This window comes from Buteo buteo, chromosome 3, assembly GCF_964188355.1.
Source record: "Buteo buteo chromosome 3, bButBut1.hap1.1, whole genome shotgun sequence".
Taxonomy (NCBI): Eukaryota; Metazoa; Chordata; class Aves; order Accipitriformes; family Accipitridae; genus Buteo; species Buteo buteo.
The window spans coordinates 49,245,922-49,316,255 of NC_134173.1; the positions used below are offsets into that span (position 1 = coordinate 49,245,922).

Genomic DNA, 70,334 nt, shown 5'->3' on the forward strand with positions numbered 1-70,334 from the left:
CCTAGAAGCTGGTACTGCAGGGTCCAGGCATGGCTTTCCACTCTTCCCAGCTGCCAAAGGGAGCAGGAAACCAGATCCTGGGACATGGATTCTCTAGCGTTCAGCAAAAGAGAAATTAGCACATCCAACCAGAATCAATGCATTTTCCTTGTCATTTCGGAAGATAACTTTGCAATTTTAGCTCTGAGTTTGGTGATCTTCAATATCAGAGAGGACTTTGAACAGATCCCCTCAAAGAAGCCTCTTCTCAAAAATTTTCAATGAGCAAAACCATACCGAAAGAGTATTTTCAAAATGGTGAGCCCAGAGGTCCTTTCTAGAACAGTCTAATACAGAGTCTTTCTAACAGTCATTTCCTTGTTGTCCAATTCAGCTGCAAATTTCAATATACTATAGTGTTGTAGTTGTACCTATTGCTTGCTGTATTACTCTTTTCATTAAACTGAATTTACTTTGGATATATTTATTAAACAAAATCATCTCAGGTGCAAACACTCCAGCCTCAGTGAGAGATGAACACACCGGTGTAGCCAGAGAAAGGGAAGAGATTGGAGAGTATGTGATAAAGAGTGAAAAGTTAGTCAGAATAAGGGTCTAGATTAAAACACAAGCCCAAATACAAATGACAAATTCAGCAGAACAAAAATAACTAGTTTAACTATATTACTGCCAGTGCAGGTCACCTTCTAATCTTTCTATCACTTGGCTAAACTGTGTGGCTTTCTCTCTAATGGAATATTAATCTGGTTTAGTTGTAATTAGCAAAACCAGTCATCACTTAAGTAACAAACATTGAAGATAACTCTCAAAAAGGCTTGCATTTGGCTTTCTAATTACAGCATGAACCTGCACGGCTCTCCTTAATGATGGCTGTAACTATTATTCAACAAGGTTTTAAGGAAAACATTAACAGGCAACACATGCACGCCATCAACCATGTGCCCTCTCACAGGTACAGCCTGAAGGTCACTTGGAACTTCAGGTATGTTTTTTTTAATCCATATCTCAAAGGGCTTGTAAGTTGTTGGCTGCCCTAGCAGCAGAGCTAGCTGGGGCTGAGCTTTGTTCCCACGTTCTCCAGCGTGCCTCATGGTGAAAGCAGACAGCATTGCCCAGCCAAACCTGATGACTGCTGGACACCAAATATATACTCAGATCATTTTCTAAATTGCAAGAGTCCAGCACAGGCTCTCTACCTCTTCTCCCCCCCTGCCCCCCCATGAGAGCATACCAAATGCTCTCTTAGCAATGATGAGATTTTTATGGCTTAAAATAATTATGCACTAGTCTCTGGAGTATGTTAATACATACTATTTAATAGGACTTCACTCCTTGCCTTCTGGCTACAATATGTCTACAGTGACCCCCCTCATGGCACAGTGCTGTAGACATTAATTTTAACAGCACAACACTTACACATTATATAACCTACATTATACTCAGCAGTGTCCCATGAAATTAACTGCCTGGATAATTGCAATATTTCATGGAGTTGTTACAGTTAAATCAGTTCAATAAATACATAGTTTCACTGGGAGAAGTAGAATATTAGTCCAAGACCTGAAGTCTCCGAAGAAATTGTCAACCACTCCTATGCCTTGTGTCCAGTAAAAATTAATTTTGTCACTTTGAACACTAATGCTCACCAATAGCCTTGGAATATTAAAATCCAGATTGCCTACCATGCTTCAGATACATTCCTGCAGACACACTCTTCAATACTGCAGTCCAGAAGGTACTGAACAGCATCTTACCATACTTTATATATCTTTATGTATCTAGATACCAGACAGATATAAGCAATGGTGAAAACCTATTGTACGTCCAGAGCTCCTATCCCACTAATACTTTTGTTACATGTGTTAAAAATTCAGAAGAAGCTACAGCTCATTGCCAGGTTTCTGCTGCTTGAAAATAAAGATCAATGGCAAGAATCATAGGGAGGAAGAGAGGGAGGAAGGAAGGAAGGACTGTACAATGGATTAGAATAGAATAATTTCCATGTTTAGTCTTCCTATTAGCAAGTAATTAGAGACGACTAAAAATATTTCCACAAAAGAAAATTTCATTTAAAATGTCCCCACATCAAGCATGAGAGACTTTGCTCAAATATATTCAGTAGCTCATAGGTGATGGATTTTAATAACAGAATAAAGGAGATGGTAAACTCTTTTGGCACATGCACTTTTTAATCATATCAGTTTGAAAATATTTGAATCCACCACCTTGAAGCATGGCTCCTGGCACACAACAAGCGTGTGTTGTGAGGGAGACTCAGTTCTTGTGCCAAAGTCCTGTGTATGCTGAAGGTGTAGGAGTGAGGTAGGAGCAGAAGAACAAATAAAATTCCCACAAAAGTTTATTACATACCCTGTTTTGGCTACAGTGAACTTTGGTAAAGGGTGACAGTAATAACCTGTTCCTTGGGCCACGTTGTACTTATACATTTACTCATCTCACTTTTCGCTCCTCCCTCTCTGGAAATGCTCCAATAAGTGTAATGAAAGACGTTCAGCAATTTTAAGGGTGCTAAGTTCCTCTTATCTGATGTGAAGATGCAAAGAATTAACCCGAGAAACCTTCTCAGCTATGACGAGAGAAAAGCTGAAACATAGAGGAAGATGATGGTAAATACAAAACATTCATACAATGCTGTAAATGTGCATGATGCTTTTCGCAGAGAAATGACAAACCATAGCTTTGCCATCTCCAGTCTGCTGCCCTGTAGTCCTTTTCAAAATCTCTCCTTGCAGCAGGAAGAACTATAGCTAGATCTGCAGAAAAGAATACGGACATATCCTATTTTACACTTATCGTTCCTAAGAACAGGTCAAAATCCCACAAACCTGAGATCCATACCAACATTCTGCTTTGAGAAAACTGAACTTAACCTAGATTTTGTCTAGGTTTAAGGGGGGATTCTGGTGACAACTGATTCTAGGTAGGTAAAACTTACACTGAGAAATGAACTCAGACACAGTTTAAAGGGGCAGATAATTACTATTTCTGTGATACATTTGGCCACATCCACCAAAAAAAAAGATCTGACATTTAATCAACATGAAGTCATGTAGTTTTACAGGTTTAACTGAAATTATGCATGGTAATAACATTTCTTAAGAAAGTTTGTTCTTGATGCTCTTTAAATAACTTGTGGTAACACAAAGTAAACTCTCAAGAATAAAAGTTATAGTGTTAATACAGATTGACATGCTAAGAATAATGCTATCATTTTCATTAGTAGCTCTGTTATTCTATTAGAAGACAACAGATGTTGTGACTACATTAGCAAAGCATGAAGGGAGATATCTTTCTTTTAGCCAGCTGATGTAATTGGGAGAAAAACCTAACCAAGCAGGTACACTTTGGGCAAAACTGCAACCTTCCCTTTAGCACAGATTGAGAAAAAACCTGCACTGAGTTTAACTAGGTTATATTAATGAGCTAGACAATCTGAAAGAGAAGATGCTGATGTCTCTAGAGAACAGGGGAGTTTAAGAAGAGATCAGAGAGAGAAGGAGAAAGAGAGAAAAATAATGATCTTCAGTGGAACCTTGAAGTGCTTGTGGTCAGACAGGGGATGGGGAGGCTGAGATGTACCACAGAAGCAATAGCCCTGCTCTGTGATTTTGAATCCCATCAGAATAATGATTTTTTTTCTTCCTAGATTCATCTATAGAAGGTACTTTATGTCTTCCTTCAGGATCAGAAGCAGTTCAGAGGTGCTGTGTTTTGTCTGTGAAAAATGCAAGATTTTGTCACAGTATTTATAGAACATTAGTTATCTCAACTTTTCCTACTGGAGAAAAGCCTGGCCAAATCAAATCAAATTCACTGATAAATGCTGTTTGTTAAAAAATACTGAACTGAGTCAAATATCAAAGGCAACCTGAAACTGGGTGATCCTGGGGATTCATGTATCAATGCAAATGATTTACTGTGTTACAGCTGGAAGGTTATTTCACAGTATTTCAGTGTCATGATATCACAGTCTACATGATACTCACTATCGGGTAAATACTGGTACAGAATTTGTAATGAGTACCCAACAGGGCTGGTTAAAACCTAGCCTAGGCATGGCAGTGCCAGGCTGAAGTCACCACAGTTATCTCACCCTTACTCACATTCCAGTAAAATCTGTGAAGCATTGCCTGGCCTAGCGCACATTTGGGTGGAGGGTTTTTTTCCCTTGTGAAGAATTGTTAATACAGAACATGATTTCCAAAAGTAGCTTGTGAGAGACACCCCTAGGTGACCCTAAGTCAAAAGGATGGGAGCCATATTTAGCTGCTGGTTCTTGAGTCATGCGGAAGTCCCAGCTGAAGTGTTACGGTGGTAACAATTTGACTGTGCAGGGAAGGATGGAGTGGTACCTCTCTCAAGAGTTTTGCAAGTTCCATTCAGGAAATCCCTACTTTCTGAGATGAAACATCCTCACTCGCTGAACTACAAAGTTAGTGTTCCAATATAGTGCCGGATGTCCTATGTGAAGATATCCTGTGGAAGCAGGATGAGCCTGGAAGAAAACAAGTGAACATAAGTCTGTTTGACTTCACATTGGAGTCACCCTTTACAAAACACTGCAGTTCAGGGAATGTTTCTAATGCGCTACATGGGAACAATTGGGACTCGACAGCATAGTATTTAGGCAATGATCTAATTAACCTGCATGTAATAGATAATATTTCTTCCAGTATAACAGTAAGGATTTAGAAACCAATGCTACTTACAATTACCTTTGCGAGGAGTATATTTTTAACAAGCATTTAAATCTGCACACACTCACACAGACACACATAAAATAGAACATATTTAGATCCAAGATACTCACTTTCAACAACTGAATTAATCCAAAAAACATGGTATTCCTGACTTCCTCAAAATAAAAACTGACATTTAACACCCCCCCCCCTTCCCCCCCTTTTTTTCTCCAGGAGATTGTTAAAGACTCAATATCTCCACACACTGGTAATTAGAACTGGGAAAAAAATGTACCTTTCTTCCCTTTTCCTAAGAAAATACAACACACTAAACCATTTTCAAATAGGTAATAACATGTCACTATTATTCTTTACATTGCATAAATACTTGCTCTGCTATCCCATATTTTAAAGTAATTTTCTAGGTGAGAGCATTGGTAGCAAACAATCATCAGCAGGTTTCCTGTATGGAATTGCTGTCATACACAAAATGGAATAAAACTGGTGAGGTTTAAATAATGATACAACTTGCTTAATGAAAGCAGATGAATTAGACTTTATTCGTGTTTGGGGGGACTTTTTTGGCTTTCATTTGTGTAGAAATTTTTCTTGTGAGGAAAAAAAATCTTTTGTCTTCTTGCCAGACCTCAGTCTCCCATGATGGTGCCATTTTGAAATTTGGATTAATTTGAAAGTAAAGCACAGAAGAATTTTCTTCTAAACCCCCTGTTTCTCAAGTATTTTCATAGGTTTATTAGCACTTGTTTTCTATAAGCAACATATTTTTTTCTTCCATCATTTCGGCCCTGAGAAATAGCCAAGTAAAATGGCTGAAAAGTGCCATCTACTGCCTCCGGGAGAAATAGCTGAAGCTGAGCAGTCACACCATGACTGGAAGAGCAAAAGAAGTTCTGGCATGGTCCTTCTCAGGCCACTACAGGAAAGATTAGAAACTTGGGAGGAGACAACAGCACTTTCTCCCTTAATTTTTGTGCTATATCAGACCCACAGGTTTTTATCTGTAGCAGCTGAGATGTTTTTGGCTTGGAGAAATGCACTTCAGCAGCACTGATGTTTTTCATAGAGCGCATCATCTGGTACATCATGACTATGGCTTTAAAAACCACTAATGAATATAGTTAGCTGTATTTTGTATGTACATACATACCTGTGTATTGGTATATATACATGGATCATCCACTATGTTGCTTTTTTGGCCTTCACATACTGGAAATAATTTCATATGCACTTCCTTAGCAGCACAGCTGAATTTAAGTCAGTTATCAGACATTAAAATTATGAATATAAAGCTGGTTTCTGCATCTGTTTCCTTATTCTTGTTGCTCTAAAACTCCTTACTTCTAATGACTTTCAGACCCCATTTCTACACAGCAGACAAAAAACCACCTTAGCTCGTATCCCCTTGAACTTCAAAGGAGTTATCCTGGTATGACCATCCCAGTTAATTCAGAGAGTACCTCTAGCTGCAGTTGTTTTTGTTGCTCTATTACTGCTAGTGTACTGACACCCTAGATCTGCAAAAACCCCCACTTTTCCTTTTTATTCCAGGAAGAACAGGTATCTCCTAAAAGAAAATGTATTGTGTGCAGATTTTGTGAAAGCTGGGTGGCAGCCCACTAAACCACTGCAGTTATAATAATCTTTCCCAGCTCCTTGAAAGCTGAAAGACTTTCCTATTCCTAAGGATGATGATGAGAAGAGAGGAAAGCAAAAGAAGAAAGAGAAGAAAGGTTGCTGGGTGCAGCATTGCTGCAGGTACTAATAAAGGAACGTTAACACTCCAAATTAGATATGAAAATGTTGAAAAAGACCTAAACCCACCAAACTTGTGTACTTGTGTTTTGTCAATAGTTTATTTTTAGCTACTTTAAACATATATTTAGTCTCAAAGAGATATGGTTAACAATTAGTTGTTAAAGGAACATATTTATCATGGGACATAAAGGGTCTGAAGAGGACTGACTGTATGGAACAACTTAAGGAGAAATTTTGGCTCTTATATGCAGAGAATTATCAACTACTGCTTAGATCTTGCTCCAAAATTTGATGACATTCAAAAGTAATGGATTACTTCTCTTACAGGAGCATATGTATATTCAGTTGGAAGGAGCATGGGATGGCTCACGTAATAAAACTTTAAAGTCTTGAATATGTTGGGCAGGCGGTTCCAAAAAAATACATAATTTTTTCACTTTACCCCACCATATGTTATTTTATATACTTCACACACTGCATACTTTCTTGAAAATGTGCCAAATGCAGAAACTAAAATAATGATGTTCTCCAAATTGTCTGTTGTATTTGTACATCTCAGCTGAATTCAATCGAGAGTTCATATCCTGTAAAATATAAATCTACTTATACAGCATATGATGTGACAAATACTTCTTGTCATGGTAGAGGGACTTGAGAAATCACTGTCAGTCAGTTCAGTTTATTGTTCCCACGGTGGTTGAAGTGAATCTAATCTACCTCATTTTGGAAGAAGGTGCTCAGTCATTTACTGCCTTGTAGTTGAGTTTCAGTATTCACCCACTGAAGGGGCAGTAGCTTCCATCTGAGGATACAATAATACTTTAATTAAATTTGTCTAGTTTAACTTAGAATCACACCTTCAACTAAATGGAACAGCACATGGAACAGATAGATAAGTCCTGTGAGAGAAAAGGGTTGAAGTTTAGATGATGTCTACATTCAAATGACAGAATAGCAGCATTATCTGTCCGGTAAACATTTCTGAAGGAGATCTTATGCTATATAAAAGGCTAAAATTCAGTCTGTGACCTCTTCAGAAGCTGAACTCCTCCCCCCTCCCATCCTGTTTTCTTACATTGTTTTATGTACTCAACTTTTCTCTCAATAGCCTAGCCTGAAAAGTATATTTAATGTGATTAAAGTTTACAACAGGGGAGAAAAAAGAAAAAAAAAATCATTAACAATTCTACATATACAGTTTAATCTGAAAACAAGTTTGGGACATTTTTTCTTGGCTCAAGGAACTAACCCAAGAATGAGGTCAACTGACAGATGATTTTTGTTTGCTTTGTGGCAAAAGAAAAACCTTTTTTAATTGAAAAAAAATTTAGAAGTCACTGAAATTGCAACATGAACTACAAACATCAATGAAGTGTAAAGCCATTTTTTTCTCTTACTTATCTGCAGGATGTTTGTTACAGCCATAAACCACTTTGCAGCTCTTGACACATGAAGAACTCTCCTCTATTACCTGATAAGCTAAATTACTTATCTCCACAATTCTTTGAATAAAAGTTCCTAGTATGTTGATGGGTATAGGAAATGGTTCATTACTCTATTGGTGGACATAAAAAAAGGCGATTGTTTTGTCAAAGTTAACAAATGGACTACAAATAAAACTACAAGACAGACAGTTATATTAGTATACTCCTCATATGAAAAAATAAAGATATTTGGAAATACACTCCAATATTATTATTAACCCATTCCACAGTTTGGATTTGTGAATGAGATCACTGAAGATGCTGACTGGGAGAGATTTGCAAGGAAGTACCTTGAAATATGAAGGAGAATGAGACTTTTAAAAAATTCCTTTTACCTTTTTTTTTACAAACACCATTCCTCACTGGTGAGGGAAAGAATATTCAGCGTGCTTTCCACAATGCCGCAACGGGTTGTTCTGGAATTACACAATGCCAGGGCTGGGAACAACTGTGTCACAGCAGACAGAAAGAATAAATGCATTTTTATACCTTGGAGAACAGTACACTTAATGACTGCCTTTCTGCCAATTTCCAGGCCTAGCTTGTATAAGGTTAAAAATTAATCCATGAAAGGCTACATATTCCCTTCATTCAAAGGGAAAAATAATAGAGAAAAGTTCACTTACTGAAATATCTGGTCTACTTCTTCTCCAATATGCACCTTCAAATGTTGCCTACTAACAAATATATGCATAACATAGCCCATGGAAGCGGCAGTTTTGAAAACTTGGGACAATTATAAATAAGCGTTTCTAAAAAATGTCCTTTGCAGATGAACTGAAGCAACCAGTTCCATTGTGATTCCATTCCCATGGTCAAAACCATACAGCCCTTTGTCGGGTCTTTTCTCCCAGTATCTCAAAGCCTTTACAGGCTGCTTGAATCCTACAGCCTTATAGATGGATTATGGAGGTAATTAGGAGCTAGATGTTAATTTTATTTCAGATATAGGTACATGTTTCTCATGCATGTGTCTAACTTATTCAGCAAAATGAAGAAATTAAACTGAAAAAAAAAAAGGAGACACCCGCAAAAAACTACTGTGTTCCCCAAATCCAGGAAACAAGATCTCATTGCTTTTCAACAGCAAGCAGAACATAAGAAATAAAAATGAGATGAAAGTTTCTAGTACCATTCCTTGGCATCAGTTAAAAGCCAAAAGGAAATTACTATAGTTGAAAACTAGATCTTAAAGTGAGAAATTTACCTGACCCAAGACTGGTTATTTCTACCACCTACATCTGGCATCAAAGCAATTGTTTAGAAGAGTTTGGGTGACAGTTTCCGTTCAGTCAAGCTCAAAGACACAGGCATGTTATGTATTCCTGCTTTCTGCCTCATATACTATCAGGGTACACAACTATGTTGGTCTTTTTGCATCATTCTTACCTCTGTAGCCCCCAAGAATCAGGTAAAAACATCATAAGTTAAAGAGAACATCAATGATTGGGAAAAATTAGTATGAAATTACTGTAGAAGTGGTCTCATAGCAAATGAGATGTTCTTCCAACAACTCTGATGAAAAAGGAGAAAAACTATCATCTTCATCATGTTTCTAAAAGCTGCTGATTAGTTTTGCACCACATGTTCATCTTAAGTGGAAAAAAACTGTCTTCCAAACTCTTCTAACACATAACACTCTACGCCCAGAGAAATCTGCTTCTGCTTTCCATAAAATATAAGTACTGAATTGAAATGTCACATTGAAAAGTTACTAAGAACTATTTTAATCATCCCAGCCTGAAAAGCAGTGCAGCATTTATTGAGTCCATGTTAAATATAAAATAAAATCTGTTGAAAGCATATTCCAGTGGTCACACAAAAAGCATCAGTCCTTCCTCCTGAGAAGGCAGAAACAAAAGTGGAAAGTTTTCAAGCATTTACAGTAGGTAAATCTTTTTAACAAGAATGCTACCATTGGCTCTCATAGTCCCAAGCCTGCTTAGGGATCCATTCTTGAACTCTCGCAAACAAAAGGACTGTGTAACAACATGGTGGTATCAAGAAGTAGCTGTTAATCTGAACACTGACTCTTGTTTCAGTTGCCAAAAAGGGCATCAGAAATGCAATGTCCTGAGAGATTCAATGATGGCACACTGAAAGCAGCAAAGCCTCAGGTAGCCTTGCAAGTCTGCAAGGAAGAAGGGATCAAGAACAGAAGATGAAGGGAATGGCAGGGAACAAATATGAGTAGGAAAAAAAAAATTCTGAAAAAAACCCCAAATCAAAATTAGCAATGTGATTAGCCCTACCCTTTCCTACCCATGTCTGAATCTGACACATCACATTTTCATCTCTATTTCTTCTTATGGACACACACATCATCTTGTTGATTATATCCCACGGTAGGCAATGCACCACAGATCTGTCCAGTTTCTAATGAACTTCAGCTCTGAGATTCTGTTTGTCCTATGGCTTTGGTGATGCGTCATAGTAACCTTGGCTACAGGGCAGCTATTGATTTGAAATACAACTACAGTGTGAGAGAATTTCACTGCACAACAGGGTTATTGTGACTGACCTGTACAGCTCCTGTTTCAGCAGCAAATGCAGAACCCAAGTATCTGATCACCTTGTTAGATGTTTTGCACGGTACTCTGATTTCTTCTTGTCCATGAACTTACAACTAAAATATAAAAACCAGAATGTACATGCAACTTACTATTCTATTAGTGTGGCACAAACAGTATTACAAAAGTGTACCACCAGAATGATGTCTTTTTCCAGTGCTGAAGAAAAAAGAATGTTATAAAAGTCACAAGAGCAACAAAACAAAACAAAAAATTGCCACTAATGCCACCACTGCAGTTGTTGCCCAACATGGACAGAACTTCTTAGGACCATCCATGTTCTGCATCTTAGCTCATCCCACCTACTACCATCATGAATGATGCTCAGGTATTTTTCTCCAAGATTTTTATTACTTCATTTTAACTTCATCGTAATAATAGCTCTCACTGCTAGTGAGACTGTGTGCTGCTGATTAAAGACAGAGCTCTGAGTTAAAAGTTTGGTTCAGATTAATTATTTCTTTTGAAGAAAAAAAATAAATTGAATGGACACAAAGCTATTTTGCAGCATGCTTATGATTTTTAAAATATTATTAAATACTTCTATTTAATCATGTCGTTACACTTCTTCTCTATCATGGCTTGTAGAATAGGCTATTCATTGCAAACTTAATGTAGCAATAACTTTTTTTTACAGCTGAGCGATATTATATAGTCATTTTTACTTCGGTAGAGTGGAGGGAGGATGTACAATCATATTCAATCAAAGTAAAAGCATTCTACCTAACTTTTAATAATGAGCAAAGATGCAGAGCAGCAGTGCGTCATGCCCATGGGAGTCTGTGTTTTCCCCTGCCTGCAATGCATTCCAGGCATGAGCAGCTTTCCGCTGTGTGCTCCTCGCAGTCCCCTCTGTCTGGCTCCTTACAAACACAGTCACAGGCTGGCCGCCTTTCCAGCCAGCCTTCTGTGGTAGCAGTAATGCCAGTCGATGTGGAGCAGCATCCAGGAGGATTTGTGCATGTGTAGCCCTGTGTGGTATCTTCCTCCTTAAGCAATACTCTGGTTGCGCTTCTTGGATCAACAAGACTTGGTGCTGCAGGGAATTGAATTTTCATTAATTTTCTGTTCATGATGTAGCACTCATGGTTTGGGCACAGTTTTTCAGTAAATTGTACAGATAGTCACTCATATAGCCTATCAAAGCAATCACAACAGTATACAAAAAAATTTCATACTATTCCTCACACTTCATTCCCCATGTTCTTTTCTCCAAAAGAAGTTCAAAAGCTGATATGACACCTTTCAAATGTCTGTGAATTCTTCCAAAATTAATTTTGTAATTTCCTACTTGGAGCTCAATTCTGAATTGAACCATGCACACACAGCTGACTTCAAAAACAGATGTTCAAAGTCTTTTTTATAGAAGTGAGAAAGGTGAAAGTAACGATTTATCAAATAACAAATCCAAATGTTGGTTACTTCTCAGCCAAGTAACAGCTTTATCTGTCAGGCCATACAGTCAGCTTTTGTCACCAATGCCAAAAAATACTTTTTATTGGATCCTGAGGAATAAACCCCTCATCTGACAAATGCTGACATGGCCAGTTACCTGAAAGGGGAGATCCCAAGGAGGCTCCACTCTGCTAGAAGTGTATCCTCCATAGAGCACAGGGCTGGGGAGGTAAAGTCTTGAATTTACCCAATAGACAGAGCTCTTTAATAGTCAGGTCCTCCAAACCAGGAGCAATTAATACTTTAGGAGTAGTGAATTACAGGAATTTCACATGCATCAAAAAGGCTACATATATTTCTGAGTACATCCTGGTCTTAACAAGTGAATATTTTGAAACATTATTGCAATAATTTTCTCTTTTTAAAAAATCTAATTTCTTCTGGTGAGTGATTGTATTAGTACCTATGAATGAGAAAATTGTGTAAATTTATGTTATTGTGAAATTTGAATAATTTAATATGACATTTTGTACATACCTGTGATTGTTAAAGAAGGTGCTGCTTTTCTACTGTTGAAAAAATGGGGACAGACTCCACGTTCATATTTGTATGATAAGAACTTTATATTATGTATGCAAAATAACTTCCAGAGGAATACATGTTTAATTTGCTATGTTACTTAGTACATTATAATTAATGGAAATTACACATTAAAATATTAGTGCAACATGCTAAAACTTCAGTGACTTGCTTACAAATCACCTTTTCTTTTTTAATGCAACAGTACATAAAACCACAGGATAAATGTACATTCCCACCTCTTCCTACTTTACTGGATCTCTTCAATGTGCTGTTTTGCCTAAGAATGTGAAGTCAGAACTGGAAGATGTATTTTTATATAATAAAATTTGTTTGCAGCAGATATATTGGCAAGTCATGGAATGCATTACATTTAAATGCACAACACTTCCAATAGCAAAAAAGGAGATGTGGCACTGCACACTCTGTGATTTCACGCTAACCACAAGCATCTGGCTGGGCTTCTGTAGGAGGGGAAGTTCAGACAAATTCTCAGTCTTTTTCTTCCCTCCCCATGTATTTTATGTTTTAGATTCACTAAATGAATTTGGTTTGAATGTACTCCCAAGGAACATCTTGCTGCCCTTCCCACAGCAGCAAATCTTTGTGCTAACTTCGTATCAAGAAGTACGATCTCAGTTCCTAGGCCAGGTAAGAGGAGAGAGGCAGAGGATAGGAAGCCAGAGTTACTAATATCAAATAAAACCACAGCTCCAAACTCCATAGGTACATTGAAAATAGTTAGTCAGTTTGGATCTGCACAGGAGAAATGTAAATTAGTTTAGGCTTAAAAAATACTCTTTGACCACTTGGTCATGCTCTGTCAGTTAACCCAGTTACTCAAATTTGAAAGATAAAAGTGTTCAGACATTATAGATGAGGTTTTAAAATATTTTCAGCAGTAGCCTTATTTTATTTCACTTTGAATTCATGTTTAATTGATTTATTTCACTGTGAAAAGGACACTAAATGAAATGTTGAGTTATGTATGAATATGGAATATTTTAATAGGAAATACAATTTTAATGTAATAATAGTATTGAAAACAAATTTAAATAAAAATATTATGAACATGCAGAATAACCCTTACTGTAAAAACAACCTAAATTATTCACTTACCCACCCACGTGGGAAAAAAAATTACTTATTATTTGCTACAGCAAAATAACGTTTCCTGTCAATGAAAGGCCAGTGAGAAGGCCTCATACTTTTATACAAATTTACTTAAACACAATGTGTTTTCTGAGGAAAATTTGAAAGTTGCAGTAAAGTTTCCATAATGGAAAAATACAGCCTACTATGTTCAGAGCAGTATGGGAAATACTAGCAGCAAGAAACTAGAGCTGGGATTATGCCAAATTATTTGGTTGCAGTAACATGAGTATGCCCTAAAGCCTACTCTTATGAATGAAGGACGTTTATCACACTTAGGTAAATATGATGTAGGAGGTAAAAGAATTTTGATAAAACTATTTTTATCAAAATTCTTTGGACATGGATCTTGTTTTTCATGTACATTTGGGAACTGACAATGTCCAGGTGCAGACTTCAGTGGTTCCACACATCTGTGCCCTCTGCTTTGAGCCATTAATTGCAACATTGAGCCTTCAGGTACAATTACTAAACCTACTGCCTGCATTGGGGGTCTTATTCTAATGAAAGTGGTCTGTTTTTATACTTTGAACTGCATGATCAGGCAAGCAATGACATACAGCTATCTTAATGGAAAACCATTTTAGGAGATATGAATTGACATGGAGGATTAAATGATAAGTAAAAACCACTAACAGATAACAGAATACATTCAAAAGAATTCATATATTCAAAATTCAGTCAAGAATTTTATCATCAGTCATCACAGTTTCAAAGGTGTTTACACTATATTAATAATGAAAACCAACAAATATTAAATATATACTCTGCCTATCTATAGGCATCACTTTGCTAAGCCAGACACTCACAGGAGAGCATGAGCTGCAACATCATGCTGTAGACAGGAAAATCCTGCAAATACCTTGGTGAGGAGCTCATATTCTGCAACGCTTCTGGGCTTCCCTTCTAAAACTTATTTAGAAGCTCCAGTTCTGATTCAAGCAATTGGGTTGTTTCCAAAATGGGATATATACAGCGGAGTGCAAAAATTCTCTCTGAGGACTTTGTAATTCACAAACTTAAAAACCTTTTTAACAAACACTGCAAATACACTTATGTTTTGAAGTTTTCCCATCTCAAAATGATACTCTGCCTTGCCTATCCCATGCTTGTCTCAGGTGCAGTTTTTAAACACTTGCAAACAGATTTTTTTCCAATATTCAAAATATCTGAAGTACTTTGTTTTTTACATAGCTGGGATTGCTGGTATGGTGCAGAGCAATGTGTTTAGTAGCTCTTACCTCACTTTTGCTGGAAGAGCAAATAACACTTTTAAACAATTTCATTTGTATACCAGTATTTTGAAATACCAGACAGTAACTGGAAAATAGTTTATCAATTCACTACTTGCACTAGAGATACCATAATTATTTTGTTATGTCTGCTTTCTCTTCACACATTTGTAATGAGTTAGTTATTAATATTAGCCATTAATATTCTTGAATGATGATGATGTATTAAAAATCTATATATGCCCATGTCCCTAAAACCATGTGTTTTGCTCATAAAAAGAATCCCACTGAACTGTGATAACAAAACTTTTGAATTCACATGCAAAGAAATGATTTTGAAAAGTTTCTCAAAATATCTACCGTCACTGTATCCTTCATATTAAAGTAATCACAATGAAAACCATATATTCTATAAATGCATGCATCTGTAATAGTTAGGCAGATTAGGTAAAATGGCTTATAATAAAGAAAACTAATAATTAATAATATTTAGCAAAGGTGATTGTGAATTTTTGTTAATTAAATTTTGCAAACTGCTATGTCCGCTAATGAGCCTACAAGCTGATTTAGTAGAATTAGTCCTTTGTATTCGGTTGAGTAATATACCCCTCTTTGTATTGCAGGGACAAAAGAGAAGTGTCATCAGGGAGCTGCCTGCCTGCACACACAAACACACTCTATAGAAATTGCCATGTTATTGGAAGCATGGAGGAATGTCACTAGGAAAACACAGGAAACCCAAGCCAGGATTTGAGATAGCTAAATTCAATTACCAGACATTTTCATTCATATTTGAGAGTGGTATTTCAAAAGTCACTGTTTTGTTACTGCCTGTTAAAAGCCCCTATGGCATTCTTTATGATTATTAGTCAAACAGAAATTAAATGGCAACTGACCCGTACAGTGTTCACTGGAGTCACATGTTTCGGAGACCTAGATACTGCATCTGCATCACTGTGTGATGAACGGCACGTACATTCCCACTTAGGATCTGCTTTGGAGTGCCAGTATAGATGAATGAAGGAAATTTGATGAAACTCCTTAAACTGATGCCACACTAGGAATGAATGTTCTTGTTTCCTGTTTTAAACTGTGTATGATTAGTTTGTAAGCTTCTGTTCAATAAAAAACAAATGCTGATGACTCAGTAATGTTTAATAGAAATAAATTAATACAGAAACCTGAAAGATTCAAAATGCCTCTTAAAAGAAGACATAGGAAATATAACATTGCTATTAATTAGATGTACATAGACCATCTCAAATATTAGAAGAACATAACCATTAACTCTTTAACACGCAAAAGGAACAGCAGTATGCTAACACCAGACAACATGTATCTGCTAACAGCATTATGCAGGAAAAGCGTTGTTTCTTGGGCAGAATATTCTGAATTAGTTTGTCAAAAAATGCTTCAGTGCCACCCATAGCTTTTAATATAAAGTCAAACTGATGGTGAATTTCAATGATATCAACCACTTCCTCTGTTTTCAGCAGCAATCTATACACTGCTAGCACTAATTTCCTACTGTTCTGGTTCAGGCAGCAATCTGCCCTTTTGCAGCAATCTAGAAGACCAGAAAAAGAAGTCTGCTGTTTGAAGATGCCCAGAAATTGAATTGTTAGTTATAATCCTTTCTAATATGTTTAACTGGTTGAGTATGTTTAACTGGTTGAGCATATTAAACACAGCCAAAGGTTATTGCTATTTCACATGTACTACTTCTGCCTAAATATATGCTGGCACATAATGTATGTCATAAGTATTAATTTCATCCAAGCTTTCCAAATTATCTTTTTTTGTGTAAGACATGAAAAGTAGGTTATAATTTCCTCATTTCTTTACTCTGTCTAATAAATCACATTTGAAAGTGTTCTGTGACAAGCATTTGAGGAGCACTTGTATCTTTTCTTCTTTTCCTTTAGCAGAAAAATGGTATCCCATCAAACATAGACCAAGCACGCATGCAGCGGATCTGGGAAGAAGTAGTCTCCAGCTTAGTTTCTAGCTGTAACACTAGCTCAAAACTTAGCATGTATGTTTTCTATAACAAAATGTATAGAAGTCATGTTTCCTAATAAGCTCTTGTGCAGCTTGCAGAACTGCTGCCTGCACAGCTCCACTTTCAACCATCTTTTCCCAATACCATTCCTTTGCAGGGCCATGTTTTTCACCAGTGGAGAAACGTTCGCTACTGCTTCTCCACACACAACCTAGCAAACTCTTTTTGAAAGCATCTCCTCTGCTTCCAGAGATGTCCTTTTCTGCAAAGCTGATTTCTGCACTCAGCACTGCAGAACCAACCACAAGCTAAGCCTTTCCGAAAGGTTTCCTTGCCACAACAGAAAAGGAACACAGAGGAGCCAAAAGCAGATATATGTTAGTGAAGGGCCTGCCAGCAGCTTGAAAAGCAGCTGAACATCAGTCAGGCATAAGGCACTTCCATTAAAACTTTGTGAACACCCTATTTAAAGTCTCTCTGCAAGGAAGCCCAATATTGTCATTGTTCGGCAGGATTTAACATTTTTCTCTGTTAGGCTAGATGAGGGAGATGGAACTTGGACCTCCCCACAAAAGACAAGCTCCAGTGAAGACTGTCTTCCTTTGTTACCATCAAACTTTCCAAAATGAAGTGAACCTAAAATATAATGGCATTTTTAGGCAGACAAATGAGAGTCTGGCCATTGAATTTTCATTCATAGAGGCTTGTCCAAATAATAACCCTCTGTCTGCAGTCACTTTCTTATGAACAACATAATTTAAGATGATTTCAGGAGCAGAAAATTAAATCATTTACAGTGGATAGATCTTCTAATAACAAGACACTTTTATCTCACAGGCAGCAGTGTTGTCAGTACTTGGGCATAATTAGGACTAGAAATTGGTAATTTTGCTGTAAAGCAGCTGACTGAACAATAGAGACTGTTTAAAATAGACTTCAGTTAAAATCTTTAATATTGACTCAGGTTGTTTGCTTGAAAACTTCCACACAGCTACGTGACATTTTGCTTTGCTAAATATTAACAGAGTCTAAGGTAAGTCTTGTTTTCTAACCAGTCACTTCCCCTTTGGATTTTGGATCCATAGTTATTCATATTTCCTTAGCTGACTGGTGGCGGAAGCAAATTTGACTTCTGGGATTTTGGAAAATGTAATCACCTAATGGAATCTTTAATGCAAAATTGTGGTGCTTTATTGCTGGCTGGGGTTAAACCATGACAAAACCACAATCCTATCTTAACCTAAATTGTAGGGGATGGTAGTGTGGGAAGCTAGCATTTTTAGTAAAATAACTGAGTACCATAAAAAGCCCATAGGAATGTGAACAAAATACAATAAGCAAAACATATTAAGTGATAGGAAGGTCAAAGTTAAGATTAACATTTGAAAGTAAGAAACTTCAAAGCAACACTAAGTCAGCATTTCCCTCTAAATTGCATGTCTCCTATCCTCTTTCTTTTAAAGATGAAGGAAACAGTATATACATAATCTACCATACAACTATATATTGTGTTTGGTATGAAATTTTTAAATTTCTGTTACCAGTCATGATGCTTTATCATCCCACAGGCCTTTTGCTTCATTTATAAAAACTTCATTCTCATCAAGACTCATTAGGTATAAATCACTTTGAAATTTCCTTTAAATCCCTTCCCTCATCATGGTTCCATTAAAGGTATTCCACAGTGTCCCACAAGCTTATCTTGTAAGTGGTTCATAGGTTATTTGGAAATATTCTTACATCAGACACCAGTATATGACTTTTTTTTGCACCATACTGTCACTGCAGGAGGTGCAATGTGGTAAATAGTTACTAAAAAGGTTCCCCTGATCTGCATAGATGATCTTTCAGATCCTTTTTTATTGTCATTCATGGAAGTTTCTGGACAGTGCATCCTGAAGTGTTTCCTGATCAGCTCACACAGAGACAGATTGGCCTAACAAATTTATATCATCCATATTACTCCTATTTCCTAGTTTTTATGGCTTACTTTATCTTCTGATGAGTTATAATCAAAAAAGAGGAGTAATCACCTATTTTCCCTTTCTTAGTTCTTTTTCCTTGCCAGATATTTACTGTCTTTTAACTCACTATTTTATATAAATAAAACAAAGAAAGAGGGCTACTTGTTATGTTCTGAAGCAAAGTTTGAAGCACTGTAGCAAGTTCAGGTGAAATAAAAACAAACCACAAAGAATAACTGCATGACTGTTGCATTTCATCATTGCTTTAGAGCTCCTTTCACTGGAGAAGTTACTCTAGATGATCCACCAACCAAGTCAAAATTTGTCTAAAAACACTTAGAAGGATTCATTGATAAAGAACATCAAAGACTGTGTAATGGATGCACAGGCCTTCATCCAAGCTCCATATCAAAATTCAGCAAAATTCATGAACAACTGGATGCTCTGGAACAGATCATATGGTAGTGCCTGGACCAGTACTCAATAGATCTGTTTATGTCCCAAGAACCATGTTATTTTCAAGTTATCAGGGGGAATACATACACTGACCCTTTACTCACTCCAAGAATATGAAAGGAGGAGATAAGCAGGAGATCAGAGTTGTGCAACCAGTTGTCTTCGGATGGTCCCTTTTTTGTTCCACCTGGAAATTTTGTCTGAGCAGAAAAAAAAAAAAAGAAAAAAAAAAGACATAATTTGTTGGGAAAGCCAGACACTCCAGATTGGAGCAGTTTCTCTGATGGTGCTACAAAATTACCAAAAATCTTAGATGAACAGCCATTCATAGACCTGTGTTGACTCTGCATCCCAGGCTCAGATTTCTCTGAACTTACTGAGCACCTGTCACTTGTATATAAGCACTAAGTCCGACACACGTGGAATGTATCAGATTCTGTCAGCAGTTTATGTGCAGTTTGTCTGACATATACAGGATATGCTGGATCCACTCTCCATGTCCTGCATGGTACGTGAACCTACATTTCCAATCAATGTCTTGTGAAAAAGTCCAATGTGGATGATCAGAGCCATATTAGAGAAGAAGAAATCTGGAGAGGTTGCTGTGCAGGAAAACTCAGGTAAGGCAGCAAAACTCTTGGCTTCATAAAAGGCAAATGTAATATAGGAAAATATTAACAGTACTCCTGAAAAGCACTCTTCAAATACTGATCTCTGATTCTTCTTCAAATAGCACTAACTGACTTACTAGTTTGGGAGAGGAATTTGGCCATTTGGCCATTTACTGACATTTCTTTTGTGATTCTTATTTATCTACTAAACTGGGATCCAAGGCATGCAAAAAATATTTTGTTGAGGGTTAAACTGATTTCATATAAAGTACGTTAATTTTAATATTTTGTTATCTTCCTTGGTGAATAACATTTCAACACTTACAGAAACTAGTAATTCTTCTGTATTTTTAACTATGTACATCACAGGATATGACAGTCATAGAATGTGACGGTGATGGTACATGGTCATCATGTACCCATATATCATAGGATTTTGACATTTGCAAATTGTAGTTGTCGTGGTTTAACCCCAGCCAGCAACTAAGCACCACGCAGCCACTCACTCACTCCCCCCCCATCCAGTGGGATGGGGAAGAAAATCGGGAAAAGAAGTAAAACTCCTGGGTTGAGATAAGAACGGTTTAATAGAACAGAAAAGAAGAAACTAATAATGATAATGATAACACTAATAAAATGACAACAGTAGTAATAAAAGAATTGAAATGTACAAATGATGCGCAGGGCAATTGCTCACCACCCGCCGACCGACACCCCGCCAGTCACCGAGCGGCGATTCCCTGCCCCCACCCTTCCCAGTTCCTAAACTAGATGGGACGTTCCATGGTATGGAATACACTGTTGGCCAGTTTGGGTCAGGTGCCCTGGCTGGGCGTGAGAAGCTGAAAAATCCTTGACTATAGTCTAAACACTACTGAGCAACAACGGAAAACATCAGTGTTATCAACATTCTTCACATACTGAACTCAAAACATAGCACCGTACCAGCTACTAGGAAGACAGTTAACTCTATCCCAGCTGAAACCAGGACAGTAGTTTCTGTTGCTGCCATAACAAATAAAGCCAAATATTTTAAGAAATCATGAAACACCAACTTCTTGAAGTTTTAGCTGTAAGTTGTAGTCATGACATCACAGAAACCTTTAGGTTGGAATAGATTTCTGGAGACTATCTGTTCTGAAACCCTGCTTAAAGCAGAGCCAATCTTGACATTAGGTCAAGTTGCTTGAGCTGAGTTTTTAAAATCTCCAAGGATGGTATTACAGGGGAATTGGGTGGGGTAACCACACAGAGCCATACATCTCATGTAATCCAAAAGTTATTAACTGTCCTATTAACAGGATGGATGGAGCAGCGGAGCAATGATTTCTGTTCCAAGATTTCTGTTCTGCCACATGCACTCATATCACACACTCACAAATCAGATCCCAGCTCCTCTGGGCCAGTCAGCATGGACCTGCACCACGAACCAGGGGGAACAGGCATGCACTCTGACCACGTAATGCGTGGGGTCCTGGCTGGCAGCTTGATCCTAACATGTAACCGTTCCACTTCAGGGTCTGCCTTTTACGTGTCCAGACATCCTTTCGTGGTGTTTCCCTCTCTTCCCAGTCACTAGGGACTATAGTCTTAATTATTTATTGCTTTCTAAATTAGGTTGCAAGCATAAACTGTCAATGGCCTTGCTAATCACACAGCCCAGGGCAATCTTTTGACTTTCTCCTTATCTAAGACCAATTACTGATTTTCCCTAGGGATTCTGTCACCCTCTGGTCTCCTGCCCCCAAAATGTTACAAAAAGTGTGAAACTAGCAGCAGTTGCTTAACAAGGTTCATCTGTACTTCTTTGATTGCCGGCTCATACTGGATTAACCTAGTCAGAGCTGGGCAGATGCAGTCAAGGTCTCATTTGCAGTGCTTTTGGTTATACTTGTAAATTGTTGGGTTGTTTTGATTTTTTCTCATTGTATCCAGTCAGAATTTCTCTTGCTGTAATTTGTAGTCTTTGGTTGAACACCTCTGAGAAGAGTCTGGTTTTGTTTTCTGTATAAATTCCCATTATACAGTTGAGGACAGCAAATAGATTCCCCTTACCATGTTGGCTTTCTCTGCTCACTCATGTTCAGTTTGCTTGAAAAGAAAAGAAAGTAAAAGAAAATAATCTAAGATGCTATGAAAAAGCATTCTGCATTCTCCAGAGATAAAGTGGCAATTGGTGTACATAGCAAAATTTGATCTTAGAAAAATATAAGAAAAAGAAAACTTTAACTTAGGGTTTAGGTTTATTTTTACTTCGTTTCTCATCTGATATGTAATAGATTTGTACATTCATTAGAATGTCAAATTCTCAGAAGTCTATGGGAGGCCTTTAAGAAACCTTTTAAGAATGAGGAAGAGTATGGATATTCTCAAACATATGAATTCCATTGAATCCATGTAAAAATCATACAATACATGAGAAGAGGATATATACAGCCTTCATACAAACTTTTCCAGTAAAGACTGACTAAGAGGCAATTTCATTTTAGCAGCCACTATAGTGCAAAGAGCTGAAATTTCAGTAGAAAACATTATTAACCCAGATACATCTGCCTGAAACAGTCATTTAGAGCCAGAAATGTAGAATACTGCAGCCCTCATGTTTTTCAGATGTTTTCAAATTTTACTGTTTAATGGAACTTACTTAGGTTGCTAATGCATATCTTCAATGATGGTCGTAAAACAGACAATTGATTACAGCTGGGAAGCCTTATGTGTACACCATGTGACCTCATCAAGCTCTTTAGCTTTCTACAAAGCATTTTTTCTCATTGTAAAAAAAGGTTGCTAATAGTTACTTTACTGTGGCACTAGGAGAAATAAAGTTCATTTATTAGGTTTGAAAACACAAGTTGCCATTTAAGTGCTAAGTATATTATCATAATTTTCAGTCCCTTAGTGCTGAAGTAAAGTCCATCCCTGTATAAATATATAGGCAAAATACTCCCCCATCTCTGTCATTAAACCATAAGGTTGACAGCAAGAAATAATAAAATTTTCTTCTGCTTGAGTTAATGAAGCCAAGTTTATATGTCAAGTTAACTTGGGAAGACAGTTCTGAAGGCAAGTCACAACAAGCCACAGGATTTCCATAAGAAAGTTATGGAAAAAGATGCTTCACTAGAGAAGTTTTACATTGGATCAAAAGTGTTATACCTAAGCAGTTATGTCATGAATCAATATGTTTGGTAACTACAATAAATCAAAGCAATAATATTATATATTTTTAATGCACTTATGCTGTAGTATATGATTGAGTGTGTGGACAGTGATTAAGACCACAGTTATCTGGAGATAATTAAGGAAACAAAGTAATCTGAAATACATTTAAATTAATCTGAAATACCATCTATTCAACTTTTGGAAATAGAAAGCTGACATTTCAGAGAATTATTTTTATCTCTCCAGGAACAGGGCAACTGAATGAGATCTATGGTCTGCCCAGTCTTCCAGCAGTGCCAGAATGTGACTATGCAAAAGATTTGTAATGCTCCCTGTCCACAGGGGATAATGTCAGACTGTTTGTCTGTAACTTGTAATCTGAAGCAAGGCATATAGATTTTGATTTAATTTAGACTTTATAGATTAAATCATTATCAATTCTAATAACAGTTATTTCCTTCATTTATTACAGGCTGTAAGTAGCCTAAAATGGGACTCATTTCATTCATACAGCAAACTGAAACTTCAGTTTGTATGCTGCTTGTCTAAATGACAGAGAATAGATACCCCAAAGAACAATCTACATTTAGAAGGCAGAAAAAAGGTTTAAGATTCTCATTGAAATCCACTTTAAATAGACATAATTTAGTGTAAATGGTGAAGTAACCATTATTTGCTAAAAAAAAAATAATCATACCACACATGCAGGATCACAAAAATGCTTGTACAGATTTCCACATGCTTCTCACCTGTGATTACAATTGAATATATTAAAAAAAAAATCCCTAATATCAGATAATGTAAAAATTTTGCAGAGTCAATTGTAGAGTCCTGTCCTGTTGTGCTGGATATCTTCCTTAGTTTACTATGCCTTGGAACCTGAACATCAGAGCATATCCACAACACAAGGAGAATGAACAACTATTTAGATCATGTACTAAAAGCAAAGTAGTTTGATGACATGGAGTTTTGTTGCAGCTGAAGCCCATGCTGCTTGTGCTCTACTGAAGGTATTTGGTAGCTAGACTAGTTTGTTTATGTCTACATGAACTGTAGCACAGCTCTGGAATGGAGAAGCAGAGGTAACATTGATTTATCTTGTGAATATTGTAATTAGCCAAAGGTAAATTTTTGGAGCCTGAATATTCTCCAAAGACTTGAGACAATAAATGTCTTGAGACAACAAGAGTATATGATAGCATCATAAAAACAGTCTTATCAGGTTAACATTTATAGAATCCAGCACTTCACTTTGGAGTACACTTAATCATACCTTAATCCATCTTAGCTCAGACACAGGAAAACCGTTTTCTTAAGTTCTGCTGCACTTCAAGAGAAATATGAAGCAACTGGAAAGAATCCAAAGAAGAAAAAAAAAGAATGATCAGAGGTCTAAAAACCATTTATTGTAATAATATATAAATAACTACATAACAATAATAGTAATATTTATTCTACATGTCTATACTAGATGAGATAAACAAGCAATAAATTCAAATTGCAGTAAGGAAAATTTGTATTAGATATTAAGACAAGCTTTCTATGGACAGTTCCACTATGGACAGTGGAACACAGCAGCAAACTGCTTATGAAATTTTTAGGAATAAAGCAGACAAATATCTGTCAGAAGTCACAAGTAGTTGATCCTGTTACAGACAGGGAGGGGTCCATATGATCTTGCCAGGTTCCTTCCAGCTCTGCTGTACTATTACAGAAGGGAATTTCGTGAGGATGCAGGTATGTGCTTCTGTGTTTTCTGGAGCAAAATGGAACTACTTTACCAACTAGGGCTTGACTAAACCAAAAAAGGACTTTCAATTTCAAATGTCTTTTATAGATGTCTAATGTTTTAATTAGAGGTGATTCTTTGCATTTTTCAGAGGAAGGAACGGCACATGCAAGGGATATTATGATGGCATAGATTTATTTGATACTCTGTCTTACAGTTTTCGTGCACCTTGTAAATGTTCTATAGATTTGGTGAAGAGATGAAATATTATAAATTAGTCCATTCAGTACCATGCATTTATTTCAGATATTTTTCTGACACTGCTCAAGCTAGAGTGTTTTGGAATGTTTTCTGTTAATTCAGCATGTTTCACATGTGGTGCAACTGAATGAAGTATACACAATGGAACTGAAGTCTCAGGTCTCTCCCCTAGAAACTAAACATAAATTTCGCCTAAGAGACTGATCAACATAAAATTCAAATATACAGAAAGATAGAAAAGGGAAGAACAGGCAAGGAAAGGAACTGCAGGGCCAGAGTTGCACTCACTACAGCCATTAGTTTAAATCTTAGCTGTCAGATAACAACTTGCTCTCTTCCCCTGTCTAGATACTTAAATACTTAGGCCATTCTTTAAAAGCTGTAATTCTAAAAGATATGAGTGCTTTATTTTGCGTTACTTTAAAAAAAAAATCTGTGGAAAACCAGCATTAATTAGACAAACTGGAAACTAAAAGCACCCCTAGATACCAAAAGGGCTTAAAAAAGAACTCTCAATTTTTCAGATGTTCCTGTAGCAATCAGAGCACAGCACAAAACCAGTCTAGTTTAAAGATCTGAACACATTTCTTTTCATATGAAGGCCATTTTGCCCCAATTTTAGCTACTGAAAAAGCTTATACATAAGTCCACTCACCACCTATGAATGTACCATCAATAAGCCATACTCTGTCCAAAGAAAATGTTGATGTAATAATCAGGATGCTAAAAGGCAGACAAGTTAATATGTTGATTTACAGATGACAGTCAAGGTTAGCTATACCCGAGCTTGGATGCTTTTTTATTCTACATAGTTCTACACAACTAAGCTGTGCTTATCCCCTTTGAAAAGCTAACTTTCTCATAAAAAACTAAAATTTTAAAAACAAATTAGAACTGCTTTTATAATAACAATTAAAGATTTTCCATTAAAAACTTGCTGGTATTTTTGCTAACTGACGGCAACATTCTTCTACCTCTTAACAGAAAGGGGGAGAATGTGACATCATCTCCACAGCTAGAAGAGCAAGAGCAGAATGAGCACTCAAGAAATGAATCATTCTTTCCTCTGAGCTACTCCTGCAGGACTTGTATAGATTCCTTCTACAGAAGTACTTTATGTACATATTTGTGTGTGTGTTCATATACAGATGCTAGTTCATGGAAGGAGTGCTTGACCTCTGTACAATGACTATGCTGCTATTATAACAGGAATTCTCTTTTCAGGAGATGATTCAGCTAATTCTGAAATACACAGCATTCATATGACAATTAACATTTCTTCTCATCTCATTTTTTGATGTTTATCCTTAGTGGCACTTCTGGCAATATTACTAGCAGTAACTTAAGTGATACGATATGCTGCCAGTTGAATATAGTGTTTCTACGTTTTACTCAGTAGTTTGTATTTTGATTTGATTGGTGAGGCAGAAGAAGCCATAAAATCATATACAAAAATTTCCAGAAAAGGCTGCTAATTTGAGGTCACTCCATCCCAGACACCCTGAGGCACATTTTCCAGAGACAAATGGAAATTAGGACGTCAGTCTCACCAATGTCATTTGGGAGTCAGTTACATTACAGCCTCCTTTAGCCTAGGAACCATCCTCCATGGATCAGAATTTCAAAGACAATTAGCATTTATAGTTCTCAATATCTACAGATAAATTAGGTTTGTGAAATGGAAAAATGAGTACCCATTTTGGAAAATTTGGGTTAAATATACATTAGAGTTGTAAAGTATTTAATGGATTATCCAGTTCATCTTTCCCAAAGTTCTGATACTCTGTCCTTTGTTAGGGCATCTGAAATTATTCTGAAGTAGTTGTGTAGTCCATGGTTTGCTTTTCTCAGGAACAGGTTAGAAAGACATTTTGTGGGGAGAAACACATTCCTACAAGCCCCTTTCAATTCGCAATTTTAAATCCTCACCTTTACATTCAATAGTTCAATTTTAAATTGTTTAATGAATAAAAAAATATATTAAACTCACAAAGTTCAAATTCATTCTTTTAATGTGTAAATAATCAGGTTCAAATAATTGACTGCTAATAGTCAGTGAACAGACTTACTGACTTCAGAGGGATTACTTAAAGTGTTTATTTGTATCTTTAATGTAAATAAGCTTTTTGTTTTAATTGCAAAGCAAAATTATGACATGAAGTAACTCATTCAAAATATATAGTTATGATAAAAGTCCCTTTATGAAAAGGTGTGGTTTTATTCTAATTAATACCACGCTCGCCTGCACAATTTTAATTGTACATTGCTGGACAGTTGTCATTCATAAAAAATTGTAGGAGAAAAACTTAGCTTTTAAAGGGTCTGCCAGCAGGTGAATCTGATCTAAAACCTCAGATGTGCAGCAAAAACTACCCAGAATTTTAGTACAAGCACAGAGAAATATTTTTATATTTAAGGATATTCTGTTAACTTGCCTTCTGACTTACAGCTAACACTGGGAATTTCAAACTGAATCTGAGTTAAGAAGTCAATGAACTGGCAGGGAGGCCAATCTGCATCGTTATGTCCATGGACACGCACTTAAAAATGAACAGGACTAGTGTCTTTGGCAGCTACGAGCAGATACTACACAAGCCAAAGTGGGACAAATTCCCTTCTGTTTAAGAACCTTTAAAAATGAAAACAATTATAAACTCACTCAGATGTGATATAACTATTGCAGGAATAGAAAGACAGCTCTGCAGAATCCTTGCAGGGATTAATGCATAGCATCATGAATTAGAAGAAAATCAGTGAACAGATGCCTGTCAAAGAATATGAACTGAGCAGAAAAGTACTGAACAACATGTATTTAAGAAGATTTATTTGCTTCGCAGGAGAAGGGAAGGAAGAGGAAGGAAAACATGACTTGAAAAAAAATAAACAACAAAGTGAAAATTACAATAATTTGAAAACTAATCATGGTAATGTCTGGCATGCTGTCTTGCTTTATAGTCATGAATATTTTAAAATCATTGAGAAACATCATCTTGCGAATATCACTTGGAAATTCTCTGGGTCATAGTCAAATTAAATTACTTAAATAAAAAATATAGTAGCAAAATTAATGTACCTAACTAATATATCACTTATCAAACTATGCTGAAAAATTACATATTTTCTATGAATTTAATTTTAAATTCAAGACAATAACCAGCTGCTGTTCAGCAGAACCTTTTTGTTATACTTGTTTCATTTTTATGCACTTTATGTGACTCCTTGGGAATCGATAGATTTAACTGAAATTGCAGTAGCAGAAGATGTAGAGAAGTATAAGTTGAAGCAATTTTTACTGTGAGAAGGCCAACCTAACTATTTTTCCAGTAAATTATCTTCTCTATAATTGGAGTTCTTTTCTTATCTAATCATTTGTTCACACATGTACCAATCGGAGTGAAAAGACTATATGTACAGTACCAGTTTAAACCTTCTCTGTATTTTGCTTTTGTTCATAATAGCAAAGGCAAGGAACTGTAAATGTAATTTACTCAAGAGAATATATAGAGCACATGGAGATTAGTGAATTAACCAGGCATTTCACAGTATTATTTTTAAACAAGTTCTTTACCTGTCTTCTATGACTGCATAAAATAATCACATTTTGTTATAAAGTTTAAAGTCTGAATTTGGGGAATCTGCTTTTATATATGCAGGCAGGAACGTGCTGGTTATTTGTATGGTGGACCAGATCCTTTAATCTCAAAGTATTTTAAGATTTTCATACATATTTATTACAAATTACTGTTGTGACAACATCAGCTACTTTACTCATTTAAGTAAGAAAAGAAAGAAACAAATACCTTTAAGTTTCACAGTTTCTTTCTCTACTTGAATGCTGACATTCATCCTGTCCATAAGGCAGTGACAAGTCTGATAACCCATTATACCTTGTCTTCTGACACACTGGGTCTGGGATTAAGAGGGTCAGAGATGCAAAACTTCTGGATGTTTCATTCAATATTCCTGGCATTGGAGCCACAGAAATCCAAGTTTGTACTTTTTAATGCTAAATCAGATACTAACTGCCCAAGTAATGGGGTAAAAAATTTTTGTAGTGTCTCCCACCTGTCCCATGGATCCCTCTACATATGGATAATCAGGCCCTGGCATTAAAGAAGGTTTAGCATCTATTTTTCAGTAAAGGAGGCAATGCAAGATTATTTACTGCGCTTGCATTACTATTACTATTAAATATTTTTTTCATTTTTTGATTGAAGTATATGACTCTTTACTGGAAAAGATAAAAATGAAATCAGTGTCCTGAAATAACCTCTCCCATGATTTATGTGCTTATTTGGGTTTGTAGGAAAATGCAATATTAAGAACTTTTATCCTGAATAGTACTTGCATTTCTTCTAGAGTTTAAGTCCTTACGATGGTGTGCTCTGGCAGCTCAGTCACCCATAGTGCTGCAGAGTGCTGACGTATAGTTTTGTTTAACCAGGAATGAATAAAGGGGCTCAAAGAAGTCTACGTCCAAATTTCAAAAATACACAGTAATTGTTTAAAACCAACTCTGCTATTTTACTGAAGACTGAGATTAATTTATGAATGAGATTCCAGTCTGTCAGAGTGAGAGCAATCTATGAACAAAAGAGCTTACACAGCTAGTAAGGCACTTATTAAAATGTAACAGAATATAATTTCTATGTGCTTTCTTTCTAAATTTAGGATTTATTTTATCAGCCTTTCCAGCAGCAGTCCTAAGCTGTCTTTATTGTATGAGATGGTTATTTATTTTCTAATCCTTTTATATAATTAAACAAACACTATTTTAATTCTGCTACATGTGGAGGAAATGAAGTAAACAAATGCATTGTCAGACTAAATACCTTCCTTGGTGCGAATCAATAGCTGATATATTGATTCAATTTTATAAATTAATTCTGGCTATTACTGTAACGAATTGCTCTTCCAAAAAACATCAGACACTGAACAAATGCAAAATTGACAAGTCACAGGCATTTCACATGTTCAGGTATTAGACAAGTGTACTCTTCGCTGGGTGAAAAACTGGCTGGCTGGCTGAGCCCAGAGGGTTGCGGTGAATGGAGTTAAATCCAGTTGGTGGCGGGTCACAAGTGGTGTTCCCCAGGGCTCAGTATTGGGGACAGTTCTGTTTAATATCTTTATCAATGATCTGGACAAGAGGATCAATTACACCCTCAGTAAGTTTGCAGATGACACCAAGTTGGGAGGGAGGGCTGATCTGCTCGAGGGTAGGAAGGCTCTACAGAGGGGTCTGGACAGGCTGGATCGTGGACCGAGGCCATTTGTATGAGGTTCAATATGGCCAAGTGCTGGGTCCTGCACTTGGGTCACAGCAACCCCATGCAGTGCTACAGGCTTGGGGAAGAGTGGCTGGAAAGCTGTCCGGTGGAAAAGGACCTGGGGGTGCTGGTTGACAGCCGGCTGAATACGAGCCAGCAGTGTGCCCAGGTGGCCAAGAAGGCCAACGGCATCCTGGCCGGTATCAGAAAGAGTGTGGCCAGCAGGAGCAGGGAGGTGGTTGTTCCCCTGTACTGGGCACTGGTGAGGCCGCACCTCGAGTGCTGTGTTCAGTTTTGGGCCCCTCACTACAGGAAAGACATGGAGGTGCTGGAGCGTGTCCAGAGAAGGGCAACCAAGTTGGTGAAGGGCCTGGAGCACAAGTCTTATGAGGAGCGGCTGAGGGAACTGGGGTTGTTTAGTCTGGAGAAAAGGAGGCTGAGGGGAGACCTTATCACTCTACAACTGCCTGAAAGGAGGTTGTAGCCAGGCAGGTACTGGTCTCTTCTATCAAGTAGCTAGTGATAGGACGAGAGCAAATGGCCTCAAGTTGCACGAGGGGAGGTTTAGATTGGATATTAGGAAAAATTTCTTTACTGAAAGGGTTGTCAGACATTGGAACAGGCTGCCCAGGGAAGTGGTGCCACCATCCCTGGAGGTGTTCAAAAAGCACGTAGACAAGGCACTTCAGAACATGGTTTCGTGGGCATTGTTGATGGTTGCACTCGATGATCTTGAAGGCCTTTTCCAAACTAAATGATTCTATGATTCTATCATTACTTTCTAGGCCTGAAACCAAAGAACTGGGATAACATAACAGTAGCAAATCGAGCTGTGACCTGAAATGTATGGATTAAAATGTGAAATAAATACCATTGAGAACTGAATAAAAATTAAAATCTATCACTTTGACATTATCTTGTAAAATAATATTATCATCTTTCTTCTGAAAACAGTCCTGTAGAAAAGATTAATTAAACTTTTGATAAAGAATAATTACTCATGCAGGTATCAAGAGAATGATCTCTTTGACATAAATGCCATATCTTGAAAAATTCTAAACCTTACCACCAATATTTATTGAATTAAAAATCTTGGGAAGATAGACCGTGAATGAAAGGCTTCTTAATTTATTTCTTAATTTAAGTATCACTATCTTTTAAAGTAATCTACCTTGAAAAGAGGTTTCAAAATAAAAAGTAAAGAAACAATTGCAAAAATTTGCATTTATATAAAATGGCATTTTGGAGAATTGTAACTAGACAAGTATTTATGTAACAAATGAGCCAGAATTTGTTTTTCTTTCTTATTACATGCATTAAACAAAAAAAAAGCTATAAATACTAAATTGTTATCTGGACTGTTTCCTATGTTACTTTTCCCATCAGTTATATAACATTCATGAAGATGAGGATAAAAAAGAACTAAAATTACTAATTCTACATTTTAATAATTCTTAAGAGGCATGAGAGCTAGCAAAATGCTTATCAGAAATTGAAAATAAATATTCAAATTTAATAAAAATATATTCCCAAGTTTAAATGCCCCATTTACAATATATACTGATTTACCTCAGAAAATCCTTGCATATTTGAAGTTCCCGGCACAGCTTTTCAGTGAAGGCCTAGCATTTTAAGAAGGATACTACTGCTCCACCTAGTGAAAAAATTGTAACGCATCAGGCTTCAAGCCTGAAGCTGAACAATTCAATCTACCCAATTCATGTAGACCCCCAAAATATATTCATCCTCGATTTAAATTCTGATCATCCCCCTGTTGAAATAGAATTCTGATTTTGCAGTACATCTCAGGTTTAAGACTTTATTCATAATCTTTTGAGATAGACGTCATAAACGGAAAATTGAACTGTAATGAAGATTACAAGAAATAGAATGTAGGAGATGTCCTCCACCCCAAATAACTGAAGTCATCCCAGTGTCCATGCCATCCCTGGTTGCTTCCTCTTGCAATAAATACTCTCTAATCCCTACTATTCATCTAGTTTTCTACCTTATTCCTTCAGTTGTTCTTGAGAATTTTTAATGATCTTTCCATTCTTTGTTACTCTATCTCCCTTTCTGAACCCTAGTCAAGTTATCCTCACAATTTTCAGTAAAAGCCATCACTTTCAACGGCCTCTTCCCCATATCAATTTTCTTATATTGTGCTTTTTGTTGTCAGCAATACACATCCATATCATCTTCATTTATCAAGCAGTGTGGAAGTGAACAGAGCTAAAATACTAGAAAACCATGCACTCCAGAAAGACATTTTTCCTCTTCCCCAGGTGCTCCCTTTCCAGTCAGGTCAGGAAGGGCTGGCTGATTTTCAAATTAATTATTGTGTTGTTTGTTCTGCATCGAATAACATACTGAAAATGCAAAAAAAAACCCCCACACCCAAAACCAACACTAACCAACCATTCATTTTGGACTCTATCTAGTACCTCCTATTAACGGAAGGTTTTTTTGGATTTCACATGTTAAATTGCAGCCCTTGTTAACCCATGTGAAGAGACTCATCTTGCATTTGTGCACATTACTATTTCTACATGATGCATTGTACATAATATTTGTAGAACGTAAAGTAACAAAATGCTGTGAGAACTGGTGCAACCATCTAGATTTCATGAGGGAGGAAATAATAGGAGGTCTCTCTTCAATGTCTCAAATGTGTAACTGCTCTTTCCCATTTCACAATTATTTAAAAAGGTCCCAATGTAGTTAGGAACATGTTACACTCCAGTAGATTGGAAACCAAGTTTAAAGTGACAGCATAATACGAAGACGGCTGAAAGTAAGAATTTAATGCTTCTAATTTTACTCTCTTTCATTCTGGATCTGAATATTTAATAGGTTTCACACTTACAGCTTTTCTCTCAAGTCATTCTCTCAAGTCAATCCATATTATAATTTGAGTTTTTATGTTGTTTTCTGGAATCCATTTTCAAGAATAAGAATTTAGATAGGTGGTGGTGGCACCTAGCAAAAGGAAAAAAACAAATCATAATAACAATAAGACTGTTCTGCATTTAGTAAATTTCTTATATCAATGTTTTAAACTGAAGGAACTCAGAAACACTAAAGGCTATTATGTCACTAAAAGTAATTATCCATATGTTCAATGTTTATACTTGAATTTGGACAATACCCCTTACTACTTTAAATCTAACTAATCTCGTTTCAGATAAAGTATTAAATGATATCCAGTTAATATTTTGCAACTCTACCCTTCAAGGAACTACAATTTCAAAGTACTGTAAAATCTGTTTTGTCAATTACATTTTGTATTCCTATGAGGTCTGCAATTATCTGCCATAAAAAGACAGCTAGCATATATGCTGGTATGATACACAGGGTAACACCAATACACTCACTGTCATGTTCATTGCTTCAGAGTGCTTAACTGCGATGTTTATAGAGCAAGGAATAAAGGATCCTTCTGTAACCTATAATCAACTTAATGTCACATTAGCAGAATGCTACATTTTGCAGTCATGTACATCTTCTGGCTGTTTTCTGAGGTAGGCAAGTTGACAGTCAAAAAGAGATATTAATGGCCAATTGGTCTATCAGCAAAAAAAGCTGTCAGAATTTGCACCTGTGTTAGAAATTGATATGATGACAAGGAAACCATTTAAGTTATGGTTCTCAGAGTGTGGGATTTGGTACAGCAGAGAACTGTAAATGTGAGGAATTAATGAACCACTTGCAGTTCATATTGAGTTGTCTGTACTTTTTATCTCAAAGTTTTATCATCCTTATTTTGTTTTCAGGATGTATCAAGGATAAAACCTTCATGATACCTTAAGGAAACTAAAGATACTACCTGTTAATTGTGAATTTTATTACAGTTAATGAATAAGTGATCCATGAAGAAGACAAAAGGTTGCTCACCTGCATAAGAACTTCTCAAGAAGAGGGCTAAAAATTAAGAGAGCAGAAAAAAGAACTCACACTGTGCAGAGAAAGTCTTAAGGGCCTTAAAGACAAACACAGGATCTGAATTCTTGCCATCCTCATTAGAATTAGCCAGAACTTGAGTCCTGAGCAGAAGGCTGCCAAGTTCATGTGAATATCAGTGCCCCAAAGTACAAATTATTCACGCCAAATTTTGTGAGCGTATACATTTTGTAAAATTCCAGCTTCACTTCAGAAAGCATTCCAGAGCTTGCTTAATTCTCTGAAACATGCCTTTTGCTAGGTTTACATCTACAGATAATGATTTTCTCCTGACTTCTTTCCACAGACTTACCACTTTAAGCCTCTGATAAAATCCTTCTTATTACATTGGCATGTAATTCCTTGAACAAAGACCAAAAAACCAAAAGGCTTACTGACCTACAAAGCTGCCAGATTATCTTTTGAAAGCCAGGGAGGGCAAAAAGGAAGCTCTGATATTTTATAACATCAGTGAGTGATGTTTGTGAATCCAATATCAAGGGTTCTAACAAGGAACAGGAGTAAAAGATGTATTTTATGTAAATTCAATCAAAAGCTAATCAAGTGATAGGAAAGGTGGGGGTGCATAATTGCTGTGAAGACTCTCAGCAAACACAGTGTAAATTGGCTGGGGTGTGGGTTAGCACTGGGTGTGTCAGCTAGGTACAATATTTTTGTTGGCACAAGAGGGCTTAGCTATCAATAAGATCTGCATGGGAATGCACCTTTGTCATGTTTTAAAAATAGCTAGAAAGCATGGTAGCTGGATTGTGTCTATACAGGTATAGTCTATTATTCTCAATTTTCATTTATTTTATTAAAATATAATATATTATTTTATTTCATATATTTTATTTTTTAAGCAGTCACAGATATAACTGCATTTGGGCTGTTTCTTCATTGCTGAGAGCAGTTCAGCAAAGCTCAGAAACTGGGACAAACATAATTGTGTTAGCTGTAGCTGAGCTAAACTTCTGCTACCTATGCTAGCATACTTCTAGCTACTTAAAGTGCTAGAGTCTATGCAGTATTTTATTGTGTTTGATATTCATCTTACAAAAGCTGTAGGTACTCAACACCTCAGAAAGGCTGAATCTCAGTTTACATATTTCAATCAGAATTGTCCTACTATTATTTCAGAAAATGAGGGATTTCAACAGATCGTATTTTGGAAGGATTTTTAGGAATGGGTCACACTCATCAGAAATTTACAGCAGAACATTCAAGAATTTACAAAGTTTAAGGAGTTTTGATGTAATTGCCTTTCAATGCCAGTGCAAAGATATGTAACAAAAAAACACACCTGAAACACTGCATTCCAAAAGTCTCTAAATCAGTTTAGATACTATTAAGTTGCATTAGAAAATTAAAATAGTTTGAATAGTGCACAGCTTATAATTTTTACCTAGCTGATATTAAAAAAAATCCATTTTGTGGGGGGAGGGAAACAGCTGAAAGAACAGGTTATGTTTTTAGAAACACTTCTTATTTATAACTAAGGGAGGTGCATTTTCCACTGACAGGGTAGGAACTACAGAGCCATTGTTAGGTCAAAAATCTCCCGCATCTAAACAAAAAGAGTCAATACACACACAAATGAAGAAATCTGTTTCACCCACACGTTGAAGCAGCACTATATACTGATGAATCCGGCACACATAGCGTTAATTATTTGTGTAAGCAATTGCACAGTCAAGACTTGAGTGAATTTTGTTTCTGGATAAGCAAAACCACACTTTAAGCAGAGATCTGCGTGGCTAAAGCTGTTATAAATAGACTTTTATACGAGATTCCAAGATGAAAACAGTAGCATCTTTAAGTACTTCTAACGAAAAAAGAGTAACTTTGAATTCATGTGAATTAGTCAATATTCCACTGATATAACACCACTTACTCACTCTTCTGCTGATTCTTTGTCATTTGTTCTTCAGTATTAATCTCGTGGCTAGGAGCTGTCAACACTATTTAAAAAAAAAAAGAAAAAAAGAGGAAGCTGAGAGAAAAATCTGTGGGTATACCAAAGATACAGGTCAAATGGAAATGTTTTATGTGTCACTTCTGAGTAAGTAATCAGTATATGTGGGTTTTATTGTTAACTTTAGATTAGCTGAAAACAAATAAAAAACCCCAGGACTTTTTTCATGTTTCTTTCTTTCAGTGGAGGTGAAAAAAAAAAAAAAAAAAAAAAAAGAAAAAAAGCAGTTTGCAGCAGTGCTATGATGACCTCTTGTGGTTAAATAATATATGCAGTTTGTTTCACAGTTTCTCAAAAACTTTCAGTATCAAAGGTTAAATTCTGCTCTTAGATCTGAACAGTTTTGTGTTGCTAATTCTACTTAACCTGAATTAACTTCTCCTCCCAAACACACTGTCAGTATTTGTTTAGCTCACTGCTAAAAAATTCTTTTAAAAATATCTCAACCTTTGCACTCCACAAACTTAACAGGTGAGAGTATCGTATTTTCTCACATGGTAATTTGCTAAACCCAATTCACAGCTCTATATAAATAAATTCATTAACATAAAGAATGAGACTTTTTTAATAAAAATGTACCCACTACAAAATGTTAAAGAAATCATATGGTACTAGCCACTCATTATAAGAAATTAGAACAATATAGAATATGATATTGATAGATTACAATAATAGATACTGAACATATATATTTTCATACAAAAATTTACTACATTAGCTAACTATATGTATCATCACATCTAAATTGCTGGTAAAGCTGTCTCCTTTCATCAATTTTTCTTGTAACAAAAATCACAGAACTGAACATTTTCTGATGTTGTTGAATGCAGTCTATTAACCTGGATCACATCATCTGACACCTTATCCCTTAGTAGATAAAATCACTCAAGACTTTAGCCTGATTTTGCAATTTCCTGAAATCATTCAAAATTACACAGATTTAATGAAATGACTTTGCTGAGTGATTACTCTTCAAGTGATGGTCCTGATAGTATTTATGGATCCCATGGTAGCACTTTCTCACTGGAGGATCACCAGTGGTGGAATTTGCACCTGCCAGGCAGTATTCACATGACCCTGCACCTTACTAAATTTAGGATCTATTGCAAAGCCATTTCTGCACTGGCTCTGCTCTCTGAAGTTTTAGAAGCTCGTCGGCAGCGTAACCTTGGACTGCCACCAGCTGGATATGTGCCACATTCTGATATGCTGTGATTGCAGGTGGGGGAGGCCTGAATTCAGCTGCTGCGAGACATTACTTGTTTATGTAACACATACTTAAGAGATATGTGGGTTAAAAACAAACATTGCTCTTAGTGTACACAATAATGAGTCCCTCCTATTATTACCTCTCCTTGTTTCTTTTCCTTGAAAAAAATTAATATCAGAGTCCGTCAAGCAAAACGCACTAGAACAATGATGGCAACAACAACAACAAAAGCAGGTTTAAGTTAAAATGTGGTTATCTTCATGTGTCAATAGGAAGCACTGACAGTGGTCTGTATCCTGAAAAATCTCCCTGGCTTTTGAAACATCATCAACAAACTTCTGACAACTTCTTGCACAAAATGGTTCTGAGCACTGCTGGCATGCAGACTTGGGAGACAAAAACAAATTGTGTGTGGGAGGGAGCTGTTTTATTTCTGTTGTCTAATAGGCCTAATCTGTCTCACTTTTCTTTAGTTGGGTTAACTTTGCAATGCTAAGGACTGACTGACTTACTTAAAACTGTAAGCCTAATTTACAAGGAGCAAAATTCAAAACTCTAGGCACCATTTGAACTCTCAACTAATTACAGTTTGCATATCTGAGGATGTGATTTGTTTAAATGTCTAAATGCTGTCATTACTTCCCCTGCAGTTGGTTACAGGCATGGTAATAACCAGCCCAAGACAATTTTAATTTGATCCTCAAGGTGCAGCAGTATTACTGCCCTGACTCAGCCTGGCCTGCCAGGTGGCTCGTGGCCACTTCTTGCCCATTGGAGGCTCCTGGCCAGCCAGCCAAGAAGCCAGCTAGCTAGTGACCTTCTTAGAGGAGGTGGCTGCTTGGGCAGCAAACACCCAGGCACCTCGTCCCTCGTTGTATGGCCTGCAAAGCCTTGCTGTGCCAGGAGCAAGGCAGTGTAGACAGGAATCACCTGGGGAGTACCAAGCTGTCATTAGTCTCTCAGCTCCCAGAATAGGGGAGAAAGTCTCATAGTTACAGCCTTGTCCCCATGGCTGCCAACTCACAACTCTCGCTGTAGCCACATTTCAGCACAAGGGATCAATAGAAAAGCCAAGCCACATGTCTTCAGCTGACACAATACACCAAATGTGTTCAAAGCACTGAAAAATGAGGCTAAGTGTTGAGATGCGGATAGCAGACAGCTGTTGTAATTTCTGTTGCTGGTGTTAACCCTCCAACCATGCAGCAGTCTTCAGACACCTCATTGCAATGTTCCTGAGATCCAGTTAACTACATATCTAAATATCACCTAGTGTGAGGTATGATTTTCCCTTCCAGCAAAGCTTGCAGACATGTGTTGCATATGCCAGTGAATTTAGGGCGAGAAAGGACTTTTTGTGTTGATTACAGAAGCATATCCACTTTGAACCATCAGCTCTGGGGCATCTCAATCTGAAAGGTGGCAGACTTAACAGTTCAGTATAAAAGTCACTGATAGATTTAGCAGTTTTGAGTTTAAATTGAATCAAAATCAGGAAGTCTAAAAAGGCTCTAAATTTGCATTATTGAAATCAAGATTCCTACTTTTATAATCTTTATTTTGTAGGAGGAAAAATATGAATTATTTCCACATCTTAATGAATATAACCAGAGTATTTTGATTGGAACTTGGACAAACTATAGTTTTGAGGTCAGTTCTGGATACTCATTTTAAAGGCTAATGAAAGTCAAACCCTTCAAAGACATTTCACCTATAGGCATGATCTAATGTTCACTGTAATTATTAGAAGGATCTTGTAACTCATATATATATTTATTGATAGAGATGAGCAGCAGAAGATTTCCAGCAATCAAAAATGTTCAAAACCAAAAGGTATACAGAGACACTAAAACCCCACCTAAGTTCCTTGAATAGGCTATTTTCTACCACAGCCCACCATTTTAGTGCAGAAATAGTTTTTCAATAGGTATTCACAGGTAACTTCCTGTTTATAATACATTTAAGAAATGTGAAAATGCTATCAAGCATTGTAATATACTTTATCATTCTCCAATCAGTACAGAGCACTCTTGTAAGGAAAGGTTAAATCTTATACTTCCTTTTTGGCTTCTCTTTCAACAATAATAGGTTCATTTTCTGACTCTGACAGGAGGGAGTTGGATTTGCTGGCTGGCTGTTGTGTAAGCATGAACTATACTGGAACTACAGTAGGAGCAAGAAACAGGAAGAAACCAGTTGGTAGAACACAATCATAGGCTGGCAGGAAATCAGCGACTATTTGTCACCCCTTCCAAAGAGGAGGAAAACAGTTGGTGGCAGATACTCAGTACCATCAAATATCCAGCGGAGAGATTAAATCTCCTTTTCTCCATGCCAGGATACTCAGAGTTTTACTTCAATGTGGACCATGGCTACTTGGAGGGTCTGGTCCGAGGGTTCAAAGCTGGGATCTTGACAAGTGCGGACTATGTCAATTTAGCACAGTGTGAGACACTAGAAGGTAAGTCTGCTGGTTTATTTTATTTAGGAAGAAATACTGTTGCTTAGACCTTTGAAGAAGGGAAGGTAAAAGACTGAAGTACCGAGAGCTTATCTTAAAAACCAGAGATAACCCGGAACGTCCTTTGAAGAACTGTTCTCATATTTAAGTTAATAGCTTTCCATAGAAATTACCCTAGGATTGTACAGACTGTGATTTGCAAAGCAATCCAGATGATGGGATTTTCTAGTTTACTGATAAGATTTGGAAATCTCATCCATAGAGTTCCTATGGAGATCGGTAACTTTCTCACAGATTTTAACCATGCTATAAAACTGTTCAAGCATAGAAGTTTCATACCATTTCAGCTGGATAAAACAGTTCCCCAAATCTTATTAAAAACTTACCATTTGGCTCTGAGTTTCTCTATAAAAGATATAATTTTAGTACTTCATTACTTCATGAGTTTTATGACAGTGGGGGACATTTTACTTACCAGGAAGAGAAAACTAGACTTCACAAACATAAAACTGAACTATTCTCAAGCCTTTTTAAAAAAAACAAGGCATTTTTCAAGGTGACTTTGCCACAGTAAAAAAGAGAACACACACTAGTTTCCAAAACAGCTTTCTGTGGCCAAGACTGGTCACAGCCTGATGAAGACAGACTTATACAAAGAATCATATGACATACCTCTAGACACTTGGCAGGAAAAAAAACGCAACAGAAAAAATATCACCTTTCAAAAGGAACATAAAGTTTCTTTCCCTGACTCCAAAATAAAAGCTATAACTGTACACTGAAATAATTTCTATAGCATGCAGTATATTAGATTAATTTGAAAAAGGAACAAGGAGAAATAATAAGCTTGCTCTGTTTTAACCATTGGTTGCTTTCTGTATGCAGTAATAGATTTGGGGAAATGAGAAGTGCAGAACCTGATAATTCCCATATACAGTGGAGTTTTGAGGCTGTCTAAACTATTAATATAGTAACAACATAAGCCTGGGAAAGTTGCTTGCCATTCATCGTGCAGTTTAAAACAACTACATTTAAATAGACACATATTGGTATTTACCTGTCAGCAAGATAAAGTTCCTCTCACGGTTAAAGAGACTGTCAATACAGCAAATGGGATCTAGAGACTATTCAACTGACCAAGTGCAGGTACCTACTTCAGCTGATAAGCTGGAGAGCTCTATCAGCTCTCCATTTCATACAATGGCAGTTTAGACACACAGAACACATATATGCACTTACTCTGAGAAGTGAAATCTATTCCTTATGTCAGCTGGACAAAATCAACAGTTTCTGTAGCCTATTTGTACTAGCATTTGCGATCTATACAACTTAAAGACTCTACAGGCACTCTTGATACTGTATTTAATTGTTTAAGTCAAAAGTCCTGCTCCATGAATATACAGAGTTCAGAAAAAGCTAATAGAGCTTCAAACATCTATAAAAGACACAAAGGACAGAATGATGGAATTATTAAACCTTGCTCTTATTCCATTTGTCTCTGCAGAGAAGCTCTACAAATTGTGTCATCAAAGGCTCCATGAAGAAAAAAAACCACCATAAAATCCTGGTTACTTCTGAATAAGATGAAAATATACAGGTTTAAATATTTTTTAAAACATACAAGAAAAAAGGATTTCCCTCATCCTTCCCAGAAGAATACTTGCTCATGTTAAGTTAAGAATAGTTAAGAAAAGCTATCTAAATTTGAAGTCATGCTACAAGAAAGTTTTTTACAACCAGGAAGTAGTTTTCAAACTTTTCTGACATTATTCAACATTAACACCTTGAATATTATTAAGGGCATGCAACAGATGGACAGATCACAATAAAATCCTTTTCTAAGTCAGATTTATAGTAGAAAGAACAGTGACTTTTTATTTTTGAACCTTCTTCTTTCTAATGTTCATTCAGTTTTAAAATGCAAATTATTTCAGCGACAGAAGCAGCAACTTTCACCAACCTGCCTACAAGCACATCTCTACTACCCACCAGCACTTCCCTTTTTTCTCTATTCAGCTGCATCTCTTTCTCCATTGTAACTTTTTCTGCTTCTTTTAGACAGCTAACAGATTCCTACCAGTTATCTACCAAATGTATTATTTATAATGAAAATATGAGAAGTATTGGATTTGCACATGAGGTTAAATACACTTACCTCTCTGCACATATAGGATGCTGTAATATTAAACTTGCACCACAAGTGTACAGTGCATCAAAGCCACAGACCCTTACCTGTAAAGTAAAAAATGGAGCTTTATGCATACATTGTATTTTGTTTCCAATTAAAAGATCCAGCATGTGGATCTGTACTGTAGTACTATTGTGCTTGTCCGATAGTGCCTTCTGTTCATGTCTTCACATTAAAAGGTAATAAATTTACCCTATCCTGCATTCTGTGGCATAGCACCACACCACAAAAAATGGCCTAAGTTACAAATATTATAAATATGCTAAAACAAACAAGCAGAAAAAAAATCAAAACCACCCCAAGTAACCCATAAATAGAATCAAAAAGATCTTTTAATTTCAAAGTGGTTTTGATATCTCTAGAGGGGAAACCATAATGTCAGTACAGAAGAACCACAAGAAAACCTGTAGGTTAGTGCTTTACATCTGCTTGGTAATCACAGAGTAAGTATTACAGTGAGAGGGAAAGAAAAAAAGGAGGATGCTCATAGACTCTCAGTTCAGGGCCACACAGAGAGAACAGGCCTTCAGCTTAACTTAGACATCCTTTTGGGCTTGTTTGAATTATTCCATGGAGCTACCTTGTGGGCTGCAACACTGGCTGAAACCTCTGCAACACGGCGTGCTACTAGTTTGGCCCTATGTCATCATCTGTTTCGGGGAATGGGATCCCCAGAGGAACCCTGCTGACAGTCTTTGAAGTAGAAAATGGGGGGGGGGTTAAATTCAGCGCTTTATTCTTTCCTTGCTTCCTTGTGTGATGGAAACACTACTGCTCTTTAGAAGGGAGACTAGGTCACAGAAGGACAAGCAGCCCAGCTCTGCTCCCATGAACATCACTGAAATAAGTTCACTTAACTTGCCAGAGCCAGGACACACCAGCACACAGCGGCTAAAATAACAGTGTAACTGGAAACTGGGGGTAGTTGGCTAGCAAAGTGAGGAGTCAGACAAGACACCATGTGCTTGATGCGGAGAGACCAGGTTAACGCTTTGTTCAAATTCTTGCAATACTCTCTGATCAGCATCATTCCTGTCTTAACTGCATTTGTCTTAAACTAGTCTCCCTCTGTGCATAATTCCCTTCAGACTTACTGTTGTGTTTGGTTGCTGTTCAACTGTGAGTAAGATCACATGATTTAAAATCACATTATTTAAAGTCATACATTTCCTACATAATGCTTTTCCTGCATATAATTGAATGAGGAAATACATGATGCAGATGGATGACAATAATACTGACAGCTGAAATACAGGAATTTTCTTTCCTAGGGACCTTGTGGACATGCTGAAAAAGCTCAGGGTCTTGTGTAGGTCTCCAAGAGCCCCTGAGAAAAGGAGCAGCTACCATCACTAAAAAGTTCCGGTGAACAGGAATGTCTGAGGCCCATGTAATGCTCAACCATCTACTCTTGCCAGATCATCAGGTCATGTTACTAGTACAAGTTAACTGTGTTAGTCCCCAGGTCTTACTTATGCCAACAGCAAAGAGAATACTATAATTTAAGGCCAACAGAGCAGTCTCTGAGCTGCACTGAACTTTGTCACGGTGTGAACTCTGATTATGACCTTCCTGACTGATATTATATGGTATTGGAGCTTGTGGATGACTACTTTCTCAATTGTTTTGACCAAGGCCATGAGACCGGGTTAAATATTATTCCTTACATACAGTATGCATGCTGGCATTTATTAAATCATTTAGAAGAAATACTTCTATAAAGCAGGCTGTGGAACTGACAGGATCATAAATCCAGTATTCCTGGCCATAGTATGTGCTCCATAGCTTCTGAGAGCCAGGTGGGGCTATTTAATGTGTTCCAGCTAATATTTTTCATACCTTACATTAGGGCATGGTTTCTGAAACCACTCAGTCAATCAGAAACCTGAGGAAGGTAACAGAGTCTTATTAAACTGCTCTTAATCAGTGGTTTTCGTTTCTGTTCATCTCATGATGATGTTAAACACACTTCAGAATGCTCAGTACTTGGGGTAATATTTGGGTTTTGCAATCTGCTTTAGGTATTAAAACCCTGAAAACCACTGTGTTTGAAATGCATTTACAGAGTGTGAGGTAGTGATATCAAGGTAGGTATCAGTGGTTCACCTGAAAAGGAATTGAGGAAAGCTGGAATTCAGCTCTCTGCATGTAATGAGGTAGTATTATCTAATCCCACCATATGCCAAGTATTTTTACCTTCTTTGCAATAAAAAGAGAAAGTAAAAATGATCAGTTTTCACAGGAAATGTAGATGTGATATGGAAATATTAGTGATTTTTTTAAAAGTTGATCTTACATATTTAGACTAATTTCTGGGCATAATTCTGCATTTTTATTTATCTCTTAATCTTGCTTACCTTTCTCTCTTTCTTGAATGAAGTGGTTTTCTTTTTTCATATTTGGATTCTCTTTTTTCTTCCTACATGGAAACCTGTACTGAAACTATGACTATTTCCTAGTATCTGGCTCTGACCATTGAAAGACCAATTACCTCTGCCTTCTTTTGTCAACAGTTTTGTGATCACCTACATAATTTTAAGAAGCAATTAGTTTAGGCTGGTAGCATACATTCAGTCTATTGCAGGAAGATCTGGAGAAATGCTAACAGTTCCAGAGTGCTAGCTGAGTAAGGCCTTCCTATCCAATAGTGTGTTGATGTGATCTGATATAGACTTGACAGATGGACCATTCTGTGGACAAGGAATTGGCTGGATGGTTGCATCCAGAGAGTAGTGGTCAATGTCCAGATGGAGATTAGTGACAAGTGGTGTCCCTCAGGAGTCTGTACTGGGACCAGTACTGTTTAATATCTTCATCAACAACATAGACAGTGGGATTGAGCACACCCTCAGCAAGTTTGCAGACACCACCAAGCTGAGTGGTGTGGTTGGCACACCTGAGGAACAGGATGCCATTCAGAGGGACCTGGACAAGCTCGAGAAGTGGGCCCATGTGAACTTCATAAGGTTCAGCAAGGCCAAGTGCAAAGTCCTGCATATGGGTTGGGGCAACCCCCAGCATCAGTACAGGCTGGGGGATGAAGGGATTGAGAGCAGCCCTCCGGAGAAGGACTTCGGGGTACTGGTGGATGAAAAGCTGGACATGAGCCAACAATGTGCGCTCACAGCCCAGAAAGCCAACCCTATCCTGGGCTGCATCAAAAGAAGCACGGCCAGCAGGTCAAGGGAGGTGATTCTGCCCCTCTGCTCTGGTGGGACCCCACCTGGAGTACTCCATCCAGCTTTGGAGTCCTCAGAACAGGAAAGACATGGACCTGTTGGAGCGGATCCAGAGGAGGGCCACAAAAATGATCAGAGGGATGGAACACCTCTCCTATGAGGAAAGGCTGAGAGAGTTGGGGTTGTTTAGGCTGGAGAAGAGAAGGCTCTGGGGAGATCTTATTGTGGCCTTTGAATACTTAAAGGGGGCTCATAAGAAATATGGGGACAGACTTTTTAGTAGGGCCTGCTGTGATAGGACAAGGGGTAATGGTTTTAAACTAAAAAAGGGTGGATTCAGACTAGATATAAGGAAGAAATTTTTTATGATGAAGGTGGGGAAACACTGGAACAGGTTGCCCAGAGAGGTTGGAAACATTCAAGGTCAGGTTGGATGGGACTCTGAGCAACCTGATCTAGTTGAAAATGTCCCTGCTCATTGCAGAGGGGTTGGACTAGATGGCCTTTAAAGGTGCCTTCCAACCCAAACTATTCTATGTTTCTGTAATTGCTAAAATGAGCTCGAATGGCAGCCAACATGCATAGAAAACTCTGAGGGTTATCTATCTCAGTAAGCTAGAGTGCTAGGCGTAGGAATTCGAATTCGCAATGTGCTAGTTCTTTTGCTTTAAGTCTCAGTGTAGGCAACCTTAATGCATACTAAGAAAGTATACACATGGGGAAATAGGAAAGGGTAGCTACTATACTGGTAAATGCACACCTTGCTAACTGCATATTAACTTCCCTTACAGGTACACCCTTATTTCAGTCAGTGGGAGTCTTGCTGTCCTTTTCACTAAGTATCACTTCAAATTTTGTCTGGAAATCTAATCATTATGAATGCCCAAACCATATAACATTATCCCAATCTATAATTTACAGTAGTTTTAATATAGCATTTGAACATAATTATGCAATATAGCAGGAGCTTTTCTAGAAGGAAATGTTAGATTGCTTTGAACACTAAGAACTGATTCAAATTCTTACTTTTGCCTCATGGTGGAAAATGGCTAGCAGAGGAAATTTGTGAAAGGAATTCTTTGATATTACTAACGCTTCTTTCAACTTTGTTGTCTAATCAACTCATTTTCCTCAGTTACCAGGGTCGGGAGCTCAGACAGAATATGTCACGATAACCCAGGTTTCTGGAACAGCTTCTTAGGGTCTGGTAGTTGCAGCCATAAATCAGACAAAGCAAAACCAGAAATGCTAAGAGAGTCTAGCTCTGCCCTTTCAAGTGCTCCACTGCAAAGCCATTTGGAGCCCAGAATCTGAGCCAGGCAAGATGTGTTCTCTCCTCTTCTTCAGGCAGCCTGATAACATAAGATTATAGTCTTACCTGAGATTTAAATGCTTCATATGAAAAATTAAGATCTTAACAAAGTTAAAGGATGATTCCTATTGATGCATAACAGACCATAGGAGTGCAGGAGACAAAACAACTGAGATATAATGGTGCAAATCAGTGAAATCAAAACCTGATTGGGAAGGGCCTAGGTACAGCAGTAATTAACACTGTGCCTGGTGTGGCTGGAAATGAAAGCTGCTGGTGAAACTTCTGACAAAGGCATAAATTATTTGCACTTTCCTGTGGCATGCAGTAAGTCTTACTCGTAGAAGGCAGTACAAATTGGCATTAATTATGCATTTGCCCTATATTAAATCTATGTCAAAAACTTTTCAATAGAGTATGATCAGACACTTAATATGAACATACAGTATTAGAAATTAATATTATAATTTTTTTTTTTATTTGGTTTGTAGACAATATAATGACAGTTTCTTCTCATGATCTCCCCTGAATCTAATTCCAGATCTGAAGTTACATCTACAGACTACAGACTATGGCAACTTCTTGGCTAACGAAACTGGCCCTCTCACTATTTCCACCATCGATGATAAACTGAAAGCAAAACTACTCACGGAATTTCATTACTTTAGAAACCATGCCTTTGAACCTCTTGCCACTTTTCTGAATTTTATCACGTAAGTAATATTACCACGTAGCTTACCACACAGACTCAAAAAAAAGCACAGTTACAAGTTAAAACAGTGTAAATGCATTGTACAGGAATTTCTATTAGGTTTCAAAAATAGAAAAATTACTTTGATACTGCAACATTTATATACTTTATTTGCTAATATAAGTTCTGAAAATATATATATATATATGAGGAGCTGTTGTCTTTGCAACTACTTATTTTAAAGAACACAAGCAGATTTTTTTCTGTGTACAGTGGCAGGAGGAGTGGTAGAGATTGAGGAAAATAGTTACCATTTCCAAACATCATTTAAGTCAGAGAACTTGCAAAACTTAAGTTTGTGGGGGTGACTCATGCAAGATTAGCAATTTCATGATGTACAGGGCAGTGATTTAATTCCTAGGCATGTGGCAAGTTCTAGACTCTTTTTTAAGGGGGAAAAGACAACACATCACACACCTACCATACTTTTTACACCATTTGAACATTAAAACCAGAAGGACTTCATGTTGCGTATTGCAAGTTACTTAGACCTAAGTAGCTTTTTTTTTTAAAAGTACAAGTGCTGTTTGATGCCAGATAAAGAGAAAGTTCTGATCTCAATACAATCATAAACAGATAAAACTTGTAAACGAATGGCTTAAACAACTTTAAGAACAGGGATCTGCTTTATAACAGAATAACAACATGGATTAGTGAAATGTCAGCAGGATATTTTACCTAACTGTTTAGTCCCCTTGATATTACCTTTTTAATATATTATAACAAGAAGACTAGACTGTTCAGCTTACTTTCAAGGAGTATTTTTATCATAACAAAAAAATAAAGTATCTTTTTTGGGGGGAGGGTCAAGTGTAGTTGACCAGTTTTAGGCTAATACATCAACAGGATCTTAAAGACTGCCCTAGGCCAGCTGTGACCTGTAGGCATACAATGTTTACATTTTGCTTCAGGGAAATGAAAGTGAAAATATGAAAATTATGGCAGGGCTTTTCTCACACTGACATACCCGTGTACATGTGTATGCACAAACTTTGCACACTGTTGTTTTTTTAATAATGGAGATACTAGTTCAAGATATTTAACACAATTATTACATCATTGAACTACATTTCACCAGATCCTCAAGCCCCCTCACAGATTTTGTGTGAGATCATATTAATCCCTATATATCTCTAGCTGCGTTCTGAATCAACAACGCAAGCTGAAGACTGGCATCCTTGTTTATAAGCATCCCAAGGGAATAGCTTTCCCATTTCCAAGTCACTGACAAAACTCTTATCAGCCTCTCTGACAGTAAAACTAGTAAGAAGCTGATAGAAACCTTCAGCTGAAAACTTTTAGCGATAAAGAAGAAAGCTGTGAGAACCTGTTCTTAGTTTCCTCATGGAAAGATGTTTAAAGCTGAGTGAGAAGAAAGCCCTAAGAATGGTCCATCTGCACGAACTCTGCAGTTTTAGTGCTCACATTCCCACGCACTTCTTCTCTGTCCAGATGGTCTGCATGAAATAACAAAATCCCAAACTAAAGAAGCTGCTAGCTCAGGTGATTTACTTTTTGATAACACTCATTGTCACTTGTTATAGCAAATCTACATTTCACAGCTGTTATGCTTATTATATTCATATTTTAGTTTCCCCTTCTTTAAAAGTCTCTCTTATCCAAGTCAGTCATGGGGTTTAAAACTAGTACTGTGTTACTTACTTGCTACTTAAAAACTTCTGTTTGTTTTTGATGAGACATTGATTCAGAGTGAACATACAAACCTGCAAGTACTGTGGTCATGTCTGACTTTAGTATTATTACTAATTTTCAAAAATCTTGGGTTTGTATTTTTTCAAAGTAAAATTCATTATAGAGATAAATTTCTTTTACTTTTTCTTTCAAATACAGATACAGCTATATGATTGACAACGTAATTCTTTTAATAACTGGCACATTACATCAGCGGCCCATAGCTGAACTTGTTCCCAAGTGCCATCCACTGGGGAGCTTTGAGCAAATGGAAGCGGTCAGCATTGCCTCAAACCCCACTGAGCTGTTCAATGCAATTTTGGTTGACACACCATTAGGTAGGAACACTAAATTATTTGTTATTTGCTTCTTGAAACTACTTATCCTGTAATCTTAAGCATATCTCAGATGGAGTAGCATGTCTTCCACTGGATATGCTGCGTTTTGGTAACACAAAACGTGAAGTGTGGATCAAGCACTTCTGAAGTGGTGTTCAGGACATTTCCTAGTGACATTTATTAACAGCTTCTACATCAACCTTGGGTAGCAGACATAAAGAAAACAGGCTACTCAAGAAGCGTAACAGGTATCTTTTCTATCCAAAGTAGCCACTGATTTAGAGCATCTAGATTTTTGTTTCAACACCTTTTTTAATTTATAATTAAAAAATCTAAGATGAAGTCTTGCCTATCCCTCACTAAGGATCAAGAAGCAGACAGTTACTAATAAATATTAGATGTTGTGGTAGAACCTAGATTCCCTCTTGGGATTTGGGCATGATTCAAACACAAAGAAAATCCCTATTTTGAAGAATTAAATCTAAAATCAAAACAGAGTGAGGGTTGGGAATGTTGCATTCTGAAATTGGGATGAAACCCTTCTCAATGCGCTGCAGCAGCTGACACGAACAAAAACTGACAGGCTGTGGGGCAGTGCTGGAAAGGCTACTGAGAATAAGATGGAACTGGATGTACTTGAATGTATATGAAACCACTGTGTGTCCTCATCTTGAGTGCTGCGATTGGTTTTGGGTTCTGCTTCTCAAGAAGGAATGCTGGGTTGGCTCCAGACAGAAACCAAACTCCCACCCAGCTGCTCGCTTGCCCCCTGCCCCCAGCACAATGTGGCAAGAAAACAGGGGAAAAAAGGAGCTCATGGGTTGACATCACCTACGAAGTACTGTTGCAGGCAAAACAGACTCAACTTGGGGAAAATTAACTTGATTTATTGTTGATTAATACATATATAATTAATTATTGATCCAGGCATTAGGAAACAGAAAAGAAAGAAACATTTACATGCTTAGGAAAAGCACCTTTTCTCCCCCCTTTGCCATGCCTTCTCTCCAGGCTCCTCTCCTTTGCCCCCTTGTTATCACCAGAGGTTACACTCGCTCTCTTCGGAGAGGCAATGAGCAGCACAGGGAGCCGGGGGGAGTCTACACTCAGTACGTGGCCGTTTCTCTCTGCCGCTCCCTCTTCCTCACACTTATCCTCTGCCTCAGCGCAGGTCCTCCCCAGGGAGCACCTGCTCCGGAATCCATGGAGCAACTCCTCCTCCTCCTCTGACCTTGGTGTTCCCTCTGCTGTTCCCTCCTCCTCCCTACATCCTGTGGTTTTTGCCCTGTCTTAAACACATTTTCCCAGAGGAGCCACCAGCTTGGCTGATGGGCTCAACCATGCCCAGTGGTGGGTCAACCGGCTGGAACCGGCTGGAACCGGCTGTGTCCGGCACAGGGCAGCCCTGGCCTTCCCTCACAGAGGCCGCCCTGCAGCCCTCCACTGCCAGCACCTGGGCACCAACATTGAAATCAGAGAAGGTACAGAGCAGGACAGCTAAAATGAACAAGGGGGTAGCCCTGCCATGTGCGGATAGACTAAAAAGGCTGGACTCCAGTATGGAGAGGACAAGGCTGAAGAGAAATATGGACAGTGTTTACAAAGTCCTGAGGGCAGTGGTTTGTCCACGGTGAGCTATGAACTGTTGCTTACCAAATCCTTTAGAAGACCAAATCCCAGCAGAAAACTAGTTTTAAAACAGGTAAAATAAAACACTCTTTTTACACAGCTGGTAGTAAATTTCTGGAAATCTTTTTGCTAAACAAGTTTGTAAAAGCAGAGAATAGTATCAGATTTTTAAAAAGATGGGACAAATTCACAGTCAATGGCGCTACGAACAGATACTAAAGGGAACTGTTAGGGCTATGTCCTCTAATATTTTTTATCCAAAACCTGAATGCTGGAAGAGTAGGAAGGGAAAAGACCATAAAACATGGCCAGGCTCACACACCCTCTCTAAATACCATCTGCTACTGCCACTGTCTGAGACAACACCCTCGGTCAGCCAGCACTGGTCTGCCCCACTGGCATAGCTTAGGAATAGTGAGGGATTGGCATACTTCTGTCAGTTATGAATACAGTATTTTGAAGCAGTCCAGCTGCACAAATGAACTTCATCTTCTGCATCCCTGTTCAAAAGCATGCTCTTTAGCCCATTCTGCAGAGGACCTGGAAGCACATGTCAAGGTCAAAGCTTGTGCCCCTTACTAATTGCAACCTGTTGCCTTTCCCCCACTACAGATATACCCAAAGAGGAAGAGGGAAAATAGGAAAGAGGATTCTCCGTAATAATTGTGGAATACCTGCATGATTTAAGACAAAAATTATCTTTCATGTTCCTCACTAGAAAATCTCCCTAATGCCCAAATCATATACTTCAGAGAAGATTAGGGCTTTCATTAGCATTTCCCATCTGATTCTCTCTGGAGATGTGGACTCTGGCTGCAACACTGATTGATTCCCCTCACAGCAGATTCTCATTAAAAAGGAGGGATAGGAGGATAAGAGGAAAATCAAGAGGATTTCTCTTCCTCTCTGTTATATCACTCTTTCTTGCACAGCAGAAACCTCAGACCCTTGCTCACACACTGGTGAATGGCAATAGACAAGAGATGCATATTATCAGCATGTAGATTTATACTGCAATATAATAAACTCTGCTTTCAGCTGCTTTCTTTCAAGACTGCTTGTCTGAAAATGACCTGGATGAAATGAACATTGAAATAATGCGCAACAAACTGTACAAGGCAAGTTCTCGCAACATAATGGTAACACTTGGGGTTTTTCAAAGTGTCTCAGAAGAGGAGGTCTGTATCATTAACCTTGTTTTATGGATGGGGAAACAGAAGCGTGGTGAGATACAGCAAACTGTCTAAGCTCACTTGGTTGATGACAAGTCCAGGAATCAAATCCAGCTCCTTTCATTTCTACTCTACTGTTTGGAGAGTTTTCAAATTTTAGGTCTGCATCCAAATTCTAATTTAATATCTCATTAATGAAAATGCTTTAGATGTCAGGCTAATATCCAGATCCATTTGTTTATGAATAACTCAGTTATCTACCAAATGCCACAGAACTGTTAGCTCCTAAGTAAGCCTAGACAGGCTCTTGGCTAACATTTATTTTTATTTATAAAAGTAGATGTGACTTGAAAAGGTCTAATTGTTTTGAGTCTAGCTAACATTTTTTTTACGTAAGGGTTTTGTATAATTTTCTTCCTTTTCAAATTATCTTTAGCATTGCTACAGCACACTGCTGTAAGGACAGGCATCTAACATGTGCCTTGCATTTTCAAAGTACTTTACAAATATTAGCACACAGGTCAATATTCTTAGAATGGTCTCTTTAAAGGCTATATATATTTCATTCTGTTAGTGGTTCCTCCTGGCATATTGTCTCCAAATGCTTTGTTATCTTTCTTTCACAGTGGATGCCCCAGACTGCAGGAAGTATTCTTAAAGTGATCTGATTGCACTAGGGAGAAAGAAAAAAAATTCTTCTGTTTGTATTACAAATGGTATTTATAAATTCCCAAGCCAATATTAGATTCTTAAATATTCTGCTCCTTCCTCTCATTCAAAATGACATCAGATATGCCCAAGTATTTTAATTCTTCCGGAGTACTACTAAATTAGACACTCTTTTGCCATTTGATAAAATACAGATTTGATTCTTATATCCTGTGTGGATGACCATACAATTACACTTATTAAATCTATCGTCAAAGTATAGGGGGATTATTCTGCAAACACTTCTAAATCATTAATATATGCTTTCTCCTCTGCTTCAGCTGTCAATGAGATCAATTATGTTTCAGATCTACTATCAGATAGCACTATACAGAACCTAACGCATAATCCCATGCAGACAATCCCCCTTGAGATGTCTCTACTTAAAAATTGCATAGCTAGTGACAGCTTCTTTTAACAAGACTGTGTGAAGTTGTAGCAAGTGCATTTTTATAACATAAATGTTACCTAAAACAGTATTTTGGGGGATAGAGAGGCAGGGGGAACAGCATCTCTGAGATACTTAGGGTCCTTCCTACACAGGTATTTTGAAATGGGTGTGAAGGCCAGAATCCTTAATAGACCAGAAGGCTCTGCAGACCAGTATTACAGAAGCTTTGTCCGCTGTTCTGTCCTAATCCAGGGTTTAGGGTAGAGCAGTAGGGATTAGTTTGTGTATCCTCATAGTGCTGGTCCAACAGCCGTGGCATATTCCCAAATCCCCTCCTCCACACTAGAAATGTAGAGTTTCCTTCAGCCATCTGCTTATTATGCAGTGGAAGCTCAATGAAGCTCAAGAATTTCCTTCTTTAGAGAGCAAAGAAAACATTTGTCCTATAACAATTTTTGAAAACATTTGTAATAACAAGACATTTGCATTTTAGTATTTCAACTTTCAATCCAACAAAGTAATTAAGCACATATTTGAATTTAAATTCATAGGCAGAATTATCAAAGTTAATGGAAGTATTTAAAAATTAGGTTCATGACTACGTGCTGTGCTAGTCCACGTCTGAAGTAGCACTTAAAATATTTCTCTTCTTTCATATAGTCTTATCTTGAGGCGTTTTATAAGTTTTGTGAAAAACAAGGTGGTACTACAGCAGAAATAATGAGACCTATTATTGAGGTAAGAAAAATTCAGTCTTTGTACATGACAGTACTCCTCGGTGTTTTCATAATTAGGTCATTTTGTTTTTCCTGTTCCTTCTCTCTCCATTTGCAAACATATCTGTCAAATGTTTGCTTCTCCTCTGAATAATAACTATTTTTCTAAGGTGTAATGAAGACTTTATTCTAGGATGACTTCTACCTCTTGACTAGAGAAGCAGCTAATCTATTACCAGGGAGGAGTTATTCTCAGGCAATATTTTTCTATAACAGAGAGCAGAACAGAATAAATGGTTCACTAATCTCAAATTGTTGCCCCTTAATATTTTTCTGTATTATGTAGACAAATTTAAAAAGTGGATTATTCTTACACCTCCTAGCTCAAAATTAAATTTGGGATAGCTAAGGTCTGGCATTACTGTATATATACTAATCAATAATCTTTAAGCTTCATGGCACTATTATGTTTGTTTACTCTCCTATTAAAATTGATGGTTGAAGTTAGAGTTGAGTGACCTTTGGAACTAGTGTCATACAGAAAAGTCCAACGTTGCTTGTTTTATTTTTGTCTCAACTCAGAAAACTTTAGTATTTATTTTTTCCATGACATACCAAATTCCTAATGTCCTCCTCCCCAAAGCATACCTGCAGCATAGCGAATGATATTTTTGTATCTGTTACTGTAACAAAAGATGCAGAAATTCCTAAAATTGAGTTCTCAGCATTCAGCTCCATTTTTTTTTAAGTGGTTTATCACAATTCTGTGTTGAGTTTGAGAGTCAGATCACCCATTTGCTTCCAGGAGTCTTTTCTTCTGGATAGGCAAAACTTACATCCTGGAAATTGAACAAAATTCTGATGACATCCCACTGAAGTTTGTATTATAGGAGAGAGATAATAACCCTGCGAGCTCCCCCCTGAAAAAAGAATGAGCCTAAATTACATCTTATGAAACAATGTCCTAAAAGGGATTGCAATTTCATATTTTATTTAACCAGGTCATAATGTTTCAGTTTATGTTCTAAAGAAAACATTCTTAATCAAGTTAAATTGACAAGAAATTAAGTATTTTGACTACTCTTTTCTGAAAAATAAAAATCAAGAGATTGGCTGGCAGAGGTAAAGACATTTCCCACAGTTGATTCGTATTTTTCAGAAAGTTTGTTTTTAGCTAGACATTCATGCTGAGAGCAGATTACTTACCAACATTAGTTTAAGCATGTTGTAAAACTCTCTTTATACCAGTGGTAACAGTTTGGTCTACGATAAGCTTCTTTAAAATCCCTATCTAATGTCAACAGCTAGGAGGATAAACTTTTCTGTAGAAGATTTTGTTTTCTGTAACAGTTTAATATCTGAAGACATACATAGAGCAGATTGATAATAGCTGAATTCACAAAAAGCCAAAGTTTAACTAGTCAAAGGAATACTTACTATTTATTCTGTAATCTTATATGTAAGACTACCAACCTGACCCTACCAGAATGAGGTTGAGGTATTTAGCTCCGCAACTCCTTGACCACCAGTAACAGTGCCAACCTTCCCCAATAAAAGTACTGACAATCCTTCTTCCATCATGGACAACAAATGTTGCATGTTTAACCCTGAATCTGGCAAGAAACTGCAGGACTGCACTGCAGCTAGTGCTGTGCCTGTTATTAGGGCCTCATGCTAATTCTCAAGTAGGAGACATGCTACTTCAATTTCCCATATGGAAATTAAAGCACTTAAGAAATGGTCATCCTATGACTCCACCTCTACCTGCAGCAATCAAATGGCCTAAGTCACCAAGTAACTGCCTCATGGTCTTACTCACTATAGAGAATGTCATGTGCCAATAATTTGATGAATTGAAAGGTCTGTATGGATGGGATTGATCCTGCACATTTTCTCAAACTGGGAGCCACCAGAAGTAGGCCCCAAACCTGCTAGCATTAGTTGCAATTGCATCTGAGCATGCTTTTTTTCCAACAAAATATTACAAATCTAACAGCTAGATTCTATATGTCTTTAAGAAATTAAAAAAACAAAGCACGTGCCCTTCCAAAACAGTTTCACTTGGGCTGATATGCCTGTTCATATTAATAAGGCAAGTGAAATTTGGCCCTGTTACTCATTAGCTAGAAATCTTTTCAAGCACACTTATTTTCTTCTCATTATTTCTCTATTGTTTACTCATTTTCCTTACTCTGAAGTCAGTGCCAAAGGGCAGCTGGGTCCCTGTTACAGTGTGTTCCAGTACACAGGAGTAGGATCTATGAGTATGTGCTTAACTGCTAAAGTTGCAGAACTGTGTTGCAACTGCAGTCTTATTATTCAACAGAAAAGAGTACCTTTCTGCTTAAAACAGTTCAAAAATTCATTCACAGCATAAGAAATTTCGCAAGCTGCCTAAAGCATGTGTATACTATGTATGCTTCACTTGAAAGATTTTCCTGCATAATCCCTGCAATTAGGAAGGGCTCTGCTGTTCTTACAACATGAAAGTAAGTAATAAAGGAAAGAAATAAAAACATAGTCAATTCAGATCTCAAGACAGAAAAACACATTTAAATCAGACAGAATTGAGTAAGATTATTTTTGTTTACCATTACATTTTTAATTCATACTGTAAGAATGGCAAGTTAAATTTTGCCTTGTACAAAAGAACAACCTGAAATCTAGACATTAGAATGACTTTCAGTCTACTGCTGCAGGGGAAAATACAGATACTACTGGCATCTAAACCTGGCAGAAGAAATACAGCCTTTGATTCTATGTGTTAAAAATTAACTGTTACTTGAAACACTTGAAAACTTTATCTTGGCAAGTAAACAGCCCCCTCCACTTTATTAAATTATCATCTAAAATATGTGCATTCAGAAACAATTTTGTTTTTTTCCAGAATTTCCATTCAATCTTTACTCTCAACAGCACTCTGAGTTACCCCAGAACAGTATTATTGATTCTTGGTCCTTTCCTGTATTATTATTATTTATAAGAGTATTGTTTCATAACTTCAGAAGGGTGCGTGAGGAGATTTTTGTTGTCAACTTCCACGTAACTAAGTAGGGAAATGAGGAAGTAGCAGAGGTGATATTTTCAGTACAAAAATCACAGAATAAAAGCTGTGCTTGCAAAACACTGTTTGATTTTCTAGTTAAAATTTAACAAGTATTTGCAAATAAGGATTTACAATTTTTAAAATAAGGTATGTTTCTAATGCTCTGAAGTCCACTTTTTTTTTAAGTTTCCATAGTTTAGCTTACTGAAAAAACCCCATATCCCCAGCTTAATTTAGAATGAGATCTCAAATAACACCTCTTTATTCTTTGTTTTGCATATTAAGTTTGAGGCAGACAGACGTGCCTTTATCATCACCATTAATTCATTTGGCACTGAGCTGAGTAAAGATGACCGAGAGAAGCTCTATCCAACCTGTGGAAAACTGTATCCAGAAGGCTTACACCTGTTGGCCAATGCAGATGACTACGAGCAAGTGAAGTGTGTTGCAGATTACTATGCCGTATGTAGCCTAATTTCTTAAAAGAAAAAGCCAAGATACAAATACTTAACATCTTTTGATGTCAGCAAAATTTTAAGAGTGTTCACATAAGTTAAAAGCATTTTTGAGAGAGAAACAAATCAGCAATGATACAAGAGAACCCATAAAGATGTATATGGAATCAAAGGCCTTTGACATGAAGACATATTATTACCTTAGTGCGATACAAAGTTCCTCTTATAGTGATGTTTAAATAAGGCCAAATCACGTTCTAGTAAACAAACCCCTTCCTACTCCATTAACCCTCCCCAAATTGAGTTTCACTTCACAGCTGCTGCCTCCAAGATTTTGGAGCAAAAGCATAAGTCATTTTAAAATGAGCTGACCAAACAATTCATGTCACAGATGAGTGCAGACCTGATTTATTGCTAGTGTACCGTAAAAATGCCCTTCTGAAAAGTTTTCTCTAAATCACTGATTGAACTGAAGTAGATGAAGTTGTTAATATTGATGCGACTAGTGCTGTTATTAAAGATGAATCAATCTGCAACACTTGCTCTATGAATTAACTGTGATAGTCTGACTAGCTATAGTATTTAAGCTACCTCCAAGTAGGTACACAAAACAAAATTACGTCTGGTCTACTGCTTTTTTCCACGGAAGAAACAAAGCTAGAGATGCACATCTGTTCCTGTGCATAAGCAGAATGTTAGAAACATGTACCACCATGCCACTGTGGTACAGAACAAGTCTATTCATGTGATGGTGGGATATTTAGATGAATTTGGGAACCATTGTACTAGACCTATACTGCACTGCTACTTTATCAGAAAACCAAAACAAATACACAGAGAACCAAACTTCACAGAAATGTAACATGTAAGAAATGAAGTAAAATATATCTGCGCAGAATATTCCAGGATGATATATCAGACTAATAGATTTAGACACAATATTAACGCAGATAAAGCAAATCCAGCTGACTAGTGGAAAGAAAATGAGCAGCCATGTGAGGATCAGAGTTCAGGGTTTTGGCTCCATTTACAGTGCTGGCTCTGATGGATACTGTTTGTACAAGAAGTTCAGTGCTCTCTGTCCAAAGGAGTGAAAGGTCATGTGTCATTCTACAATAAGTCTCCTTTAGTGCCTTCAGTAAATTACTTTAAGTTGTAGGAAATGATGGTAAGAAATACAAGAACAAATGTGATTTTTCTTTCTTTTGCTGACTATATGCTTTTGATTTATGTAGAACTGTAATCTATACATGAGTTTTTCTATACAGAAAGATTACTTAACGTAGATTAATTAATAAAGTAATGTAAGATATCTGTGCTGCACAGAATGCAAAAGTACCTCATTTCCATTGGGTGGTTGTCTATGCTTTTAGGAATACAAGGCTGTGTTTGAAGGTGTAGGGAGTGGCACTGGAGAAAAGACACTGGAAGATGCATTTTTTGAACATGAGGTAAGAGCTTTTAACCTTAAAATATGAAAATGAAAGTTACCCGCCTGGAATAACATTTAAAACAAGAATGAGATACTAGGCTTTTGATTCTACTAAATGGCATTATTCAGCTTTGTATTCAAGAACACAGTATTTCTATGGCTGTCAACATTTGGCTGAATCAAAATAGAAGGATTTGCCTTTTTAAATAAAAGAAATCCCAGGACATTCTTCTGAAGACTACTTATAGAACTGTCAACCCTGATAGCCTATCCAAAAGCCATCTCATATAAACCGCTTAATCAAATTTCTTTTGAATGGTCTACTGAAGGTGTTTCACCACTGTCCTTTACTTACCTCTAATGTTGCTGTAGTCTATTACCAAAATTAATGCACAGATGACATTTCAATTATATTTCTAGTCAAGAGACTCCTAAATGTAGTCATGGTTGCAAAGTTACATAGAAATCTTGATCATAAAAGCTACCATATAAAAGTCATATTTGCCTTCTTTAATATTTTATCATAACACTCATTTCATCTTTTCTACAGGTAAAGCTGAATGCGCTTGCATTCAACAACCAGTTTCATTTTGGAGTATTTTATGCCTATGTAAAGTTAAAAGAACAAGAATGCAGGAATATTGTATGGATTGCTGAATGCATTTCTCAGAGACACAGAACCAAAATTAACAACTACATTCCAATTTTCTAAATCTGAGAATTTATAATCCTACAATGCCTGAAAAGATGCATTATTTCATATGAAAGAAGAAAAATCTTATTTCAAAAATTAACTCTTATTGGATGTTTTAAACTGTATTAATAATGCTCATTATATACAGCAGTGTAAGAAAAAGTAATGCAATTAGAGATATGAGTACTTTATAAGGAAATATTAAGGGGCTTATTCATAGTTTTTGCTGGTAGATTTGTTCCCCACTGTGCCCATTTTAATTTAATAGATCAATAAAAACTCCCTGCAAGGTCTTACATACATATTCTTTCTCTTTTGTGGAAGCAAGCTTTATATCAATGATGTTTGATTGATTAATTAATTAATTGATTAATGGCTTAATTTTGAATTAATGGTTTTCTCAAAAGGCCAATTAAACCACTACTTCTATCTTACTCTTATGGTCTTCTTCATGGCATACAAGATTGTATGATAGACTTAATAGATAAATAAGAGAGAAACTTTAGGGTTACCCTGAGATTCCCCTTAAGGAATCTCAAGAAAGAGCTTCCTGAACCTTTCTAACTGTGATACGTCTCTGCAGCTAAACATAAATAACTAACTTCATTTTCATGAAAATATTTTCACTTATTCCTTTATGGTCACATGAAGAGCACTGTAAGTGTCAAACCATGAGTGTCTGATCTACTCCACAGCAATACAAGTATCTCCTCCCAGGACACCATAGACACTATCTTCATGTATGCACTAGGGAAGATTATGAAACATGAATGAAAATACCAGCCAAGTCTGTATCAGTTTTACATCAGACACAAACAACACCAGCTCTGAGCTATTTGAGGACCTGGCTAAGACTGGTAACTAAAAATAGAGTGAAAAGTTGAAGCCAGATTGTAGCAGGACAAGATTAATTCTGCTGAAGAAAAAAGAAAGGATTCTGAAAGCCATATCAACATTCTGCCTTCCTACTCCATTAAAAAAATTTGCCCTTTTATCTTTGAAAGAGGCCATACCTTGATTTTCTGCATGAATCCTTAGTTTCAGGCTGCACAACAGCAAATCTCAGTCTTCAGCTGACTATGCTTCCAGTAATACAGTACAGAAATAAAAACCATTTCCTGCCGAGTAGACAGAAAAATAAAATATATCTGATGTCAACACCTCAGAATTATGGAAAACATTCAGGCATCATGGTTTTAAGAACTGAGATATAATCTCTCTCTCTCTAATATATACATGTGCATATGCATTCATACATAAGAAATAGAAAACTTTACCATTTTTATAGCTAAACCCACACTTCTTAAATGTAAACGTAACCAAAGGGTTATATCCCAGAACATCCCATACTGATTTAATAAAGAATTCAGAAGATTTTTAATATTTTGCTTTATTGTGAATCACAGAGAACCTTACATTACTACTTTTAAAAATACCTTCAAAGAGTTTCCCTTAGAAATAATTTTGTAGGAATTTAGAAAAATTGACTGAAAAGAAGTAAGTGTATAAAAATATAATACAAATCTTATTTCTATATTGAGGCTTCTTTGTTTAGTAGATCTAGTAATTCAGAAGCAAGAATAAAAAAAGAAAAAAGAAGACAAACTGTAAGATTTGTGGATTGCAATTTCATTTTGGCCTGTGTAGTTGCTTCCTTGCACTGCTTTTGTTATCTTGCATTTCTTAGTTTGTATTTCCCAGTCTAATCTGTGACCGATGCCTTCCAGTTCACACCTATATCGCAAGTTGTACCACAAATTATTTCACAAACTGCAATGAAGAAAGTAATAGGGCCACATTCTCTTAAATTTGCATTTTTCTGTACTGTTTAGTAATTGCATTAAAAACATTTGTTGTGAGCAGAAGAATAACAAAGTTAACTGGTCTGGGACACACACTGGATTCATACAATTCAGCAGTGCATGAATACTTTTTCTGTACTGATAAATCAAACCTTCCTATTTGAACAAAACAAATCAGCTGGCTTTCTGCCAAGAATTTTTTGAAGTGATTTGAAGGGGAAAGAATCTGCTCTCCACCCTAAATCACTCTGTGCCAGGGAAGATACGCAGCTGCTATTGCTACAGTCTGTGGATACTGTTGGCTCAGAAGGAAATGAGCAGGAATTGCAGCCTACGTGATTGTGTTGTCAGCAGAACTGGTCTTTAGACTATGGAAAGGACAGAATCAGAGATGATTGATGCTTTTTTCAAAACAAATTTCTAGATATTTGCTAAGTAAGGACAGGATGTACTAGGCGTTGACTATATTCAATTTAAGAATAAGCAAGAGAAGCAACAGACTAAGAAAGGAATTAGGACTTTAAAGTTATAGGTCCCCAAACACCTACCTTTTTCTATAAATAATATAATTTACATTACTCTCTTGTTAGTAAATCCATCTTCATGCTGGTGTGTATATATATATACACACAAATACATAAAAAAAAAGGTCATATATCATCTCTAACAAGGTCCTACAGTAGAAATCCAGATCACAGAATTACTATTACAAGCATCATTAACTTCTTAATGATAATTTCAATGATAATGTAGGATAGGGGAACATGAGGGAATGAGCTACCTTTTTCTTGTTCTTTCTTACACTTCTCAAACAACAGAACTTGTGTTCACACTCTTAAATGGCTAAGCCTATTCAGATAAATTTGTTCAGCATAATTATGCTGACTATGCCCCTTTGCCTGTGTCTTCAATGAGAGATGAAGAGCAGGACCAGGAATGAGCTCCTGGTGAGCTCCAAGAGCTTGAATCTTTCTTTCCCATCATTTTCTGCAGCTCAGGCTTGACATGCTTGCCATCTGCTCAAAAACAGCTGAGCAGCACTGAACAGTGAATGGACCAGGCTGCAGTGTTTGGAGCACTTCTCATGCCCAATCCCTCCTTCCTGCAAAAATGACAATTTGTGTCCACATTAGGAATTGAAGATTTATAGGATGAATCATATTAGAGTGTGGTCCTAAGACTAGCTCTGGACTCACAGTCAGTTGACAACAGTAGACTCTCTTATTCTGGTTCTATCAATTCCAGCATGACTTTCAGGTTAACAGGAAAACAATCCAATACTTGGCTTATTCTGCACATTTATGGATATTACAGCTAATATTGTGTAACTTAATTGTCATTTATATATGACAATATGATACTTTCTGCTTTTACTAAGTGTGCCTAAGTTACAGAGTATATTTAACTCTTCAACAACTATTTAAGACCAAAACAACAGATCCAAAGTATGTGAATGGAGTGATAGCTGGCCATCATTTGGATTTGCATCAGAATTATAAAGCTGTTAACATGAAGATTACTATAATGGTTTAAACAAGAGGTAAGACAAAAAGTCCAATGACGTGATGGACAACTGGATTGTTTTACCAAAAAGTATGGAAAAATGGTGTGGAAAAATAAATCACAGAAAAAGGAAGTGATAAATGGCAATAATATCTACCAGGTGGTTAAAACAGTTTACATGACACAAAAACTCATCACAAACACACAGCAAATCACTTAATGTATTGGGATATCTTCCAAACAACAAAGAGAAAATAAGAAACTGGATTCAAGAAATAGCAATACAAGCCTCCCAAAGAACCCAGGTAAAAATTTTCATATCGATGACACACAGTGAGAAATATTTGACTATTTGGAATCCATATTTACTGGGACATTCAATTAAAAAAAAAAAATTCCAACTCACATAACTTAGCTGGCAGTGTTAATGCAGACATTCTATATATGGAACACAGTCACTGACAAGCCCATCTTAGTGTGCAAGCCAGAAAAATAAATGCCCTATTTTCTATTAGTTGGAGCTTCTCCAGGAGTAAAAAGAAGAAAAACTAATTGCTCTGAAAGTATGCAACAGATAACTGCAATAAATACAAGTCACAAGCCTACTGACAGGTGCCATTTTTATAGCATAACTCATCTGTTAAAATGAAACTTCAAAGTTCTCAGTCTTTTGGAAGACACAGGCCTGAAGCACTAACCTTAAAAAAGATTAAAAAATACAGTCTTGTAAGGAGGTGATTATTGCAGAATTTCTGTCATTTTTTTTTTTTTACTCTGTCTTGCAATTATTGTCTGCCATCAAATGACATACCCAGGATATGGTGGAATCTGTTGTCACCAGCATTTTAAAAAGCTTGCTGAAATCTTTTTTTGTTGTCTTAATACTGGCATATAGCAGTGAAGTTTAAGAGGAAAATGCCATACAAAACAGCATAGGTTATTTATTATCAAGAAAATACTAAGAAGGTGAAACTAATTGTTATATTTTTAAAATGGAAGAAAATGGTCATTTCCACACAAAGGGCCTTACAACTTTGACATATGTGCCCCCTTTCGCACTCAGCCCAAGTTGCTACGCGTTCATCTCTGTCAGCTTCCGAACCGCCAGTGAAACCCTAACTGAGTTCTGTTGCGCAGGCACAGGGTTCCAGGGAACTCGGCAATGCTTTTAAAGCATTACTTAACAAAAATATAATCTATGGAAGTTCACTACATGTTCTGACTTGCTACTTAAAACATGTAACAGCAATTGAGACCGAGTTTGAAAAGGAGCAGGTAGAAGTTGCAAAGTCCTTGATAAGATAATGGCCATATTTTCTTGTTTTCCAATCTAGAAAAACTAAATATTCTTATCTCATTAGTCTTACATTGAAAACGTATATACTGTTTGTCTTTCATGCCATATTGTTACCCGCACATGCATGTACACACACTGTTGTGGTTTAATCCCAGCTGGCAACAAAGCACCCCACAGCCGCTTACTCACTTACTCCTCCCCAATGGGATGGGGCAGAGAATCAGAAGGGTAAAAGTGAGAAAACTCATTGGTTGAGATAAAGAGAGTTTAATAGGTAAAGCAAAAGCCTCATGTACAAGCAAAGCAAAACAAGGAATTCATTCACTACTTCCCATCGGCAGGCAGGTGTTCAGCCATCTCCAGGAAAGGAGGGCTCCATCACATGTAACAATTCCTTGGGAAGACAAATGCCATCACTCCAAACATCGTCCCTTCCTCCTTCTTTCCCCCAGCTGTATATGCTGAGCATGCTGTCCTATGGTCTGGCATATCCCTGTGGTCAGTGGGGGTCAGCTGTCCCAGCTGTGTCCCCTCCCAACTCCTTGTGCCCCCCCAGCCTCCTCGCTGGTGGGGTGGGGCGAGAAGCAGAAAAGGCCTTGGCTCTGTGTAAGCACTGCTCAGCAGTAACAAAAATATCTCTGTGTTATCAATCAACACTGTTTTCAGCACAAATCCAAACCCACTAGCCCCATACCAGCTACTATGAAGATTAACTCTATCCCAGCCAAAACCAGCACACACACATACACACACACACACACACACATGTGCATCAACTACAAAATTTTCTACTGAGTCACACACCGGCTAGAAATTGAGAGAGCCAACACCGGGTAAATCAATCTAGAACACATTAAAAAATGTTGCTTCATTTAACATGACAATTAAAACATTTAAAAAATTTGTAATAAAATCCATTAAACTCAAATAAAGCAAAGGACACTTTTTGCATTTTCAACTAAACTGATTTAGATCATTCTCTTCATACCATATAGCAAAAGAGGCAAATTAGAGCACTCAAATAATTACAGGCCTGATCTAAACTCATAGAAGTTCTTTATACCTATAACAATACTTCAGTCAAGTTCAGCTGAGCCCTATACCAGTGTTGCTTACAACCTCTGACTGTATTAACCAAAAAACCGAAACAAGCTTGAATATGGCAGTTTGGGGACAAAAGCTGTCCCTCATCTGGACAAACCAAGAAACAAAGACAAAGAGGCCACATATTGTCTGCCCTTAGTAAAGAAATTTAAAAAATTCAAAAAGCTGAAATTACTCTTTTAAAAAATCTCCCCCCTCAACCAAAGCTTTGACAGAAATGGCTTAATGAAATATGTATATATTTTAGCAAAAGATAGAATTGAACCATCATAACCGTTACAAAACTGAAGTGTTTTATCTATCATCTGTTACATGAAGAGGGAGTACTAACACTGTTACAAATGTGCAGAAGCCAAAGGAGCCAAAATAAAACAGATGAAGTTTATTTTTAGCAAATATTATGACTTTCGTAGATGTATGAAAACCACAAACAAATTCCAAATTACTCTAAACAATATGTTATAAAATCATTTATGGCACAAAAAAAATAACAAATGATTTAACAAAAGCATATAAATACATACAGTAAAAGCTACTGTAGGTAATAGCGCACTAATCTGCTCTTATGGAAAAAAATGACAATGCTCTTACTGAATTCAATGGGAGCAGGGTTAGAACCTCTGGAGTGAGTACGTTGCTGTGTTTGTGTGAACTGTATATGCAAGGTTTATGAGAAAAACCTGAACCTGTCCTTAGAGCTGCCCAGTGTGGTAGGCTGCTGTACAGTGTCCTGCAGCAGCCAGGATGCTGAGAACTACTGTGCTAGGTAGTTAACCAGCATGGTCACTCTGCCCAGCACAGGTCACAAAGCACTGAGCAGCTGACTAAAGAAGATAACATTTTCTTAGAACCATTAGAACCATTACTGATGCTATCAATTTCTTTGAGCACGTTTCTCTACCACTCCTCATTGTCAGGAGACGGTAACTGTGAAGTTCTGCCAACACTATTATCACTACTCTCTCTGGTCTTCATGCTCTACCATTAGAGCACTTCTGAGTAGGTGCATTTCAGTTTGGGTTCAGAGGTTTGACCATCTGACTGATTAAACAGACCTATTCAATTTAGTATTTTGGGAGCCAGCTGCATGAACCATCCTCATTTTGCTCAATATAAGCATGCAGAAACTGAACAGTGAAAGCCACTGAAACCAAGTGAAAGCCACTGCTATTAAAGCATGCTGGTAAAAGTGACTGCATAAAATCATGTCATGACTTCCATATCAAAGCCTTATTTCTATCATTCTAATGCAAAGGATCTTTTACTTAAAGGTGTGAGCTTCAATGTTTTTCTCTTAAAAATAGCAGTAACAGTTTACAAGCTCCACCATGAAACAGAGGCCATCCGTGTAAATGTAATCGTACCTGTGTAGCTTTTTCCTCCTATGGTTTTTAGATTAGTCCTTGCTATTGAATCATGACAAGTAAGTTATCGTTTGTAGTTTACCTTAATCTCTCAGGACTTTATCCTTGCCAAAGCACAAGCCAAATTTTGCATTAAAACAAACCCTTGCCAAAAGTATTAACTCACTGATCAAAATGCCGGCCTTTTCAATCAGACATACTCCTTCTAATCACATACACTAAATGCTACTTTATCTAAATGTCTCTCAGCAAATCAAATGTTTCATTGCACAGGTCTTCAAGAGGTGTAGGTCGGACCTTGAACAAACATTCCATCTAGCCACCCAGGCTTATCCTTGAAGTGGGCAGCTCCATATTTCTTGGAACTAACTGCAAAAAAAAATTGAGTTACTAAACCAGAATGCAACTATTCATTCAAGAACTCGGAGTACTGTGAACTCTACAGCCCTGAACTGGATTTGAGACCTAGCAGGAAAATGGGATAGCTAACAGGAAATCAAGAAACTAGAAAGTTCTTTCTTCTAAGTGTTACTCAGGATGCAAGCTGCTGTATTCCATATCCATTGGAACAACTTTATGGATGGCATATGCATTTTTAGGAGTGGGATATTTAAACTCTAGGGTTATAAACCCAGTGTAAATACTAGAATCAAACACAAGCCAGCTGAAGGTGGGAAGAGTGGTTTACTAATGGGTGTTATTGACTGGAATTACATTAAGTAGTCCATGTGCTGTTCTAATGATCTCAGGAATGGAAAAAAAAAAAAAAAAAAAGTCTGCTATCTCCTTATGGAAATGCATACAGGATTAATCTCAAAAGCCCCTTTATTGACAGCCAGGACTTGCAACTCCAAAAGAAAATCATTGCCATGGGAAGATCCATATTGTTCTTAAATATCACCCAATGAATGGTATCAGACATGATTTGCCCCTGCAGGAGAGTTAAACAGTACAGATCACTAGGCAAACTATGTTTCTATGGTTTCTTGGCAGCAGGACAAGCAGTGAATTGCCATTTTATGAGAAATAACAGACAATTACATATTGTAAATGGCAGCTCAGAACAGTAGACAGACCCTCATTTTTGGGTATGAAATACACAGATATGGTTTAATATCCCAGAGTATTTTTAAGCGAAACCCCTCATGCTGAAAAGTTTACGGCAGTTAGTTGTAACTATGGTTACACGCATCGGGAAGGGTGGGAACAGGAGTTTAAAATAGCGACAACAACCAAGGAGATACAGGATCCATGCATGTACAGCCATAATCAGCATTACCTTAATCACAGTTAGGTTTAGTTTTAGCCAGCTGCTGCTTTTGTTTAAATGTTGAGATTGATAATATGGGGAATATACCATCTGAGGAGAATGATAAGAGGACCAAGTTGACCCAGCTCTCTGCCTTCTAACAGGTTTAAACTACTGCAACATTTTTTCTTCTACTTAGGCTTTTTGCTCTTAGGGAATAAAAGTGATAACACAGTTCCATATGAGTAATCAGCCTCTGAAATGCTGCAGACAAAACATATTTACCAAACAATGCTCACTTGTACTCTAATGAAGTGATAGCAATTAAAATGTAGAAGCTTTTAAATACATTGTACTCTTTGATTTTACTTACAAAATAGGTGAGGTATGTAGGTATGATTTAATTTGTATTACAATGCCTATAGGTCTTAATCACGTTAATGAGTCCCTTCACCCACCCTCAGAGTACATAATCTAAGAGTTAAAAACTGAAAGACTGCCAGGTACATGGCCACTTCATAGGGTGCCCTGACATTAACATGTACCGTCTGGACAGCTTAAACAACTCAAAATGGATCCTGCACACTGAGCAAAGAGATGTATATTGCCAATCAACAGCAAATGCTAAGCACAGAGCACAGCTATACTTCTCAGGAGCATAAGTGGGCTATCCAATTCTGGAACAGGAGGCTGCTCTAGGTATAGATGCCAACAACTACATTAACTTATCAATTAAATCCCTCAGCAGGGAGATCTTGGGGTTGGTCTCTGCTGCCAGAACCACTTCTTTATCTATAGTCAACAGTGAAAGAGCAGAAATAGTTTTGGCTGAACAACCCAGGCTCAATGAAATGTCCTAACCAGCATAATTTTAAGGCATGAAGTTGCAAGTCTGAGACACTGGAAACCAGATGAAAGTGGGCCCTGAGACGAGCAGATTTTAGGTCTCTAGACTTCTTGCAGATGTACAGAGTGACTCCGCATGACAGGAAATAACTTGGAGTTGCACCAGTTCCTGCTCCTAAGTGAGTTTAAGCAAGACATAGTCACTAGCTTGTTCAGACTGAGACAATGCTGGGCAAAAGACAGGCAGAAATCCAGCAAACCAACCGGAAAATTTTGAAATCAAATGACAGGTGAATTTAGACATTTTGAACAGTCAGAGGCTGAACATGGCTTGCTTGGAGCAATTTTAGAATCAGAAGCTCCAAGCATGCCAGAGTTCTGTTTTCAGTGCCAAAGTCCTAATTGGTTTAAGCCCTATAAACAACACAGAGTGGAAAAATATTAACACATTAGTGCTGGTGGATCAAAGGAGAAAGTGATTTCCCAAGGCCACTTTGGCAAGAAAGACAAGAACTGAGCACACATTTCTCAAGTCCTAGCCCAGCATTTCCATCAGAGGATTCTTTTTAAAAGATTTATTTCCCAAATAATCTTACCAATAATGCATAGTTCACCCCCCTAAGAGTAGGTCAAATTATCATCAAAGAATAACTATCCTGAAAAGACTCTGTTTTCTCTTTCGTTGTGCTAAACAACCTAAACAAACTCAGTCTTTCCTTGTAGATCACATTTTCTAGATGTCTGATAAAATCTCTTGGTTTGCTCTGGACTCTTTCCAATTAGTACACATCTTCTGAAGTGCACCAATTAAGATTAGTTTTGGGCACAGCACCAGGCACATTAATGAGAATGATGATTATTAAAAACTGTTTCAAAACATTTCAGTTTGTGCACTTATGAAGTACACGATATAAGCAGAAAGAAAAATAAATAAAACCTTTTGGAAATTCAAGTCTCCCAAAAGAGTTCTATCACCTACTCAAAGATGCTGGTAAACAAAGTCAGATCACTACTCAGACAGTATTTGAAGTCACAGAAAGAGCAAATAACTGACATATTCTGGCGAAGTCACACAGCACCCAGAATGGGGATAATGATCTAATTCCACTGAAAGAAAAACAGTTAGACAGTCTGTCTCTATGAAATCAGAAATACAGAAACATATAGACCAATATCAAAACCTGCCATAAACTGGAAAAAGTAAAATGACATAATCTAATGGTACTCTGATACCACTTCCAAACTGTCCAACTTTATAGAAATTTTGCTGGAGACAGTATTGTATTTATCTCAAGTAATGTTTCTGAATCTGAGGAAAAAAAAGCTGTTTTTTCAGGAGGCATCTGCTAACATATACAAAGTTAATACTAGCTGCAATAGGATGATTTTTACAAGATAAGCAGTAGTGCACACCAAGTCATATTTTGTCCAAATGTCTTTGGGTGCAGTTTCTCCTTGGCTAAGAAAAATGATGCTCACACTCAGCTCAATGGCTTCTCTACCTGTAACACAGTAATTTATGAATCCTGACATAAATA

The 70,334-nt window shown here is 37.1% G+C and overlaps 1 protein-coding gene across 1 annotated transcript; it reads left to right on the forward strand.

The window, feature by feature from the left end:
* The first annotated feature begins 39,714 nt into the window (after positions 1–39,714).
* On the forward strand, positions 39,715–59,798 carry ATP6V0D2 (ATPase H+ transporting V0 subunit d2). The gene is made up of 8 exons (XM_075024362.1): positions 39,715–39,928; positions 47,149–47,320; positions 49,210–49,388; positions 52,056–52,135; positions 53,949–54,026; positions 57,336–57,512; positions 58,879–58,956; positions 59,488–59,798. The coding sequence occupies exons 1-8, from the start codon at positions 39,799–39,801 to the stop codon at positions 59,647–59,649; spliced, it is 1,056 nt and encodes a 351-aa protein (XP_074880463.1). The 5' UTR covers positions 39,715–39,798; the 3' UTR covers positions 59,650–59,798.
* Positions 59,799–70,334: the final 10,536 nt, after the last annotated feature.

Excerpts from the sequence above, each read along its gene's own strand:
- ATP6V0D2 (XM_075024362.1), top strand. The coding sequence starts at position 39,799 with ATGCCAGGATACTCAGAGTTTTACTTCAATGTGGACCATGGCTACTTG. Across the intron at positions 39,929-47,148 it reads ACAGTGTGAGACACTAGAAG|ATCTGAAGTTACATCTACAG; the intron begins GTAAGTCTGCTG and ends ATCTAATTCCAG. Across the intron at positions 52,136-53,948 it reads TGCGCAACAAACTGTACAAG|TCTTATCTTGAGGCGTTTTA; the intron begins GCAAGTTCTCGC and ends TCTTTCATATAG.